We start from the raw sequence: 54218 nt of genomic DNA, 5'->3' as shown, positions 1-54218 counted from the left end.
GATAAGTCCCATACTCCAACAGGCATGTTAGGGAATTCGACTGTGCAAAGATATAATGAAAAATATTTCCCAATTCATTTCATTGAACCTAAAAATTTCAATTTAGGTGAACAAATTTAATTTTAGCTTGAAACTAGACGAGCACCAAAAAGCTGGATAATCCAGCTACGTCCAGCCAGGCTTGTAACCCCACTTCAACTCCATATTCATCGGACTTTGCCTCTTCTTCTTTCAAAAACTGAAGACGCCGATAAAGTAAAGCGTTTTCCTACAATTGAGAAAATAAAACAAAAATCGAAGCAGGTGCGCATTTTAGAAATATTTAAAGGATTAAATAAAAAAAACGCTGAACTAATTGTAGCATCTTAAGGGACAAAATTAACAATACGATCTATATATAAACCAACCTAAAGCGCAGGAAATCGGACAAAAAGTTATATGGGTGCTATATCTTAATTTTAACCAATATACAGGGTGAGATAAAAAACTGCAACGAAGTCAACCGTCATAATTTAATAAATTTTATTGAATGAAAATGTCGGAAATATCATCAAATTTTAGAATAAATTTGAATTTTTCGAATTGGTCACATTTGGCACGAATTATGACCTTTCCATTTTGCTTGGCCATTGTGCGCTGGAAATTAAGCGATGAACCTCATTTTGTAACCATTCTTGGGTGTTGCGTGCTGAGTGTGATGGTGCTGAGTACTGTTGGAATGTCCAAGGCTGTATATTTTCTTTCTTTTGCGGTGTAAGTTTTTGAACTTTTTAAAATTCAATGGCTTTATCCCGATCTCATTTTCCAATATTTGCCGAATGGAATATTGTGACATTATTCACATTTAAATGCTGAAGTGCTCTAACGATAGCCACTCTTGGTTTTCCAGCCATATATAAAGAAATCAGTCTATCACGCTTGAATTCCACGAATAACTTTTTTTTCGAAAATTCTCACCAAAATGCTTCTGTACGCTTATAAACAATATAATGAGCTATCACTGGAAAGATTTTAACAGCTGTCGGACGAGTGGCTTAGAAATGACAACAGTATGAAGTAGGTTGCAGTTTTTTTATCTCACCACTAGCTGGACCCGTGGCACTTCGCTGCCCCTTCCAAAGGCCAAAAAAGTACATCCATAATATGGCAATTTTTACTATGAAATGTGTAACTGACTTAGAATTTTTAAACGTATAGCATTATTGCTGTGAGAAAACCCGTAACTCAAGTGGCAGTGCATTCCAACATTGCGCAAATATTCAAAATTCGAGGTATCAAAATATTGAGGTTTCTAGAGGAGTGTGTGTCCACGGTAATATATATACTGAATAATTTTTTTCAAAAGAACATCCAAGAAAGCGAGTAACATATTCCGACACGTGATTGTCACTACGTAGATTATAAATTAAGCGTGTTATGGTATTAATAATTCGCTTTAGCTTATTAACATGCAAATTAATGGATCCCGAATACACTCCAAGTCCGTATAAGAGCAGTTAACATTCTACGCAAAGTGTTGCAGTCTTTCCCCGCTAAAACAGTTGGTGGACAACAATAATTTTGCGCTGATCAAGGAATATATTGAATGATGAGGAGTTATGATTATTAGAACAAAATCCCAAAGCTTTTGGTTTGAAAAAATGTACATGAAAATAATGCACAGAACGCAGTACATAAAACGACTTAGGTGGATGTTTTTGTTATCAGTAATAGGTTATCAGTAATAAAGGTGTATCTAAATTTATCATATCCCAGTCTCCGACTTTTAACGTGCCTTCTAGATGATCAAGCGATTTATAATTAAAATTCACAATATTCACTTCGGTGTTTTTTAAGCCAAATAATATTTTTTCCAAAGTAAATATGTTTTCACAAACTGAAAAAAAACAATAAGGCAAGCAGTAAATTCGGACTGGGCCGACTATATGATACCCTTCACCATTTTGGGTATATTCTAAAATGTATCCTAACAGACGTCGCCATTTTGAAGGAACATTGACATGAAATTGAACGAATTTAAATATGTGAAATTTATCTATATCTAAACCGACTAACATCAATCCCTACACATGTCATTCTGCAACCTATGCTTAATTTTGTAAATCGATTTAAAGCAAACTTGACACACGCTATTTGGTATATTGCTCGGTTTAAAATTTAATCTCAATCAGACATCCATTGATTACATGGTGTAAATTTTTCATGAACCGAATTCAAGGAAATTACCAGAGATTAATTTATATCGGACGAACATATATATGTAATCTACATCTAAATCTGAACAGATTTTCACGAAACTTTGCTAGACTATTCTAGACTTAATTCAGTACGCTATGCCAAAATTCGTCCAAATCGAATGATTTTCAGGGGCTTTAGTGCACCATTTACATAAAATCGGACGAAAATATATATGGGAGCTATATCTAAATCTGAACCGATTTTCACGAAACTTTGCACACATTATTCTAGACTTAATTCAGTCCGCTTTGCCAAAATTCGTGTAAATCGAATGATTTTCAGAGGCTTTGGTGCACCATTTACCTAAAATCGGGCGAAACTATATATAGGGAGCTATATCTAAATCTATATATGGGACCGAAATTGAGTCTAGAATGATGATTGGTGAGTTTCGGGAAAATCGGTCGAGATTTCGATATAGCTCCCATATATATGTTCGTCCGATTTTATGTAAATGATGTACCAACGTCCCTATATATCCTTCGATTTACACGAAATTTGGCACAGCGTACTGAAGTAAGATAACGATGTGTGTTAAATTTTGTGGAAATCGGTTCAGATTTAGATATAGCTCCCATATATATATTATATGTTCGTCCGATTTTCGGTAAATAGTGCACCAAAGTCCCTTTGTATCATTCGATTTGCACGAAATTTCGCATAGCGTGCTTAGTTGACTCTAGAATGATGAGTGGTGAGTTTCGGAAAAATCGGTTTAGATTTCGACATATCTCCCATATATATTTTCGTCCGATTTTATGTAAATGGTGCACCAAGGTCCCTATATATATCCTTCGATTTAGATATAGCTCCCACATATAGATTATATTTTTAACAACGCGGCGTACCGAATAGCGTGTACCAATTTTGCTATAAATATCTTTTCCATAAATTTTCCCCATGTTACGCAGACGGCTCTAAATCTGCTCGAATGAAATTAAAGTTTGGATAGGTTGGAGAAAGAGGAAACATAGACATGCAATTGTTAGGATACATATGTACAATATACCCAAAGTGGTAAAGGCTATCATATAGTCGGCCCAGTCCGACTTTACTACTTTACTTACTGGTTACTGTTATTTTTGTTCTTGCAATATGTACAAAAAAATAAATAATATCAAATATGTTTATATAGCATTTCCACATTAAATGAAACCTTTTACAAATTAAATGAACCCTTTTCCAAATTAAATGAACCCTTTTCCAAATTAAATGAAACCTTTTCCAAATTAAATGAAACCTTTTCCAAATTAAATGAAACCTTTTCCACTTGAAATGAAACCTTTTACAAATAGAATGAAACCTTTTCCAATTGAAATGAAACCTTTTACAAATAGAATGAAACTTTTTCCAAATTAAATGAAACCTTTATTCTTATCTAAGGAAATATAATATTTGCACTAATTTTAAACCAATATTTGAAAATTAAATCAAAGAATATTAAAAACTATAGTTGTATGGCTATGTAATTAACATAAATATTCTTTAATTCGGTGTGATTTCATTTAATATCTTTACTACATAAAACTAAATAAATAGTAATACAAACTGGGGTATTTCTTGACATTTTAATAAATAAATATTTAAGAACAAGAATTGAATACCCGGTCCTAAATGCGAAATACATATTTGACTTAATAAATTGTTGATGATAAGGTAACTGCTTATCTTAATGAAGGGGTTCCCGACTTGCAGCTTGTGGGATTTTCAAAACCATGTCCATAACGTAGTTAGAACAATCTTGCCGAGTAAGCTTTTGAATACTTCGCTCGATTACATCAACAATGTTATGTTCCATTGAAACGTCACACAGCTCAGCTCTTGGACATAATTTTATTTTTGAAAATGCATTTTCGATTGGATTTAGCATTGGAGAATAAGGCGGTAAGAATTTAAGGTTGCATCTTTTGGATTCGATCAAATTTTTTATGTCATGTCGCTTGTGTATTTGAGCGTTATTTTCCAACTCTGGATTGATTTTCTCAAAAAAAAAAATTCTATAAATAATTTAAATCTGTCTGCATTGACACTGGAATTAGAAACGATTGTGTGATGTACAACTCCCGCGTTGTTTATTGCTGCAATTATAGTGACATTACGACCTCTGACCGTAGGCAACACAATGTGTGCTCTTGTTCCTTGTTTTGAACGGGCTTGGGTTCTTCGTATGTGAAGATTAAATCCACACTCATCAATGAATATTAATTTTTCTCCTCGTTGGGGTATCCATTTTGTAAAGTCTTGAGCATATTTTTGTCTCAAGCCTAATGTTCTGGAGTCATTCTTTCGTTCTATTTCAATAGAGGCCATCTTCAACGTAATTTTTAATTTCCGTAATCCATATTCTATGCAGCTTGTGGAAATATTTATATCATTTTCTCTCAACAGTTTAGTTTTTATGGCTTTGAGGGTAATTCCAGGTTGACTTTCTATATAGAACTCGATCAGACTTAAAACTTGTGGTGTCAACAACTTAGTTCTATTTCCTCCACGCGTATTTTCCTTCAATGTTCCAAAATTTTGTTTGTATCTTCTTATAAATGTTTTTTTGTAATTTATGTTTATGCAGGCTACGTTATGGACATGGTTTTGAAAATCCCACAAGCTGCAAGTCGGGAACCCCTTCATTAAGATAAGCAGTTACCTTATCATCAACAATTTATTAAGTCAAATATGTATTTCGCATTTAGGACCGGGTATTCAATTCTTGTTCTTAAATATTTATTTATTAAAATGTCAAGAAATACCCCAGTTTGTATTACTATTTATTTAGTTTTATGTAGTAAAGATATTAAATGAAATCACACCGAATTAAAGAATATTTATGTTAATTACATAGCCATACAACTATAGTTGTTAATATTCTTTGATCTAATTTTCAAATATTGGTTTAAAATTAGTGCAAATATTATATTTCCTTATATAAGAATAAAGGTTTCATTTAATTTGGAAAAAGTTTCATTCTATTTGTAAAAGGTTTCATTTCAATTGGAAAAGGTTTCATTCTATTTGTAAAAGGTTTCATTTCAAGTGGAAAAGGTTTCATTTAATTTGGAAAAGGTTTCATTTAATTTGGAAAAGGTTTCATTTAATTTGGAAAAGGGTTCATTTAATTTGTAAAAGGTTTCATTTAATGTGGAAATGCTATATATGTTTCCTTATATATCACAAATTTTTATTCCACATTCATCTACAAATGTGGAAAGGAAAGGAAAGAAAGGAACATAATACATGCATCGACTGCTTCAAATCTTAATTAATTTTTATGTATGTTTTTATTAATTGTTAATAACAATAAAAATTTTATTAAAAAATATGTCAAAAGTACAATCGGAATAAAAAAATTACACTTTTTATTGAAAGCCAGTACAATATGAATAATTTCATGTCGCATCCCTGTTCTATGCTTATTCTCAAAATGAACCATGGGTCTATCTCGATTTCTTTTGCCTGTTACAAACACATGCACAAAGTCATAATACCCTGAAACACAGTTTGGTGATGGGTATAAAGAGGGAAAAAGTGTGTACAGTACTAATTTGTGTATACAGTCCAAATTATTTAAATCGTTTCCTGCTCAAATTTTACGAATTCTGTCATCAGTAATGTGTACAGTACTATTTAGTATATAGAGTCGACATTATTTAAATCTTTGCCTACTCGAATTGTACGAACACTGCCATCAGTATCACTTTTTTGATTCAGATATTTCCATCTTTATCATTTTCATAACAACATATTGGAAATTGGCAACACCTACATAAAGGTGGTTTATGAACTTAGTAAACATCTGTTTTTGGTATATTTACTAACAATTTGCTATAATTGTCAATTCCAATTCTTTGCTATAATGGCCAATTCTGATCTAAAAAGGGGGCAATTTGTATGGGGGTTACTGTTTCCCCTGCCCCCATCAAACAATTAAGTACCCTATGTTACCACAAATGTACTCAAAAATCGACTGTGAAAATTTCATGAAAATCCGTTCAGTAGTTTAGGAGTCTATAGCTAACACTGATCAAACAAACAAACAGAAATTGATTTTTATATACAGTATAAACTTGATAATCCGGACCTCGACAATCCGGATTATTCGGTAATCCGGACTGCATTTCACAACCCATTGCGTATCCTATAATCCGGATTGATTGACCTATTTGACTCAAAAATCCGGATTGTAAAGATACGTTACTTTTTATTTTAATAAAAAAAATCGTTGCAAATTTAATTGAAAATGGTACCTATTATATTCAAAAATCATATTTTTGAAATTAATAATTTTCATTTTTAATAAAAACATAAAAATACTTAAATTATCACCACATTAATATAAATTTAAACCAATTAATAAAACTCGATAATCCGGAAATCTCGGTAATCGGGATTGGGGTCTGCAATCAATTATCCGGATTAACGAGTTTTTACTGTATATAGATGCCATTTTTGCCTCAATTTGATACGCTGTGCAAAATTACGTCTCGTCTTAAATCACTGGACATTTGTGTATCAATTGCCTGAAATCGGTCGATGCTACATAAGTAGCTGTGTCTAAATTTGATCCGACATAAACGAAACACAGTATCTTTTGATTTTTGCAAAGAAGAACCTACAGAATAATTTAAAGAGGTTTTTCCGTCGATTTTGCATTTCTTTAGTGACGTCAAATTCGGTTCATATCCAATTAAAGATAGTGACATTAAATCTAAGCACAGAACATCGTTCTATGGCCACGAAAAAAATTAGGGGTTAAAAGGGTTAAGGGTAAACACAACAATGTACATATATTATAGATTTTGGATAAATGAGTTTAAAAATAAAATGTTAATGTTATCTCCTAAAATACATGAAAGCATTTATTTTATTTGTTTGTTAATTCGTTCACAATTTTTTCAAAATGTCTAAACAACGAATACCAATGAAAAACTGTTATCCCTCAATGACCTACATTTCAATCTACCCACATATAAAATTCTTTGGAATTATATTGAAATAATTTACCGATTTAAATAATAATTTTTTTTTCTAATACATTTCTCTGAAATATAAAAATAAATTTCACTGTTACTAGAGTTGCATATTTCAATTGAATTTTACAATACATCAAAATATCTATATACTCGTATGTACCTATATTTATTACAGTCCAAATATTTTTCATAATAAATATTTCCTCCATTTAGTCGTTAGACCGATTTATATTTTTACATTTTAAGAATTCACAGAAACAATAGCCTTTGTTTTATAGAATTCCATAAAATGTATGTATGTACACATTTTTATATATTTTCTATTAGGGCCTGAACGCATCATTGTTCGACGATGAACAATGATGGCGAGGTAATTTCAGGTCATTCATACATAGATAAATAATCCCAAAGGAATCATAAATTTGTTCATAATAATAAAGGGTAAATTGTTGTGTGTTGCGTTTTGTGGCAGAGGTTTGCGAATAACAGAAATAAATGTATACTAAATTTAAGGGGATAAAAGGTCAATAGGTAATTTGTGTATTCTAGTATCTTTAGACAGCGAGGTCCGCGGATAGTATTATAGCCTCAGTTAGTATGCAAAATACCGTTTGAATAATCGTACCACACATGTTTTCATTTGTTAGTTTTTTATACTCTCCATCAATGTGCTGTAATTTGTTACATTGAGTTCTTGGTGAGTAAAAAAAATTTTGACTTTTGTTTCCATGTTTTTAAATAAACGTCAAGACTAAGTTTCGGTGTTTTGAAGTCATCTTCGCAGAAATGTTTGATATAGGTCCATGATATATTTCTATATTCCTGTGTTTTATTCGGAAGCTGCCATACATACTACCCTAACCCCAAGTAAAAACATTAAAATTTCAGTTTGAAATCTCTCTAACTCCCACAAAAATGGTCCTAATTGAACGAAATTTATTATACCCTCCACCATAAGGTGGAATATATTTTAAATTTTGCCATTCCGTTTGCAACCTGGGTAAAATACTAACTCCAAAATAGCAAAAACACCGAAAATTACCACATTGCATGCTAAATTCATCCTCAAAATAACAATAATGCAACAAATAGCAACACATTACAAAACATATTAGCAAGCAAAGCTAAAGCTTCTCGATAATGTAAGCATCTACAAAATAATAATGAACCACTACAACATAATTGAGAACACACAACCAAAGCTTACAATGAAGACTAAGCTCCTTGACTGTGGCTACTTAGAACTTTTTTAGCAAACAAAACCCGAACATTTTTCGAATTCAGTGTTCAAAAATTCACTCTTGTAGAAAACGACTATACATTCAATGAAAGTATGCATCAGCAATCAATTCAATCGTCGGCCTCAAAATAATAAGCTATGTACAGTTAAGACCAACACTAAATATATGTTCGGTACAAATATTATGATTTGATAATGCATTCATTTGAAAACCTTTTTTTGGGCTATATAGCTGCCATATAAGGATACCCCCCAATTTTCGGTATTTTGAGGTTCTTGAGCGCGTTTTTCAACTGAATTTGTTTTTCATCTGAATTTTGGTCGCATTTTTCGACAGAATGTGCTGAAATTTGATACTTTGAGTTCTTATTGGGTAGAAAATCTCCCTACGAAAAATTAAAACCAGTAAGGAAAGTAGTAAAGTCGGACTGGGCCGACTATATAATACCCTTCACCACTTTGGGTATATTCTACATATGTATCCGAAAAGACGTCGCCTTTTTGAAGGAGTTTTGACATGAAATTGAACGAAATTAAAATGTGATTTTTATGTCTTTCTGGAAACAATGCTAAATTTCTTTTCGTTTGGGCAAGTTTAGAGTCGTTTGCGCACAGTGGGACAGATTTGTGTAAATCGATTTAAAGCAAACTTGACACACGCTATTGGGTATGCTGCACTGTTTAAAATTTAATCTCAATAAATAAGTCGAAATTATATATGGAAGCTACGATATATCTATATCTGAACCGATATGAAGCAAACTTGCCAGAGATTAATTTATATTAATTTCAGTACGTTGTGTCAATCGGCCTAGCTGTGGATCTTTAGTGCACAATTTACTTAAAATCGGACGAAAATATATATAGGAGGTGTACACATCATTCTACACATAATTCAATAAGCTATGCCAAAATTCGTGCAAATGGAGCACCATTACCTAACAGACGGACGGACATGCATAAATCGACTCAGAAAGTGATTCTATGCATATTCTCAAATGGAACCATGGGTCTATCTCGATTATTTTTGCCTGTTACATCCCAGTTGTTCAAAAAATATCAATTGTCTGTTGATATATGGTTATATAACTAGTTACTTGGAGTTCTAGTTTCTTTATACCCCAAAAAGGGACACAAAATTGAATGTTGAATTTATTTGTCGATTGAAAAAGTTGTCTAGGTATATCATTCCAATTCAGTAGTTACTGGTAATGAATCGAGTATGAATATAAAAAAAAACAGAAGAATTGTTCTGTCATTTTGTTTAGACTTTTTAGAAATTTTCGGAATTTTAAGAGCAAAAATCAAATAGAAATGTGTTTTCCGTAAAAAAAATAAAATTTCAATATTCAAATAAAATACAGATGATAAATCGAAGGTAAGTTTTTTGTAACACAATATAGATCAATGTAATCCTTATACAGGCTTCATTTCCAGATTTCAAAAGCCCCCACAGATTGACAGATTCTTCAAATTAAATATATTCCTAAAGAAGTATTGACATGCCTTCTGTGAAGAGGAAGAGTTGTCGCTCCGTAGAGATCCTCAACGCATAACTAGATGCTCAAGGGGTATACTGTCGATTTTCTATAAGTAAGTTTTCTCTAACAAAAAAAGCTTTATATAGGACTTCTAACTTAAAATGTTTCTAAATCGTTTATTTCAGATAAATCTATTTAGCCAGGGAGACATATTTGAAAAGCACTCGGCCGTCAAAAGAATCGTGAACTATGGACTTTCAGATGGATCAAACAATATATATGTATACAATACTCTGTTATAACAAATATTTTTGTACAGAATAAATTGTAATTTTTCAAACTGTTATACATCTAATTTTCTATACATAAGTAACTACGCATTTTATTTATAGTTTGTATCTACCCAAGTAACTGACTATAAAACACTAGTCAAATATACAATCATTTTTTACTACCGAAATGACTGTATACTGGTAACGCAGGCAGGGGACAATTGACTTCCCCAATGACACACCCATGTTAAATTCACCAGTCTAGGGCATGAAGAGGTAACTAGTGGTAGTTACAGGTAATTAGTAAAATAACCAGTTCATAACCAGTTACTCGAACTACTGGGATACATATGCACAAAGACATAATACCCTGTACCACAGTGTGGTAAAGGGTATAAATAGAAGTCAATTTTTTCGGATAGCCCCCCTATAAAAGTTCCCCCAATTTTCGGCATTTTGGGGTTCTTGGGCGCGTTTTTTAATAAATTCGCTGAAATTTCGTATATTGGTTTATTTTTGGGCAGCAAATTACTCCACTAGAAATTATAAATGTTGGTCCACTTTTTCTGGTAGTTCCCATATAACAGTACCCCCAAATTTTAGGTATTTTGGGGGTTCTGATCGTATTTTTCGACCGAATTGGCTGTAATTTAGTACTTCGAATTCTTATTGGGTGGTAAATCTTTCCACTATAGGTCAATTTTTTCGGGTAGCCCCATATAAGGGTACTCCCCAATTTTCGGTATTTTGGGGTTCTTGAACGCGTTTTCCAACAAAATCCTTAGTTTCTTTGCAGTCCTATATGGTAACAAACCTCCCTCCTAAAAATTATTAATATTCGCCCCCTCATTGTCTTTGTGCATATGTTTGTAACAAGCAAAAGGAAACGAGATAGACACATGGTTCCTTTTGAGAATATGCGTAGAACCACTTTCTGAGTCGATTTATAAATGTTCGTCCGGCCGTCTGTCCGTCTGTAGATGTTAAATTGTAAACAAAGAACAGGTCGCATTTATGATCCGATTTGGATGAAATTTGGCATAAGTCACTTATTTGGCCCAGGGACGAACCCTATTGAAATCGGTTAAGATTTAGATATAGCTCCCATATATATTTTCGTCCGATATAGGCATCAAAGTCCCTATATATCTCTCGATTTGCACGAAATTTGGCACAGAGTACTGAATTAGGTCCGGAACGATGTGTGTCAAATTTCTTGAAAATCGGTTCAGATTTAGATATAGCTACCATATATAGTTTTGTCTGATTTTATGTAAATGGTGCATTAAAGTCCCTATACATCCCTCGATTTGCACGAAATATGGCATAGAGTACTGAATTAGGTCCGGAACGATGTGTGTCAAGTTTCGTGGAAATCGGTTCAAATTTAGATGTAGCTCCCATATATAGTTTTGTTCGATTTTATGTAAATGGTGCACCAAATTCCCTACATATCACTTCTATGTCGATGTATGTGTGTTCCTCTGTCCGTTTGTATGTGGAAATCATTTTCCACAGACATTGTTAGTACTCTTAGGGTGCTTCGTATTGCAAACAGAATGTATCGGTCCACGCTTTGGTGTAGCCCCCATATAACGGTTCCTCCCAATATTTAGTATTTTGGGGATTTTGACCTAATGTTCGGTATTTTCGATACGTTTTTCAACCGAATTGGCTGGGTTCTCACTGTATAGCACATCCTAGTACTAAATATTAGCCCAGATATAAGGGTACTCCCATCTCTGTACTAATAATGTTTAAGTTGACAAAAGTCGGTATTATAGACACTTTTGGCTGTAATTTGTATTATCATTGGCTGTCAAATTTCAATACCCAAAATTATCAAGATTGATCCCCGTTTTGATATATCTCCATAAAACGTTTATCCTTCTATAAAGTAATCATCTTTTCTCACGTCTTTTTCGGTATATTCAAGGTACTATTATAACATAAGTTTTTTCCCGTATGTTGGAATCGGTATCCTTGTATCATCTTTGGATTTAAAACACAATAGCAGCCTACAGCTCTCCTGTAGAAACACCAGCATTTCATATGATATATATATATATATATATTCGTTATATATAGTATCACTCTTATATACATAAAATGTCCTGCTCTGGTATTTCTCACACACCTTTCTAATGAAATGTTAATACGTTATAAATAGACTACCACTTCATAATTATTAAAGCATAATATACTTACCTTTATTGATCGCCACTTCAGTGTATCCAATTAAAAGTTCAATCATCAATTGTATACAAGTATTTGTTCATATTTTCTTGTTTTTTTATTCCAATTTATTAGTAATAATACTTTTATAAGTTTCTTTATTTGTCTCTTAGTTTACGTCCTTTTTTCTGTTGTTGCTGTTGTTTTTTTCCATAATAATGTATACATATATATGCACTAATGTCTGTATATAATAATCATAATAATAGTAATAATATATAATCAATTACATTTATTGTATTGCAAATTGTTTTTTTTTTCGCCTTAAACTTATATGAAAAATATATTCATAATATATTCTCAGAAACTTATTAAGATATTCATTAGTTTTGTTTTTGTTGTTAATCAGCTTATGTTTTTGTTTTTTTTTTCGTGACTATACTTTAGTTATGTAGCAAAAATGTGTTTGTGTGTGTGTGTTGATTTGGATATTTTTCCTAGTTTATTGTATCGTTTCACAAAAGGAAAATCAGACTAAAAGAAAATTAAATCTCTGTTATAAATTACAAAACAAAATGTTTTCTGATTTAATTCCCATAATCACCGATAAATGTATCGATTATATAACGTTTCACTTCATTTATGGATATTCGTTTGTCTGAACATTGCCGACGTCCTTGCAGTCGTGGTAATATCAGCAGTTGTTGTAGTTCACCCTGCAAGAGAAGTAATATAAAGAGTCGATTTAGTTAAAAAAACATAATGTTGTTAATTTAATACAACATACAAATTAAATTTATAAAATTAATTAAGTTGTATAAACAGAAACATGGCCTTGCCTAATTAAATCATAGTTTACCATATGTTATTACATGTATAAATATTGCAAGATATGAATGAATTTTACATACATTGCTTTCATATTTGGAGAATAGGAATATAGATTCATGTTTCAACATATTTCCCATGTCAAGATTCGGCCTTTAAAGGTATATTAGGCTTCTTAATACTTAAAAAATATGGGTCCCTGTTTTGTCGTAACTACTATATTGTTCCGCCACATTTTGTTTTGATATTAATTTTGATCAAATTAAATGCCAACCTCACGGTGGAGGGTATAAGAAGTTTGACACTGGGTTTCTTATTAACAAAGGAAGATCAATACCAAATTAGAAAAAATAATCATTAAAATTTCGATTAGAATTTCGGTAAACTGACAGTTACTTTCAATGAATTTGAAAAACCATCCCATTAAAACTCGTTGCAAAGATCCTTAAAATTCCGAATATCGGAAGCCAGTTATATGTAGCAATATCTAATAATATCTCCTGTGTGGTCTACATCATAACCATTAATTGTCTTAGAAACGAAAAACTCTTGAAAATCATTGAATTTTATGTGAATAAACAGAACGCCGATTTTTTTATGAATGAACTCTTGGAAAGTTGACCGAAAGCCAGACCCATGGTTATTTTTGAGAATATACATAGAATCACTTAGAAACGAAAAACTCTTGAAAATCATTGAATTTTATGTGAATAAACAGAACGCCGATTTTTTTTATGAATTAACTCTTGGAAAGTTGACCGAAAGCCAGACCCATGGTTATTTTTGAGAATATACATAGAATCACTTTCTAAGTCGATTTATGCATGTCCGCCTGTCCGTACTTGTACTTTTTGGAGCATTGTTGTTTAGTCCAAGGACGAACCCTATTGGAATTGCAAACCAGTACGGAAAGTAGTAAGGTCGAATATGACCGACTATATTATATCCTTCACCACTATGGGTATATTAAACAGGAATATTAACATGAAATTGGATGAAATAAAATATATGATATTTATCTAAATGTGAATCTACCTAGATCTATCCATACAAATTTGTAGAAAACGATTTATAGAACAAATATAAATATTTGGTACGCCCGATCCATTTGACAGCTATGGCTGTATATGCACCAATTTCAACAAAACCCAATAACGTCATTCTATACTCAATTTTGTACGTTGTGCAAAATTTCGATGTTAATCGAACAAACATTAGGAATTTGATGCAATTTACTTTAAATCGGACGAAATATATATGGGAGCTATATCCAAATATGAAGCGATTTCCACGAAACTTAGCACACGTCATTCCAGGCCTAATTCAGTACGCTGTGCCAAATTTCGTGGAAATCGAAAGCTATTAAGGGACATTGGTGCACCATTTACCTTAAATCGGACGGAAATATATATGGGAGCTATATCTGTCCGTACTTGTACTTTTTGGAGCATTGTTGTTTAGCCCAAGGACGAACCCTATTGGAATTGGAAACCTGTAAGGAAAGTAGTAAAGTAGGACTGGGCCGACTATATGATACCCTTCACCACTTTGGGTATTTTGTACATATGTATCCTTACAATTATATGTCAATGTCCCCTCGAAGGAACATACTCATGTCTTTCTGCAAAGTTTGATAAATTTAATTTCATTCGGGCAGATTTAGAGTCGCCTGCGTACCATGGGACAAATTTGTAGAAAACGATTTATAGAAAAATTGATACACGCTATTTGGTACGCCCGATCGAAATACATTTGACAGCTATGGCTGTATATGCACCAATTTCAACAAAACCCAATAACGTCATTTAAGTCTCAATTCGATACGTTATGCAAAATTTCGTGTTAATCGAACAAACATTAGGAGTTTGGTGCACCATTTACTTTAAATCGGACGAGAATATATATGGGAGCTATATCTAACTCGGAACCGATTTCCACGAAACTTAGCACACGTCATTCCAGGCCTAATTCAGTACGCTGTGCCAAATTTCGTGGAAATCGAAAGCTATTAAGGGACATTGGTGCACCATTTACCTTAAATCGGACGGAAATATATATGGGAGCTATATCTAAATCTGAACCGATTTATCCAATTCGAATAATAAATGCGACCTGTAGGGGAGACTGGGGCACCTTCGGCACTTTTTTTTTAGCTCTATATCTCAGTACTTATTAAACATATATAACAACTTTATGGCTGATTATTGTCTTCTGACACTTAATTATAAAAAAATAGTACTAGTATAAAAAAATAGTAATAGTATAAAAAAATAGTATTAGTTAAAAAATTTTACAGTTTTGTAAAAAGTCAAATTCATTCATTCATTTGATGGGGCACATTCGGCACCATAGTCATAGCCGGGTAATTGTCATCGCTATCAGTCAGGTTGAAATTCTGATCCTCTAAAGGCTCTATTTGGTTTTAATACGCCACACAATGTTTGAATTTTAGGCCTTTATTTTCTAGCGGAGGACGTTTACATCTCAAGGTCGCACGCACCATCAGAAATAGAGGTTTTCTATCGCATTTTCGACAATACAAGCACGTTTGATCTTATATATGCAATTTATATTATATTTTTAAATATTGCTATAATAATACACATCGTAGTTAACTACCTTTTAATAATATTGTCTTAAAAATTTAAAAAGTTTTATACACGAAATACTTACGAAATGGAATTGAAATATTACAGAAACATCTATAAAAATACAAAAACCCATGTATCTAAATAAGCTTATTAGCTAGAAATTTCAAACTTTGTGTCAGTTATTTATTTCGATATTCGATACCTATGTATCGAAACTAGTGATGTACGGTGAGAGCTTCATATCGAAAACGCGATTCCCGAAGGTGCCCCAGTCTCCCCTACTTTGTTTACAATTTAACATGGACATGCATAAATCGACTTAAAAAGTGATTCTATGGAACCATGTGTCTATCTCGTTTCCTTTTGCCTGTTACAAACATATGCACAAAGACATAATACCCTGTACCACAGTGTGGTGAAGGGTATAAAGATGCACCCTAACAGAAAGGCAATTAATATATATGGAGCTATATCTAAATCTGAACAAATTTTCACGAAGCTTAACACACATTATTCTAGACTCAATTCAGTACGCTATGGCAAATTTTATGCAAATCGAAAGATATATAGGTACTTTGGTACACCATATACATTAAATCGGTCGAACATATATATGGGAGCTATATCTAAATCTGGACCGATTTTCAAGAAAATTTATACACATCGTTCTGTTATCAATTCAGTACGCTATGCCAAATTTCGTGCAAATCGAAATATATAGAGACTTTGGTATATAATTTAGATTAAATGGGACGAAAATATATCTATATCTACATCACGAAACTTAACACACATCATTCTAGACTTAATTCAGTACGCTACGCCAAATTTCGTCCAAATCGAATGATATATAGGGACTTTGGTACACCATTTACAATAAATCGGACGAAAATATATATTGGACCTATATCTAAAACTGGACCGATTTTAGGAATCTTAACACACATCATTCGAGACCTAATTCAGTACTCTGTGCTAAATTTCGTTCAAATCGAAGGATATATAGGGACTTGGGTGCGCCTTTTACATAAAATCGGACGAAAATATATATAGGAGCTATATCTAAATCTGAACCGATTTTCCCAATTTCAATAGGGTTCGTCCTTGGGCCAAATAAGTGATCTATGCCAAAATTCATCCAATTCGGATCATAAATGCGACCTGTACTTTGTTTACAATTTAATATGCATAAATCGACTTAAAAAGTGATTCTATGCATATTCTCAAAAGGAGCCATGTGTCTATCTCGTTACCTTCTGCCTGTTACAATCATATGCACAAAGACATAATACCATGTACCACAGTGCGGTGAAGGGTATAAAAATCGGCTCAGATTTAGATATAGTTGTTACATATATGTTCGTTCGATTTTATGAAAATTATGTCACAAACTCCCAATATTTGTCCGAATAAGACAATTTTTTTTCACAGAGTTCTGAATTAAGTCCAAATTAATGTAGCCAAGTTTTGTTGAAATCGCTTCAAATTAGATATAGCTCTCATATATAGCTTCGACCGATTTTATATAAATATTGCACCAAACCTTTATGCAAAAGTTATAACGATTTAAGTTCATCGACTCCTTATTGTGTAATCCACATTGGTTGTAGTGAAAAACTATCGCACCAAAATTGTCAAATCACTGTAACCAACACAACACAATGACAAAATTTTCAATGAACAGGCCAGAAATGACACGCAGTGCTGCCTGGGACAGAAGCTTATATAGTATTCCCTGCATTTTCGCCCGATTCTATATAAATAATGAACCCTGAAACTGATATAATTCGAAAAAGCTTTATATTTGTGTGTACAGCTATAGTTCTTTATAGTTATGTTTATTTTCTCTAACCCCAGCTAAATCAATTAAAATCAGTATTAATTTATCACAATAAAACATAATACGATCACTGTATAAGTTTGATACGTTCTGACTCAACTTCCCGAGCTCAGTCAATCACGTCTGCTGATTGACACCACGGGCATCTCCTCTGCAAGTTCCCTCAGCGGAGACCGTAGGGTGCAGATGCCACCGAGCGGTGGTTGTTGCTGTTTGCTCTCCTTGCTCGACACTTTTCTCCCATTAGAATATGTAAATGTAGTAGTAAACGACAACCGATCCTCAGCGATCACCGCAATCCTCTGTGATTGCACGAACCACAGCGTTCACTGGTCGTTTAACCTCCTTAGAAGTAACTTGTCGAATAACGTCTACGCGTTATCTACTAACAGGCCTCTGTCGCCGCCCCAAATTACAAAGGTAATTTTGTTGTTGAATATAGAAAAGAATACCACCAATAAACCAAGACTTTTATTAAGATTATTAAACTAATCATTCTTGCGTTTTATTTCTTTTGAACCTTTATTTTCTTTTCCATTTACACCATTAACTGCTTGGGAGCTCTCGTTGTCGCTTCACCCCGCTCCCTTGAGTTAATACATTGATCACCCCCCCACACACCACCACGGCGAGGAGTAGAGCTAACCCCTCGCCTCAACAATCACTATTAGGATCAATAATTACTTTTTCGAATATCATTAAGTCACAGACGTCCGTTACAACGGCAATAAAATTTCATGAACTGTAAAATTACTCTTTAATATCGAATAAGAGTTGCCCTTCTTTTATGTATGAAAATTTCAATAGCACAATTCCGATTGTGTTTTATATTGAAATGTTACAAAATATAATTACAATATTTGGTATTTATTTTTACTTTCAATATTGGATATTCATATACTTACATTGAATCCTCGTCCAACTTCAACATCGGCATCCAAAGGCAATGAAAATAAACGTTTCGAAACGACAAAACTGTTCGACCAGGAACAATCGATGTAAATCGTTATGAAATCACCATTTTTTATGCTGTCAGAAACAAAGAAACAAACAAAAACAGACAAATATGAAAATTCGTAATAAAATGAATTTATTTTGTGTTTTTGGTGTTGTTCGCATAAAATAAAATGTAATAACATTTGAACGTTGAATGGGGAACGCAAAACAACAGAAACAAAAAAACCTCAACTATGGCCAATAAAAATGTAAATTTCAGTAACTCAGCCAAGGGCCAAAGGCATTTTATGCTGAATATTACAAATATATACACACACGCACATACAGGATGTTCAGAAATACATTTATGGGAAAACGATACTCCCAAACACACGCAAATAACATGCAATACTCTTGTATTCACACAGGTTTTCACCACAAAGTTTTTACCCACCTTATGGCCACTTGATGCCACCGATAGTCGTATAAATTAAATTGAATGGGCAGCATTTCAGTGGTTTTATCTCTTTCCAAATACAGGTGTAAACCATCTCGATATGTTTCCAAGTACAGATTGTGTGTACCGTTGCGAATGAAGAATATTGTCGCCGTTGTAGCTGCTGTCGCCGAGTTATAACTGTCATTCTGCCAATGAGGTTAAGTTTTCATATTCACGCGAGTTAAATGGCCGTTGAAGAGGAGCCAAGTTTCAGATCACAGCAAAGGAAATGAACATAAAAGAAATATAGTGATAAAATTTAATAAAGACATAATACGTAAATAAAAGAGAATATATAATAATCATGTTTAAGGGACATATATGGAAGGTGTATATTCAGTAAAATAAAGTTAGTAGTATATATTATAAGAGTCGTTAACATTTTATAGATGTCACTTTTGGGGACCTAAAAGTGTGACGAACATATATGCAGAACCATTTCAATAATGGGTTCATCCATGGACCATGCCACAATATCAACCTGGCATTAATTTGCATTCCTGGGAAGCATTATTCGCAGAAAAGTTTCAGTATGTGTTTATATTTTGACACAGTCCAAATATAACCAGTAAGGAAAGTACTAAAGTTGGACTGGGCCTATTTAATACCCTTCACCACTTTGAGTATATTATTCATATGTATCCTAATAGACGTCGCCTTTTCGAAGGAACATCGACGTGAAATGGAACGAACTTAAATATGTGATCTTTATATATATGTAAACCGGGATTGATGTTAATCCCTACATATGTCATTCTGCAACCTATGCAAATTTTGTAAATGTGGAGTCGATTTATATATGAACGACCGTCTGTCTGGCTGGTACACACGATAACGATCGAATTGAGTAACCGATTTCTTTGATGCTTTGCGCATTGTAATACTTCTTTCAAAGTATTACAATGCGAAAAAAATGATCAACATTTTAATTTTACTTGGCACAACCTAACATTTTAACCAATCCTGTATAATGTTTGAAAATGGAACTTATCGATCCACTCCTTCAAGTACCCCCTCAACAAAGGGTTAATATTTTGCATTGGACGCGAACGGAATATCAAAATTTTATTCACACTATGCACGTGGTAATATTTTACCAATATTAGATCAAGTCCGAAGTTCGGACACATGGGTCCTTGTCTTCTGGTATTTTCAACATTTATAAATCAAATAAACAGCGAATTGGCGCACGCTATTCGGAATGCTGCAGAAACAGCGCACTGTACAACATTTAATTTCAATCGGATATCCGTTGATTATTTGGGGCACTACCAACACGAAATCGGCCAATGGATAATTTCAACAAAACGCCATAACGTCATTCTGGTCTCAACTCCCTACAAATTTCGTGCACCATTTACAAAAAATTAGACGAAAATATAAATAGGAGATATATCAAATACTAACTTCAGTACGTTTTGCAAAATTTTGTGTCAATCGGCCTAACTTTGGATCTTTGGTGTACAGATATATATATATATATATATATATATACATGGGAGCTATATCTAAATCTAGACAGACAATTTGGACCATAAAGGTGACCTCTACATTGTGGGCCCACCAGATGACACCCTTCCAAACTTCCGCTGAGCACTTAGTTTCCGCGGATCTATATTCCGAGCATGGGTGGGGTGCACTCTCCTGACCGATTTAAGGTCAAAGTAATTCCAATAAAATTTCTTTTATTATTATTTATTTAAAAATTCCATTTATGGTTGGTATATTTCCATTTGAAATTCTTAGAGTTTCATTTGAAATTCAAAGAAATCCATTTAAAATTCAATTTGAAATTCATTTCACTTGTAATTCATAAAATTTCAGTTGTAATTCGTAAAAATTCATTTCAAATTCATACATATTCCTTTGTGTGTTACCAATAATATTTTTAGAATTTAAAATTAAATGTTATGAATTACAAATGAAATATTATGTATTTCAAATGAAATGTTATGAAATTCAAATGGAATTTGAGTTTCAAATGGAATTTTATTAATTTAAAATGGAATTTTATGAATTTCAAATGCAATCCTTTGAGTTTCAAATACAATCCTTTGAATTTCAAACGGAATTCTATGAATTTCGAAAGGTATTCTATGAATTACAAATGAAATTCTTAAATTACAACTTATAAGTTTCGAATTGCAAATTTAATTCTCCAATTGTAAATTACATGTTGTGAATTACAAATGCAATACTCGAATTACATTTTATATGTTTTGAATAACATGTGGAAAAGTGTAGAAATCCAGCGATAAATAAAGTTTTCGGTCCATTTCATCTCTTAAATATAATCTGATCATCATACAATAGCCGGAATCTCATGCGAAATCTCATATCCATCAGCGCTGCATTTACGCCCTCTAGTCTGGTAATGTTATTGCTAAACAATATCAGAATAAGTAGATCTCTGTCAATATTTACGTATAACTCCCATATCCGAAGACAAACACCAACGTAATTCCTCTTGGTTTTACCATCATATTATCGGGTCTATGTCCTTAAGAGTAAATATATACACCAATATTCATCAAAACCAAATCCAAATCATCAACACACCCATGCTTATTTCAAGGTCAGACCCCCTTCTTTGTGTAAAATTTTGTGATGTTCAAGTCATAATTTTGGCCTATAGAGAGACTAAAAAAAACAAACAAAAATAAAGTTTTTTTGTCCATTTTATCTTTGCCCAGAACCCATCATATATGCAAAATTTCATAAAGATTGGTCGAAAACTGTGTTTTGTGTTTGCAAAATATAATAGACAGACGGACGAACATACATGTTGTATTCGGCTCAGCTAGTCGAGATGTGACGATCGGCATACAGAGAGGTGGGTCTAGGACCAATATGTCGGGGGGGCACACAAAGCTATAATAGCATGACAACAAAGTTGTGTAGGGTATAAATACTCCCCATCGTCTGTTTCAAGGGTATAGATTTGTCGGCAACACTGAATGAGTTTAAAAGTTTATATGGACTTATTGCCTTTACATAAACACCTTTTCACATCTCTTATTTCTACTTACCTTCGCTCGCAGTGTCAGCATAATGTTAAATTTAAAAAGTTATGCCATGTCTTAACAAAGCCAGTGTTTTTCGGTATTGGTGTTATGGTATTTATATTTTCTGTTAAACCATTCCAGAGACTCAAATCATTTGTCTGTGTCGATGGAACAGATCCGCCATTAAAATTAGTTGCTGATGCGGTTGTAACTGAAGAAGTGGCGGTCCATGCCGCCGCTGCAGACGACGATGATGATGAAGAAGAAGATACAGCTGCTGATGGCGCTGTATTAAAATCGTTATTTAATGCTTGTGTTGAAGTCGCACTTGTTTCCTCGTTACTGGGATATTTTCGATAAAACTTCAATAAATCATTGATATCATCTGTAAATGAGGCAAAAAGGAAAAAAAAACAAAACATCTGAAATATTATTGGTGTTATTGTTATAGTCTGACCATATTTGTATACAATAATAAATCATGGTTATTGATAAAGCAAAATATTAAAACATAAAAAATTTTAGAGAAAACAATAAACCTTTTACAACTGTATTTCAGGGTTATGAAAATTAAAGTGAGGAAAGGTCAAAATGCTAAATTCGAAAATAAATAAATATAAAAAATGCTAATTGAGTTAGGGGAAATCAATGATACCACATGTTGATGCCCAATAAAAATATCCAAAATCGCCCGAGTACTTTAGAACGGGGCAATGTCATTACGAGTTGTCTGCTAGAAGTTTTTTATGCTCTATGAAAAAATTGAGATTGGAACCTCAACACGCCGATAATTAAGTGGGACCTTGGTATGTATACTATGTAAAAAGAAGAAGAACATGTTCTATTCTTCAGGAACAGGAATTAGGAATATATATTGAGATTATGACCGAAATGGACCAGCATTACCAATTTTCTGCAACGATGGATTTATGTCGATCATGTTTAAATAGATGTATGACAGTCTCTTAAAATCAGGAATACAAAATTATAGCCACTTCGGTGTAAAAATGTGACTAAAACCTTTAAAACGAATTATGTCAAAACGTGGACCGTTATATCCCAATATCAAACATCTAAGGAGGGCTATCAATATTTCAATGTTCTCTCTAAAATATACGACCTCTATCGTGAGTTTAGATATGGTCTTACAAAGGTAATGACACAATTACGATACTCCCCAATCCTTGGTGCAGGGTAAAAAATGCTATTGGAAATTGTTATCTGCGAAGTTGAATTTTCTTACTTCTATCTCTTATGGACAAACTAAATTTCTGAAATCTCGCAATATTTACTTGTTGCACAATTAGAACTATTGAGTCTCTTATTTTAATATTTTTTTAACATTTTCAAACGGTGATAGTTATTGACATTTATGGTGGATATATCCATATTCAAGGCCATCAGAATTTCATTTTATTCAACCTAATAGAATTAAAGCATTCCAAAAGCCATGAATCATAAATTATTCTAACTTATCAACGACAACCAAATTTACACAAAGGCAAAATGTTAATAAATTCAATTGTTTCACTTACCACTACATTCAAAATTATTGCACGTTCTCTGTTCGATATTGTAGCCTTCGCAGAACATTGTGCTCACAATTTTTGCTGATTTATGACGTTTATGTTTCGAACGCTGTCCTTTTTTGTGCATTTTCAAGTCTCGTTTATCCTCCGACAACTGGGGACCATTAAATGGACTTTCATTGTAAATTCGTTCACTGTAGACATCGTTGAAATCACCCTCAAATATGCGCATAATTTCGGGTTGTTCAGTTGTTGTCGTTGCTGTTCTTGTTTTAAGTTTATTTTTGGCCCTTCGTGATTGTGTTTTTTCACCTAGTGACGCTGATGGTGCTGTCACAAAGTGCAACATATTGTTGTCCACTTCGTATACATCCGTTTGGGTCATCAATTCAACGCCATCCAAGGCCTCGTTATCGGGGTCTGCTCTATTCCGTTGCCTGGCAACATCCTGTGATAGTTGAGTTCTTCTACGATGTTTTTTTATTTCTAACATCCGGTTTTTCATAACGTTCATTTATAAAGCCAAAGGCAACAGCTTGACCACCACCGCCGCCAGCAACAGCATTCAGCATCGAACGTTCGCCATCGTCGTCATCATCGGCACTGTCATAGTTGTCGATAGCTTTGAGCTGTTCAATGATTTCATCGTCATCATCATCCTCAAATATCATTCTGTCAATATCGTCGTATTGTTTTTCCTCCTCGGCATCTCCCGTAACCTCATCGTCCATCAGTTCATTATCGTCATCGTACTGTTCCACTTGCTCTTCCACCTCCAACTCTTCTTCCTCAGCTTCAATTTCTTCTTCCTCAATTTCATTGAAATTCATTTTCATTTCGACCATGGGATTATCGAGAAGGCAACGTCGGAAGCGCTGCTGCACGCCCTTACCACAGGCCACACTGCAAACGGTGAAATCGCTCCAATCATCCCAACCTGAAAGAATACAAAACAGAGACAGACAGACAAAGAATATCAGTGGTGGGTGGCGGTGATGGTGAAAACGAATTAATTTATTATTCCATAAGCTATGTGGGTATACCAGCCGGTTGTTGTGATTGTTGCTGTTGCTTTAACTACATTAATTACACGAAAATGCTGTTAGAGGAATGAATGGATGAATATTTGCACAAATTGAAACTAAGTGTATTGTAAACCATTATCAATTAAGTATCTGTCGAACACCTGTGGATGGTAAAGGACCATAACATGAATATTATTACACGTTTAAACAGCTGATGATTACACATCGAGTTTGTCGTTGGCTGCGAGAGAGGGGGAAGGCTATATGGATTTTCCCCCTTAAATGAAATATTATTAAATTAGCTAAGAAAAGAAGAAACACAGACGACACTAATAGAGGTAATCATATAAGGAGGGTATAGTACATTGTATGTTGTTTTTCTGCACAAAAGTGTTAATGAGGGAATTCTAAAGTACACTCACTTCAAAGATATCATTGTAATTTTAAACATTGGGTTCTCATTATGTTTTGTATCTAAAATAACTAATAGGGTACATTTTAGTTTTAGCCTCCATGAAAGGGCACCCTCCATTATCGTAACTTGAAATATCGGTACCAAAAATTACACTTTGACTCAAAATCGAGCTCTTGATATGACAGGAGGAAAATTCGTTATGGAGCCCTTGGTGAGTGGCAGTGTTGCCAATTTAGCACTTTTAGTGCTAGATTTAGCACTTTTTAAACTCGTTTAGCACCAAAAAAAATTGATCTAGCACCTAGCACTTTTTTAGCATTTTTAATTTGTTCCAAGATTTTTTCAAAATTTTTAGCATTACTCCAAAAAAATTGTAGTTTCTCGATTTCACATCGACACATTGAAGTTTCCGTATGTTGGATTTGATTTTCTAATGTTTTTCTTGTGAGCGGAGCGATATAGTCGCACGGGGATATCCATCTGATACTACCACAAGACTTAAATTTTCTGCGAAACTATTTTCCGTGTCGGGAAAATTCTGCGAAATATCCACCTCCTGGTGTTGTAATAACACTACATTATCAGAATATAACAAGTAAAAAACTATGTTAACGGCCGAACTTTTTAAAACTTGATAATAAATTACAGCCAGCTCGATTGGAAAATGTGTCTAAAATCCCCAAAATACCGAATATTGGGGGACCCTTATGTGGGGGCTAGACCAATACTTAGACCGATATATGACATTTGCAATACCAAACATCATTATCAAAGCAGCCATGTTTTTCCTTGACTAGATTTCCCGTATTCGGGTTATAAAAGTGCATTTAGAATTTTTTTTTTTGTATTATTTCATCCTCGAAATATCATCCATTCAAAATCGATATATGTCGCGCTTCAACAAAACCGGAACTTTATGCAAAATTGTATAGCTATAATCTAGTGCGTTAATGGTAATACTAAATACTATTAGAATATTTACGTATAGCTCCCCCACCCGGTCTCTGCCCTTCTATAATAAATGTGAAGAGCCTATAATGGAAATTTTGAATTTTTTCGAACAAAAGTCTGCGTCTATTTGACTTTCTCAATATGCTTATTCATTAGCATTTTCCCCATGTACAGTTTCGTGACCTCTAGAGAGACCAGAAACAATATATTTGACTTAACAGCCAAATAGTATAGCTCCCATATATTTTCGTCCGATTTAATGTAAATGGTGCAACAAATTCCCTATATATCTTTCGATTTGCACGAAATTTGGCACAGCGTAATGAATTAGGCCTAGAATGATGTATGATGCAGAGTTTCATGAAAATCGGTTCCGATTTAGATATAGCTCCCATATATATTTTCGCCCGATTTAATGTAAATTGTGCACCAAAGTCCCTACCTATCTTTTGATTTGCACGAAATTTGGCACAGCGTAGAGAATTAGGCCTAGAATGATGTGTGTTAAGTTTCCTGAAAATCGGTTCAGATTTAGATATAGCTCCCATATATATTTTCGCCCGATTTAATGTAAATTGTGCACCAAAGTCCCTACATATCTTTCGATTTGCACGAAATTTGGCACAGCGTAATGAATTAGGCCTAGAATGATGTGTGTTAAGATTCCTGAAAATCGGTTCAATATTAGATATAGCTCCCATATATATTTTCGCCCGATTTAATGTAAATTGTGCACCAAAGTCCCTACATATCTTTCGATTTGCACGAAATTTGGCACAGCGTAATGAATTAGGCCTAGAATGATGTGTGTTAAGTTTCATGAAAATCGGTCCAGATTTTGATATAGTTCCCATATATATTTTCGCCCGATTTAATGTAAAAGGTGCACCAACGTCCTTATATATCTTTCGATTTGCACGGAATTTGGCACAGCGTAATGAATTAGGCCTAGGATGATGTGTGTTAAGTTTCCTGAAAATCGGTTCAGATTTAGATATAGCTCCCGTATATATATTCGTCCTATTAAATGTAAATGGTGCACCAAAGTCCCTATATATCTTTAGATTTGCACGAAATTTGGCACAGCGTAATGAATTAGGCCTAGAATGAATCTTAAGATTACTGTTGAAGTGTGGAGTTGGGACATGTAGGACGTTTTAGAAATTCGTACTTATGTGTAATAAATTTGGTACAATTTAGATTTGGGAGAACCGATAATATTGAAATTCTGAAATTTGGAAATATGTATGATTACTGTTGAATAGTAGGATGTAGTTTCGGAAATTTGTACTTATGGGTACAAGGTGGTAATAAATATAATACAATTTGGATTTAGGTAAACCAATCGGGCTGGAATTAGGAAATATGATTTCTATTGGATTGTTGAGGTGGGTACGTACGGAAGTTTATATTAATGTGTACTCAATGGTACTACATTTTATACAATTTCGGTTTCGGTGATTTGATAGAGCTGGAATTCTGGAATTGGGCAATGGATGTAATTTTGCAAATTCGTACTTATGTGTACTAACGATTTGAGTGAACTGATCGGACTGAATCATTAAATTTGGACAAATTACTTCAGTTGGATTTTTGAGGTACGTACTTGTGTGCTGATTGGTATTAAATTACAAGAGTTTTGTATAGAGCTAGATTTTGTCAGAATTGGTGTGTAGTGTTAAGATATGAAGGTATTTTTGGAAATACGTACTATAAGAACAAAGGAACTAAATAGTCGATATTGGTGTGTATGTTAACTATCTCTTCTGATATATGTATTTGTAGGGGCGCATGTAGATAAGTGATTGAATTTTGTTATTTTATTTTTTATTGGCCCCCAATATTTGACATTCGCCCACCTCTGACTTGGCAATCAGAAGCTCTTCTGTAAAATAATAATTTTTGTTACATGTGCTCTGTAATATGAGAGGTGGAATGTTATATTGTTAATATTCTGTAATATTCTATTTTTAGAATAATGTCTAGAAAAGCTCTTTATTACACTGATGCTTCTTCTTCCCTCTTTCTACATTGATCTTGTAAACTGTTATATTAGTTTACTTGATAGCGCAGTTAAACAAACCTTCGTCTAATACTAGCTTGGTCCAGAGGTAGCATCGTGGATTAGCGTTCGGAAGGTCGCAGGATCAACCCCGCTGTGGTTCATTTTTAATATTATCGTTTTTTTTTTTGGCTTTTTATTTTGTTTATGCATTTTTGTTTTCGCCAGTCAATTGCTTGAGCAGAAATGTTTTGTTGTATGGTTTTCTGTAAGTTTTTTCTGTAGACTACTTCCTGTTATTAACAGTGATGACATGAATGTTGTCACAAATATCCCCTTGGCGAAAGTGGTGAAATTTTATGATGATCATACTTTCTCTTTCTTCTACCAACACCAATTAACTACTATGTATTTTGGATGTATGAAATGACGAAGATGCCATATTAATTTTTGAATTTCGGGTTAGTATGGGTGATTCAGCTATTTGAATCACCGTGAACGAGGAGACATATTGGCCATTTTGATTGGAATTTGTCACCGTCTTAATCCTGCCCTGCACAATTTTCTTCGGATTTTGGTGTTTTTCCTGATCTAGAATTGTTGCTGATTTTTGGAAAGTATTGGCATAATATATAAGGTTGATTGTATTTCTACCTTTGCTGTGCAAATTTTCTTTTAATTAAATCACCTTTGATTACACAATCGCTGGTAAGATCAAGGAAAATTTGATAAAATTTTGTTTTAGTTGATCGCTAATAGTTTGTGTGTATGTTTTCGTCCACTATTCTCAGATTTCCTTTCCCCGGCACATAAGGAAAAAAAGCCATACCCCTCTCAAGTCCACAAGCTGTTTCCTCTAGGAGAGAGATTACAAAATTTGTGGTTTTCAGTGGCTACCGAAATCTCCAGTTGAGCTGTAGTGCAGTTGTGCAAACAAGTGTGAAGTTGAATAAAGAATTACTTGATTTACAAGAAAGAAAAGAAGATTTGGTGCTGAAAAAAAAAATCAATCACGAAAAAAAGAAATTCAAGCAAGACTTGAAAAAAAATTGTTTAAATCATTAGAAAAAGTTTTATAAGATCAACAAATAAGAAAATCATTTTGATAAGTATTGTTGTCTCGAAAACATAATCACAAAACATATAGAAACAATTGAAAGTGAAACAAATAGAAACGATATAAAATTACGTGTGTTTGTGTGTGCGATATGATGAGTCGCCAAACAAAAAGAGTATAGAATATAAAAAAGTTAACAACAAAAATTCTAAAGATTATAAATTATTAAAAAAAGAAACCACAAAAGAATCATAATTAACCAAGTTCATTTATTAGTAACTGGCATACGGACCACACGAAATAAAAATTTGCATAATAATTAAATTTCAAGAGAAGTTGTGGAGATTTTTGTGACCTCCACCATCCCCCTCCTGAAAGGCCTTTCATCGTGGGAGCACCGCAATTCAACGAAAGTCATAAAACTGTTATACTGGCAATAGACTAACACCAACAATATATAATTCAGAGAGGGTTAACCGTTATCTCTCTCTCTCTGGGTTATTGGGTTCTTTTCAGTTTTTTTATATTTGTTAAAATAAAATATTTCTAATTAATTTGAATTAATTAAATATTTAAAATTGTGCAAAATATCTATTTTACTGAAAAGAGGATATAACCCTATTGTTGTGTTTGTTTGTTGTTTCCTTTTTATTTCTGGTCTGTGTATGTTGAACAGCAATCGTTATGTTAATGTTATTATGTTAACAGACGACTGGCTGTTAACACAATACCTCGCTCTGTTGAACTATTGACAGAGGGTATACAGTTTGAGAAGCACTGCTTCACTTAGTAGTCTTTTGTTTCGATTGTGAACTTCTGTTATAACAACAAAACAAAGCGATTTGATTTTTATTTTATACACAAAAGAAAATGAACATTGTTTTTTATGATGATATTTTAATCATAATAACTTATTGAATATATTTATAATTGTTGATTTAAAATTTTTCTTTCATATCAAATTTTTACACACACATACATATATTATTCTGCAATGTACATCAGCATGAGCGCAGGTCAATGCACTCACAGCTGATCTGTACAGATGTAACATGATGCAGACATACACACATATAAATATAACATAAATGCTTTACATTGATTTTCAGCTATATATTTTTATAAATTTGTTTCATCGTCGATTGTTTTCTATGATTTAATATTCTGCGATTTGAATATGAATTCTCATTAATTTGTATACTTTTAATTAATATCATTTGCTGTTTTGTTTTCGAATTTTGTATTTATCAAAGCTAGTTATTGCTTAGTAAGGATGATGGTTTATTGAGGTGATCATTTGTCTACTATATTTTTTCTTGAAATCGGTCTCATATTTACTTGAATATTGTTATTCAATTTTGTTGATCTTTCATACCTATATATAGATTTTTGATTTTCTATGCTTAATAATTGTGTTCTGGATTATAGTTTTTAGTTCTCTAGATTAAATTTAATGATGTAATTAGTTGTTAAAATTGCTTATACTTTTAGAATAAATTAATATGGATTTGTTTTGAATAAATTTTGTTAATATGAATATGGAATAAGACAGAAATAGAGTTTGATTCGCAAAAGGGGTTGGGAAAAATTATTTAGGATGAGTTCGTATGGGTTTACTATGGACAATTTTTCAATTTTATTTTGGATTGGTATGGTAAACAGGTTGGGTGGGCAAGCGTGCGTTTTTCACCTATGCACGTGTAAGTCAACAGTTGGATGAACAGATCTTTCTACTTCCTTAGGCTATAGACATTCTTCTTACTATAATTTTCTTTGCTTGTGTCTTTATTATGTCATCTTCTCTGCATTATTGAGCACGCATAAATAAATTTTAAAACTTGTAGCTGGCGATTTTGACTGATGAATCATGGCAATAACCCACCCCATCTGGCGAGCAATAAGGCCGGAGATACATGCGTGCCAGGCCAGGTAGTTCATCAGAAGCTAAAATGATATTTTCAACAATCTTTCACCCACGCTCGTTACATATTTTTATGTGAAAATGACTTAATATGTTAAGTCTAGGTTTTGCTTAGGTTCTACATATGAGAAGTAAGATTCTCATCTAGTATTGGTTGTACAAAAATGTCTTAAGATCAAGGGTGTACATTGCTAGTACTCCCACAATAGTTGGTATTGCAAATGTGATATATCAATCCACGTTTTGCTATAGATTCCATTTGTTGTTAAAGGTTAAATGCTATGTCCCGCTTATTTTTAGTTTTCCTGACTAAGTGTCTGTTATTCGGTATTTAATTTCCACAGACATCAGCCTTCTAGCAGACTATTTAAAATGGCACAGCAATAATATGAAGGTACAGAATGTTGATGCCCTCCACCTCAAGGTGAATATATCCTGTAGATATATAATGCTGCACAAATCCAGATTTTGAGATGGTACCCTTTCCCTACTGAAAATGTACATCAACATTTTATTTCACGTTACAACACAACACCTGGACAAATTTTCTACTTATTTCACGTTGTATCCCCGTTATGGCTTAATGTTCTTTAATTCTAATTTACCAATAATCTCATCCATACATTCTAAACTAAATTTCCATTTCAATTTTAAAGCATACCTACCTGCATTCCTGGTTTGTAAGATCTCATTTCAATCGGATTAAAGGTTTAAATCTCTCAAATGATGATTTATGTTCCACGAAGGGGGGAAATGTGTCAATTGAAATACTATATGGAATTCTCAATTAAATGGAAACGTTCGCACCGAGCGAACATTCACTTATAATAAAGTCACGCGAATCAGAAGTGCTTCAACAAATCTCAATTTTACCCTCAATAAATTTTCCAGCTTTCTATCATTCTTTCACATAAAGCAAAGACAGACAACAACAACGGCAGCAGTAAAAAAATAAAAAACAACACTGATGAAGCCCTAAATAAAACACCCAGTTCAAAAGTTGCAATGCAAAAGAATACAAAACACAAAATTAAATAGAAACCAAAAAAGTAACATGAAACCACAGATAAAAAATTAAAAACAAAAAAAAAAAAAAAAAAAAAACAAATAAAATGGAAAAGGAAAAACAAGTCAATGCACCCTGAATGTAAAATGAAGTCAATTGTTAGTTTGTATGCAGCTTCATGTTGCACGATACGTATGGTTCAAGTTATGCATGTGCATATTTTATAAAGGACAACCACATAGTGGCTGAGGGTATGTGTATTTGTGTCGTGTGCATCACTGAAACCCATACTGGGTAAAAAAATCGATAAGATATGTGTTAACGCATCACTGAAACTTTGAAGAAGTGCGGAACAGCATGAAACACACTCATAACTTATTTCTCTTTTTGTTGTATTCAAGTGATCCGATGAAAGAGTAGTAGCATCGAAACATGCATAGTTCCTTCCGTTCAACTAGTTGGGTGAATGCGAAAAAAATCGAAACAAAGAAATCAGGTACTTATGCAAATTGGCACAAGTCAGGGAAAAGTCAAATGAAACGAAACCATTGACACCATCATGAATGCGTGTGAAACATGTCCTTCATTTTTTCTCCCTTTTGTCGCAAAATCAAATACAAAATCAAAATACAAATTCATGTAGGGTAATTGGAAGCTGTATTTGAAAGTAGGACAGCATAATTAAATGACAAAAATTGTATTTTCTAGAACATGCTAAAATAAACAATAGATTAATTAATGGTATTCTATTTAGAATCTGAGCCGATTATTCATGGCTGTCAGTCCATTCAACACATAGTTAGTTAGTCTGTTCAGAATTAGATCTCTAGTATCGCCGTGTTCTTTAAGCCCATGCAAATTGAAATAAATGCTGTCGATATGACATATTTATTAAAGCAAACTAATACACTTCTGCAATATTGAAGATAGGAATTCTAAACCTAAATTTATGTTACATCTGTGATTATTGGAATTGAAACTGGTATATATCGCTCGATTTTTCTCGGTATCCCACATATTCGGTATTTTAAATCTTTTCGTAAATTTTGTAGTTATACCTTTCAACACACTGTGGTACAGGGTGTAATGTCTTTGTGCATATGTTTGTAACAGGCAAAATGAAACGAGATAGACATGGTTCCTTTTGAGAATATGCATAGAATCACTTTCTGAGTCGATTTATGCATGTCCGTCTGTCTTTCCGTCCATGTATTTTTGCGAACAAAGTACAGGTCGCATTTATGACAATTTTGCAGAGAGTATTGAATTAAGTCTTGATTGATGTATGCTAAGTTTGGTTGAAATCGGTTCAGATTTAAATATAGCTCACATATATCCTTTAGTCCGCTTTTATGCAAATGGTCCAAATATAGGAGCCTATGTCTGTTCGCTTTACATGATACTTTCATCCGATTTCATCAAAATCATGTACCAAATAACTAAGGTTTCTCCGCTTAGGACGAATAAGTTCACAACGTAATATTTTCGATTCTCATTGAGATTAAAAAATTTTTGAAATATTAAAAATTGTTAACATTGGGCCAGTTCCCCCATATAATGCCATTATTCGTATTTTGTATTGGTCATGTCCCGTAAGTTTTCCAACTAATTTTTGGAACACTATGAGCATGAACAACCTAATATCACATAACACCATAAATGTCCGTATCCCACGTTGTTGACGGTATAAAAAGTTCGTCCCGGCCGAACTTAACAACCTTTTTTTCTTCTTTGGTGTTTTAAAGGCTTTAATAAATTCCGAAACATTGGACGGTAAATACAGTATCTATATTGGTCTAAGTTTTCATATCGGCTTCACATAATTTTTCCAGTGACTATTGTTTTTTTTTTCTTCATATCGGATTCCTGTTGAATAAAAAAAAAACATTTTTCCAGAAATGTTTTAATAATGGTTCATGTTTTAAACTATGCAGTTGTTTATTAAATCGATGCATATATAGAGCCTAGAGATGGTATTTACCTGATAAATACCCAATGCGTGGGTAAATACCCATTTGCGGGTATTTATTTCGGTGTTTACTATATTGAGTCGGTAAGGTTTCTATAATATCAAATCGATTTAAAATGGATAGTTTTACAATACTTTAAACACGTGTCAAAACTAATACTAGTATGGGAAATGGGGTGTCTGAGAGCAAGTTTTGATATAGCCCCCATATAACCGTACCTCCCGATTTTATGTAATTTCTGTCTATTAGCCGCATTTAACAATCATATGGTACTGGGAGTTCTCTATGGGTACCAAATATCCATGCAAAACTGTATCGACGTAGGCCTACGTTTTCTGTTAGCCCCCATATAAAAGACCGCCTTTTGTGTATTTACCCAAATATTGGATATAAACTCATTAACATGCGAACCACTTGACATTGGCGGCCAAAGTTTGGCTCATATGTTTTTAATGCCAAAACTAATACTGGTATGGAAAATGGGGTCTCTGCGTCCATGTTTTGATATAGCCCCCATATAACCGTACCTGTCGATATTGTTATATATTATAAGGCTACCTATATCGCATTTTCAGTAAAAATTTCCGAACCAACAGCTCTATCTTAAATAACTACCCTTATCGTGATCTGAATATGCAAACGGGACTGGTAAAATTGAAATAGAATTTCATTCTGGTCAAAAATATATCCTCTATTCCATGTGTTGTAAACGAAATAACAAATTGATTACTGGTGGAGGGAGCAAACATACAAAACTCTAATTATGTTGTCCCAATACCATTCGTACTCGATAGGGTAGTATTTCATAAACTTGACTTCATCTTGGAAAATTCCTTTTTGGTTTTATGCAGTGTAACTTTGAAAATAGTTTTCATTCGTTGGATATATATTCGCATCGACAATATTCTTGTAAATATGTTTTACTGTAGTAATATAGACATAGACAGTTAATTTTCTACATGGCGCACATATTCCAAAACTTACCTAAATGTGTCCATATAAAACTTTCAAATTGTGCTGACCAACGATGTAAACCATTTATGCTGATCTTCAGGATTTGTTTGGTTTGTTGTGACGGCTGATGGTTACTCTGTTGGTGTTGTGATTGCTGGTGGACGGATGCTGATGATGATGGCGACGATGGCATTGATGTGTCTACAGAATAACCATGACGATGTTGTTGTGGCTGTTGTTGCTGGTCCATTGTTATTAATTCGCCAAAAATAATTAAATCTGTCGGCAACATTTTTAATAAATTCCCATCGAAACACGATAATGGTTCTATGGTTGCATTTAATTGTCTGCAAAAAAAAATCGAATATGAAACATGAGTGTGAGAGGTAGCCTAATTAGAGCTGATGTATTGGAAAATCATGTTTAATTAGTGTTGGTGATGGTTTCAAATCATTGGCAATGAATTGGATTAGAGAGAACATACAAAATACATTTCATAGGTAAATATTTTCCATTATTTTGGTAAAAATGTTGTTTTAACATTTAACTTTATTTAAAACGAAAATAGTTGTAGGTTTTATCATGGAAGAACCTACGCATACAAATCGTTAAAGAAAAAATCCAAAAAAATAGGTTATGACCGATGATACATACTCCTTTAGCAAGAAATTTGGATTCGACTTAATTGCTGTATTTGGAATTGAAAGTAGTAAAGTCGGACGGGACCGACCATGTGCAAATCGAAAGATATATAGGTACTTTGGAGCACCGTTTATATTAAATCGGACGAAAATTTATATGGCAGTAATATATAAAACTGAACCGGGTTTTTCCCAATTTCAATAGGGTTCGTCCTTGGGCCAAATAAATGGGCTGTGCCAAATTTCATCCAATTCGAATCAAAAATGCGACCAGTACTTTGTTTACAATTTAACATGGACAGACAGATTGACGGGCATGCATAAATCGACTTAAAAAGTGATTCTATGCATATTCTCAAAAGTAACCATGTGTCTTTCTCGTTTCCTTTTGCATGTTACAAACATATGCACAAAGACATAATGCCGTGTACCACAGTGCCGTGAAGGGTATAACAACAGTTTGGTGTGGTTTGAGGGCCGATGGAATGCTCTGTCATTTACAGATGACGTCAGTGAGAACGTAACCGCCAACGAACATAGCTGTCGTATCCATATATCCGAATATTTGATGCCTAAAATTTGAAACTCGTTGTTTCGTCGACAGGAATTTGTCCTGCAGGTATATATCGAGCTCAGATCTTCCATCTCACCTAACCGAGGGAGGATATGAGGGGATAGACTCTGAAGCGGCGATTGGAGAAATCTCTAACACTTTGCCTATCAGCATTCCCATGGTTGATGAGACGATGATGGTGAGGTGGTCCGTGGTAATCATTCAGTTTGTAATGTGTTGAGCTACAAATTTGCTCGGACAGCGATTTACCCCCTGGTCATTACATAGGACTGAATGTCACAATTCATGATGGAGCTGGGGGACCAAGCGGTACTGCCCCAAAAGAATGGGTCCAAATAGGTCTGTTCTGAACCGAGTGGTGTAAGAAGAATAAAAGTCTCTATATCCGTTCTAATACGGAACAACCTCCAAAAATGTACCCATTCCCACATTAATTGCATCTCATCGCAATAGAGCTGTGGTGAATGCGAGCTCCAAGGTTTCGCTCTATCCCCGCATGCATTAAAAGTGTTCGGAACAGACGTTCCGAGGTGTAATTCTACTCCCATGACAAAAATAACATCCACATATTTGCATTTGTTAAGATGGTAGTCTCTGGTCGAAGTCTTGCTTAAAAATCTTAAATCTTAATTTAACCCACAAATTTATTATTAACCAGTAAGGAAAATAGTAAAGTCGGGCTGGGCCATGACAAAAATAACATCCACATATTTGCATTTGTTAAGATGGTAGTCTCTGGTCGAAGTCTTGCTTAAAAATCTTAAATCTTAATTTAACCCACAAATTTATTATTAACCAGTAAGGAAAATAGTAAAGTCGGGCTGGGCCGACTTTATGATACTCTTCACCACTGTTAAGATATATATTCTACATATGTATCTTAACAGACATCGACCTCTTTAAAGGAACATTGCCATTAAATTGAACGAACATAAATATGTGATCTACATCTATATCTAAACCGACTAACATAAATCCGTACACATGTCATTCCGCAAACTTAGCTAAATTTTTTAAGTGGATTTAAAGCAAACTTGACACATGCTATTTGGTATGCTGCACAGTTTAAAATTTAATCTCAATCAGACATGAATTGATTACATGGTATACAATTAACATGAACCTATCATTCTAGACTTAATTCAGTATGCCATACCTAAATTCGTGCAAATCGAAAGATATTTAGGGACTTTGATGCACCAATTACCACCATGTGGTGAAGGGTATAAAAATCCTCATGTATTGCAAGTGAACTGGGAATTGTAAATACCTTAAAGGATATTCATTTCCTTAAATTCTTCCCTTTATCTCATTTTTATACCCTCCACCATAGTATGGAGGGTATATTAATTTTGTCATTCCGTTTGTAACTCATCGAAATATTAATTTCCGACCCTATAAAGTATATATATTCACGATCTAGCCATGTCCGTCCGTCCGTCTGTTGTAATCACGCCATCTTCTGAAGGAATTGAGATAGGGTGCTGAAATTTTGCATAGGGTTGTCTTTTGTCTGCAGGTTCGAAGATGGGATATATCGGTCCACGTTTAGGCATAGCTCCCATATAAGGGTACCCCCCAATTTTCGGTATTTTGGGGTTCTTGACCGAGTTTTTCAATAGAATTCGCTGAAATTTGATACGTTGGGTTCTTATTGGGTTCTAAGTTTCTCCACAAAAAATTATGAGTATAGGTCCACTTTTTCTGGTAGCCCCCATATAACGGCACCTTCTAATTTTCGGTATTTTGGGGGTTTTGATCGTATTTTTCCACCGAATAGGCTGTAATTTAGTATTTTGAGTTCTTAACAGGTACCAAATTTCTCCACAAAAAATTATGAATATAGGTCCATTTATTCGGGTAGCCCCATATAAGAGTACCCCCAATATTCCGTATTTTGGGGTTCTTGACCGCGTTTTTCAGCCGAATTCGCTGCTATTTGGTATTTTGTAGTCGTATATGGTAACAAATCTCCCTACCAAATATTATTTATATTCGCCCCCTTTTTGGGGTAGTCCCCTTATAAACCCCCTTTTTATATTAAAATAGTTATCTAATTTGTTCCGCGTTTTGGGTTTGGTTCTAAGAGTCTGTCGTAATCATTAAACCTGCGGAGGATATCGAGATAAAGTTAGAACGTAAGGTTCGATAATGAACTATACATGAACTATAACCGGCATTTAGACCTAGCACTAGTGTGGGAGGTATCAGAGGGAGTGGACCGATAGTCCACATTTTCGAACCTTAACTAAGTTTGGAAGAATAATAAGATAGGCACAGGTTGGATGAAATCAACATTTTCTGGAACATGGTTCACATTATGGTTTTGGTATTTTCCATACATTTTCATTTCAACTACCTTTTAGTATATCTATGGTGGAGGGTATCCAAAGTTCGGCCGGCCGAACTTAACGCTTTTTCACTTGTTTTCTTTAAATCCTGAAAACTTATTAAAAGTTCATCCCTAAATCCCTCTTTCTGCATCTGCATTTTACAAAAGTCATTTACAAAATAATGATATCTAAGCTTTTGCACTTACCCCTCAACCGCAGATTCCGACGATGAATACAATGTGTCACCATCATTGGCTGCATCAACTGGATCAGCAGAATTGATACCACCACCACTGCCGTTGCCACTGCCAAAAGCACCACTACCTGCATTTCGAGTGTTGGCTGGAGTAACTGCGGCATTTGTTGCCGTTTTCAAAAGCGAAGCTCCTTTGTAAATGGTGTCCGGTGTTAATGTTATTAAAAGGGCATCACTATCCAGGGATGAATAGGACAGAATGGCGTCACTTTTTGCTGTCATCATGTCAAGGGAATATGGCCCGTTTGGCTTTTGTCTGGTCTGCGCTATGTGCTCTTCTAGTAGACTTTTTGCATTCAACTGGGAGGCTGGATATGCGGATGAACCGAACGATGATGATGATGAGGATTCAGACGACGATGATGATGCTGACGACGATGACGTTGCTGCTGATGACGATGATGAAGTCGCTTTGTATCTGGCAAATTGAATTCGTTCACTTTGCCAGGACGATAATAAAACATCATCGTCACTATGTCCGCCAGGCAGATCAACATCTTCATCGTAGTTATTGTTTTTGTTGTAGTTGTTGCTTTCAGTCGGACTAAATATGTGGGAACCCAAAGCTTTAAGTATTATGGGACTAGTCTTGATGAGTTCAACCAAACTTTTGTGCTCACAATCCGAAGTACTTTTTTCTGGAAACTTTTGTTGTTGTTGTTGCTGCTGCAGCAACTGTTGTGGAAGATTGTGATTTAGATGATGCTGATGCTGCTGTTGGTACTGCTCCGACTTTTGTCGTCTTAATCTAGTTATGGGTGTTGCCCCTATACCGTGTCCTTCAAACAACAGCAGTATTGTAACAAGTAGGCAGGTCAGGACATTCTTCAGACTTTTTGGTGACTGTTGGTGTTTTCGATTACTCATTCGTTGTTTGTGTTCGGAAAACATGGTATTCTGCTTCTTCTAGTTCTTGTTTTTGTTCTAATCATTGAAGATGCAGGAGAGCATGCCACTTTTCAATTCAGTTCTGTTGAGTTCGTCTTCTGCTTCTTGGTGTTCTCTATTCTCGAGTACATTAACAAATTTTGACGTTAGAACCACTTAAGATGGGACATTTCATGTTTGCTGTGCACTTGCTTGGCTTCATTTATCTTTGTTCTGCTTTTTTCGTGTGAATTTAGTTGTTGTTATTTTATGACGACAATGATGATGCTGATGATGGCCTCTGTGTTATTTGAACATTAAAAGATTTGCAAAAAATTATTGTTCTCCAGAGAGCATTGTTGGCAAAACATTTCATTGTTCGTTCGCCTTCGTACAATTTTTGTGTGTTAAGAGAGTCACGTAAGGACATGAAAATGGCATTTTATTGTATTTCAGTTGTTGTCGTTGTTGTTGTTTCCTTTGTTCTTGACAACTATGATAGATGTACGTGTTTTTTTGTTTCTAAGCACCATGGCGGACTGACCGACTGGCTGTCTGAAATTTTTCATAATAAAAAGAAATAATTAATTAGAATAATTAAGCTGTATAAAGGCGATTACTGATCAGCTTTAATTATGAAGGTCGGACATTAATAATAAAAATAATGTGAGTTAAGACAAAAAAGAAGACAGTGCTAACCATTTTTAGGCGTCATATTTTCAATGATAATGAGAAATATAATTTGCTCATAAAACCTATTCATCAGCTAAATTATATTTCCTGTTATATTTTTAAAAAGGAAGTGCTTAGCAGGCAATTTTTTCACGAAAAGTTCATTAATGGTGTTTAAGGTGATTAATCAGACGAAATAAAGTCTTTGTGTCATTTCTTTGGCGAACTCAGGGAACGTCATGAAAAATTTGTGATAGATTCCCCTGGACTTAACTCGATCCTGTGAAAATTTCTACTCAAATGTAAAGTAAACCAGTAGGGAAAAGTAGTAAAGTCGGACGGGGCCCACTTTGGGTATATTTAACAGATGCATTCTAACAGATGTCGCATTTTCGAAGGACATGAAATTGGACGAACTAAAATATGTGATCTATATCGAAGTATAAAACGACTTAGATCAATCCATAAGCATGTCATTCTGTAAATTATTCTAAACTCTTCATTTGGATAGATAGAGAATGAGCCATAATTACGTAAACCGATTTAAAGCAAATCTCAATCGGACACTCGTTGTGCAATCTTTTGTGCCAATCGACTTAACATTTCAATGAAACTTTCCTTACGCTATGTTATACTAACTTTAGTACGTTTTGCAAATGTGTGTCAATCGGTTTAACTTTGGGTCTTTGGTGCAAATCTGATCCGTAAATCTGATCCGATTTCAACAAAACTTTGCATACGTCAATGTGGACCTAATTCAGTACACTGTGCAAAATTGTTTGGCAATCGGCCTAACATTGAGTCCTTGGTGCATCATTTACCCAAAATCGGACAAAACTATATTTTCGAGTTATCTAAATCATAAACGATTGCAGCGAAACTTGTCACAGGTTTCAGTGTGTTGTGTGCCTATCGGCCATTTTTTGGGTCCTTGGTGCACCACTTACATAAAATCGGAGAAATATATATATATATATATATATATGAGCTATACCCAAATCTGAACCGATTTTCACGACTTAATTCAGTACGCTATGCCAAAATGTCGTCCAAATCGAAAGATATACATGGACTTTAGTACACCATTTACATTAAATCGGAAGAAAACATATATGAGAGCTATATTTAAATCTAAACCTATCTTGACGAAACCTAACACACATCATTCAAGACATAATTCAGTACGCTATGCGAAATTTCGTCCAAATCGATTGATATGCAACCTAGCACTTTTTTTTAGCATTTATTTATTTTTTAGAAATTCTTAACAATTTAGTTTTGAATCCAAAAAAATTTCCCGTTTTTCGATTTCATATAGACGCATTGAATTTTCCCGATGTTTCACGCGGTGAATTTGATTTTCCAATGCTATCTAGCATGTGCCGTGCATTCCAAATTTCTTAAAAAATGGTACCTGACCATGTGGTGACTATGACATTGTCTAGTAGATTGCTTATTTGGGAAAATGAAAAACCAAATTAATATGAGAGCGATGTAAAAATCATGAACATGAATTACGTTGAAACTTTCTAAAAATAATATGAAACCAAGTTATAACCACTTTAGAGTACAGAAAATGCGAGCGCATCCCTTTATATCAGGATTATGTCAGAATAAGGACCAAAATAGAAAAATTTCGGCAAACATATATTTGTTAAATAAAAGATTTTTTATTCAACGAGAATTTAAACTATCAAATTAAAGTCAATGCGATTGTAAAACGTGTTTATGAGGACAACCATTAAAAGTGGACCAATATTCATAATTTTTACTAAGAAGACTATCTATACATGGAGAACCCAAAATACAAAATTACTGCAATTCAGATTCAAAAATGTGCCCAAAAGCTTAAAAAATCAAATACTGGGGTATTTTAAATGGAATATATCGGTCCTTTTTGGGTAATAGGAGTAGTAGCAATGTATGTGCAAAATCCCAAAGCCCTGTCTTCAATATTGCGACCTCAATCGGACGGACATGGCTAAATCGACTATGGGATCTCTGATGAATATCTCATTATTAAATATCAACAATTTTGTTCTATAAATTTTAGCACTTTTTTCTGGCACTTTTTTAAACTTTTTAGCACTTTCTAGCATTTTTCCTCAACAAAGTTTTGGCAACACTGCCTACATCCGTAATTATACCCTCAGCCTTATGACTAATAAGGTATTAAACCCCATATCTCTTTGGACCAAATAAGTTTCTGATAATTTGTATTCGATTTACAAATGTCCGTCCGTCTGTCTGCCTTATCCAAACTTTGTACATCCTAAAATTTCTTCCAAACTTAAATCGAATATGAGGAATATAGGTCCATTCCGTTTGGCTCCTCCCCCAAACAATTGTCCAAATTTTGCTGACAATTAATTTGATAATATCGTGCGAACTATGCAATTTGGACAAAACTTTGCACAACCTAATATTTTAATTATACCTGTATAATATTGGAAATTATGAAACCATTCCTTCTAGTACCTCCCCAAAAATTGTCCAAGGTTTGAAAAATTTTCAATCTCATATAAAGCGAACGGAATATCCTGTTTCATTGAAACTTTGAACATTGTTATATTTTTACCTTAAATTGCCCTTATCAAGTCCAAGAAGGGATCCGTTAGTCTACTTTTTCTTATATTGTCAACATTTAAAAAATTTGTAAATTTAATTTAAATCGAATAAATAACCGATTTGATCCGTTGATTGTACTTAGTAATATTTTATGAAACCAACATAACATCCGATGATGGCGTCTGTAGGGCAACTCCTCTTCTGATACACCACACATGACCAACTCTTCGATAAAACATATATACCTTACATAAAAATAGTATAATTCCGTAGACCTACACAAACATATTTGTAATTGTTTGATATGATGAGATGATTATATGCTTTGAAATGATGTGCATCGGAATTATCTAGATTTATATAAATTCGTAAATACAATTTCTACTATTAAACTATTTTTATGACAGAAATAGAGAATTATAAAAGAACCAGTAAGGAAAGTAGCTTCACCACTTTGGGTATAACAATTGCATGTTTATGTTCCCTCTTTCTCCAACCTATCCTAACTTTAATTTCATTCGAGCAGATTTAGAGCCGTCTGCGTGGGGAAAATTTATGGAAAACGATTTATAGCAAAATTGATACACGCTATTCGGAACGCCGCGTTGTTAAAAATAGAATCTATATGTGGGAGCTATATCTAAATCTGAACCGATTTTCACGAAAATTAACACACATATTAGTAGACCTTATTCAGTACGCTATGCCAAATTTTGTTCAAATCGAAGGATATATATAGGGACCTAAAATCTGACGAAAATATATATGGGAGATATGTAGAAATCTAAACCGATTTTCCCAAAACTTACCACGCATCATTCTAGACCTAATTCATTACGCTGTGCCAAATTTCGGGCAAATCGAAAGATATATAGGGACTTTGGTACACCATTTACGTTAAATCGGACAAAAATATATATGGGAGCTATATCCAAATCTGAACCGACTTTCAGGAAACTTGATACACATCAATATAGACCTCATTCATTACGCTGTACCAAGTTTCGGCAAATCGAAAGATATATAGGGATTTTGATGAACCATTTACATTAAATCGGACGAAACTATATATAGGAGCTATATCTAAATCTGACCGATTTTCAGGAAACTTAACACACATCATACCATACCTAATTCATTACGCTGTGCCAAATTTCGTGCAAATCGAAAGATATGTAGGGACTTTGGTGTACCATTTACATTAAATCGGACGAAAATATATATGGGAGCTATATCTAAATCTGAACCGATTTTTCCCAATTTCAATAGAGTTCGTCCTTGGGCCATATAAGTGATCTATGCTAAATCGGATCATAAATGCGACCTGTACTTTGTTCACAAAAATACATGGACGGGCAGACGGGCATGCGTAAATCGACTTAGAAAGTGATTTTATGCATATTCTCAAAAGGAACCATGGGTCTATCTCGTTTCCTTTTGCCTGTTACAAACATATGCACAAAGACATAATACCCTGCACCACAGCGGGTTGAAGGGTAAAAAAATAAAACAATAATAAATATATCAAGAATAATAACAATTAAGGATTAGGGACATGGACTAACTAACAAAGCTCATGCACACCCACATACATGCATTCCCATTGTAATGATGAATGAAAGTATTTTCTTTTTTAAAGCAATGGATTGTAAATAATTCCTCTTCACATAAGCTTCTTATTTTTTACTACTTTCATTTTACCTTCAATTCAAAAATATCCACTTGAGAATATCTATGTGTGTGTATTTTGTAATATGGCATAGTTAACATCCGTATACGGATATCCTTATGGAAGAGATTATTTCATTCATCTCTCGAGAAAGAAAGGTTTATTATTTCGAAAATGTTTAAAAACCGAGAAAGTTCATTTTGTGTGTGCTGTTGCTATTGCTGCTGCCACCGCTGGCAATTGGGCTCAAAAGAAAAGGAAATGGAGCGGCACACTTTTCTTATCAGTTAATCCCCTAACAAATTGGGTAATATCCCAATGCGGTATTTTCTCTTCTAACGGAAATAAAGGCATCATTTGCACTAACGAATACCTTAAATCTCTGTCATTCATTTGCTATTCCCATAAGCATTTCGTACATGTATACAAGAGACTGACATGTGTTTGTGTGAGTGTGTGTGTGTGTCCGTATGTGAAAATGCTAAAGAGTGAAAGTAGAAAGGCCGCCGTGGGATTTTTAAAATGTTTGGTGTTGTTTTTGCCACCTTAGAAAAGGTAGAGTTGCTAATTTAGCATGGAACGAAAAATGTTTGGTGTCGTACATACGAGTATATGTATGTTTGTGAATATCACTTCATGGCGTATAGCAGTATTTATCAATTTCGTATCACCACATGTATTCATTGAAGGTATATTTTTCATTTTGTTATAAATTCATTTAATATCTTTATTGAAAATACTTCAGAAACCACTGTCAATCAATAATGTGCTAATGGATCACAAAATTAAGCGGTGTCATTGTATGGACATATATTTATTTAACATATTCTAGGAAGAAGTTTTTAATCATCCTGAATTACAATTTCACTCTCTTCGTTTGAAACCTTCAAAATACTATAAATCAAGTGGTATCGTCATATGTGATCGGAAATATCCTGCTAAAGATTTTTTACGATAGGAGAATGTCTACAAATACATTAAATTGGACCGGATGTGCATATCTGCATTTTTACGAAAAAGTAAATCCGAAATGCCACATTTTTGGTAGGAATATTTGGCACTCAATAAAAACCAAATATATTAAATTAAATCCAATTCTGTTAAAAACCCTAACGATAATACCCAGTTATTGGGGTACGGTTATCCCGAAAGATGGTCCAATATTCATGATTTTTGGTATGAACATTTTTTACCCAACAAAAATCCAAAATATAAAATAAAAGCCAATTTGCCTGAACAAGTTCACAGAATCTAAAAATAAAGAGAAAAAGCGTTTAGTTCGGCCGGACCGATAGATATACTGACAGGTACTAAAAATGAAAATATAGGGAACATATCCAAAAGTGGACCTTTGGATGCATACAAGAGATGTTAATAGATACAATATCTTGTAGATAGAAGAGATATATAGTCTTTAGAGAACCATTGACATGTAATATGTGATCTACATAGATACATGTGTGATCTACATAGATATTTGAACCGATTAAAAACCCATACACATACCATTCTGAAATCTATGAAAGATTGCATGTCAATTGGATTCTTTTGTGTACCATTTGTATAAAATCGAGCAATATAATGTAGGTGGAAGTACGTATAAATCTGTTCGTACGTATAAAATTGAGCAACCGTGGCATATACCATTTGTTATACTGCAGCACAACTTTTTCTCCTATATATGGAACAGGCGAAAAAATATATGTGAGATATATCTAATCTACACCGATTTTTGCAACTATAGTACACATCACTCTAACCACACCACTGCCAAACTTCGAGTAAATCGAATAAACATAGGCTCTTTGGCGCACCATTTACATAAAATCGGGCGAAAATATATATGAGAGCTATATCTTAATCTGAACCGATCTCAACAAAACTTCGCATACTTCAATCTGAGCCTAATTGTGTACTTCGCATACATCAATCTGGACCTAATTCAGTACTCTGTGCAAAATTTTGTCTCAATCGGACCAATATTTCCAGTATGTTGCTTCATTTACTTAAAATAGGACGAAACTATATATAGAAGCTATATCTAAATCTGAACCGATTTCCACAAAACTTCGCAGACATCAAACTGGCCCGAATTAAGTACTCTGTGAAAAATGTTGTGTCAATTGGACCAATATTGGAAGTTTGGTACACAATTTACATAAAATTGGACGAAACTATATATGGGAGCTATATCTAAATCCTAACAGATTTTCTCCAATTTCAATAGGGTTCATCCTTGTGCTAAATAAGTGATATGTGCCAAATTGCATCCCAATCGGATTATAAAGGCGTCCTGTACTTCGTTCACAAAAATACATGGACGAACGGACGGACGGATGGACGGACAGACGGACGGACGGACATGCATAAATCGACTCAGAAAGTGATTCTATGCATATTCTCAAAGGGAACCATGGGTCTATCTTGATTCCTTTTGCCTGTTACAAACATATGCACAAAGACATAATACCCTGTGCCACAGTGTGGTGAATTTTGTTTCACTCACAACGTATTGACGACGACCTTGAGATCCAAAAAGAAACACTTTGGTCTCACCTGACGATAAAATGTTACCCCACACCAACAAAGGCCAATCAAGCTGCTCTTTTGCAAATTTTAGTTATGTTTTGATGGTATATATTTTTTCAGTAGACATAATTGCTGGAATATTTTCATTTTTTAATTTTTTAGATTATTTTCATTATACCCTTCACCAAACTGTGGTACAGGATATTATGTCTTTGTGCATATGTTTGTAACAGGCAAAAATAATCGAGATAGACCCATGGTTCCTTTTGAGAATATACATAGAATCACTTTCTAAGTCGATTTATGCATGTCCGTCCGTCCGTCCGTCCGTCTGTCCGTCTGTCTGTCCATGTTAAATTGTAAACAAAGTACAGGTCGCATTTATGATCCGAATTGGATGAAATTTGGCATAGGTCACTTATTCGGCCCAAGGACGAACCCTATTGAAATTGGGAAAAATCGGTTCAGATTTAGATATACCTCCCATATATATATTTAACCGATTTAATGTAAACGGTCCCTATATATCTTTCGATTTGCACGAAATTCGGTACAGCCTAATCATTAAGGTCTAGAATGATGTCTGCCAAGTTTCGTAAAAATCGGTCCAGATTTAGATATAGCTCCCATATATAGTTTCGTCCGATTTCATGTAAATGGTGCCCCAAAGTCCCTATATATCTTTTGATTTGCACGAAATTTGGCATAACGTACTGAATTAAGCCTAAAGTGATGTCTGCAAAGTTTCGAGAAAATCGGTCCAGATTTAGATATAGCTCCCATATATAGTTTCGTCCGATTTCATGTATATGGTGCCCCAAAGTCCCATATATCTTTCGATTTGCACGAAATTTGGCATAACGTACTGAATTGAGCCTAGAGTGATGTCTGCCAAGTTTTGAGAAAATCGGTTTAGATTAAGATATACCACCCATATATAGTTTCGTCCGATTTCATGTAAATGGTGACCCAAAGTCCCTTTATATCTTTCGATTTGCACGAAATTTGGCATATCGTACTGAATTAAGCCTAGTGTGATGTCTGCCAAGTTTCGAGAAAATCGGTCCAGATGTAGATATAGCTCCTATATATAGTTTCGTCCCATTTTATGTAAATGGTGCCCCAAAGTCCCTATATATCTTTCGATTTGCACGAAATTTGGCATAACATACTGAATTGAGCCTAGAATGATGTCTGTCAAGTTTCGTGAAAATCGGTCCTGATTTAGATATAGCTCCCATATATAGTTTCGTCCGATTTCATATATATTGTGCACCAAAGTCCGTATATGTCCTTCGATTGGCACGAAATTTGGCATAACGTGCTAAATTGAGCCTAGAGTGATGTCAGCCAAGTTTCGAGAAAATCGGTCCAGATTTATATATAGCTCCCATATATAGTTTCGTCCGATTTCATGTAAATGGTGCAACAATGTCGCTATATATCTTTCGATTGGCACGAAATTTGGCACAACGTGGTGAATTGAGCCTAGAGTGATGTCTGCTGTTTTCGTGAAAATCGGTCCAGATTTAGATATAGCTCCCTTTTATTATAGATTGATTTTAAGTAATTGACGCACCAATGAACCAATGGGCTGATAGGAACAAAACGTTCTGAAATTCGTATAACCTGACCTGTGACAAGTTTTTTTTTTGAAATCGCTTAATATTTGGATAGAGCTTCCATATATATTTTCGCCCGATTTCAAGTAAATCGGGCATCAAACTCCTCATGTTAGTCAGATTAAATCAAATTAAATTGAGCATTTAATTACGTAGTTGCGTTTTGTAGAAGTACAGACATAGCCCAACGGATGGCCTATTTATATTTGATTAAAGTCGATTTGCATGTTTTATGGATAGATCTGGGTAGATTCACATTTAGATAAATATCACATATTTTATTTCATCCAATTTCATGTTAATAGTCCTGTTTAATATACCCATAGTGGTGAAGGGTATCACATAGTCGGCCCCGTCCGACTTTACTACTTTCCTTACTGTTTTTTTAAATAACAATTACATAGCGGATGCCACAAAATAGTGAAGAAACAGCTACTAACATATTAAAAAAAAACAAGTGAAAAAGCGTTAAGTTCGGCCGGGCCGAACTTTGGATACCCTCCACCATAGATATACTGACAGGTACTTGAAATGAAAGTATAGGAAAAATACCAACAAGTGGACCTATATCGACATTTCCACAAACCGGTTATGTAAACCACAATGTTAACTATAAAACAAATTTCAGAAATTTTTAATGGACAATTATACCCTCAGCTTTATGGATAGTGAGGGTTTATACACTTTGACACGGTTAAAATGGTCCTAGACCCCACGTTTCTTTGGAAATTTCAAATTTGTTTAAGAAAATTTTGATTTCATCCAAACTTTGGCCATCTTATTATTTCTTCCAAATTTTGTTCAAGTTCGAAGATGGGGAATACCGGTCCACTCCTTCTGGCAATTCCCGTACAGGGGCTAGGTCTAAATACGGGTTATAGTTCATATATAGTTCATTATTATTATTATCGAACCTTACGTTCTAGTTTTCTATCTCGATATCCTCCGCAGGTGATATGATTACAACAGAGTCTTAGAACCAAACACAAAACACGGAACAAATTGCATAATTTTTGGTGGAGATATTTGGCACCCAATAAAAACCGAATGTACCAAGTTTCAGCGAATTCGGTTGAAAAACGCGCTCAAGAACCCCAAAATACCGACATTTGGGGGGTACCCTTAAATGGGGGCTACCAGAAAAAATGAACCTATATTTATAATTTTTAGTGGAGAGATTTGCTACACAATAAGAACTCAAAGTACTAAATGACAGCCAATTCGGTTGAAAACTACGATCAAAACCCCCCAAAATACAGAAAATTAGAGGGTACAGTTATATGGGGGCTACCAGAAAAAATGGACCTATATGTATAATTTTTTTTTGTGGAGAAATTGGGTACCTAATAGCAAATCAATATACCAAATTTCAGCGAATTCGGTTAAAAAGCGCACTCAAGAACCCCAAAATACGGAAAATTGAGGGGTACACTTATATGGGAGCTATGCCTAAACGTAGACCGATATATCCCATCTTCGAACTTGACTTGCCTGCAGACAAAAGACGACTCTGTGCAAAATTTTGGCGATCTATCTCAATCGATTGATAAATCGATTTGATAACAGAAACCCGGAAATAGGGTGTAAGATGTTGTATTTCCTATTCAATATAGTAAATACCCAAATAAATACCCACAACTGGGTATTTACCCAACTTACCGGGTATTTACCCACTGTCCATCTCTAGAAATGGATAACCCCATAATCTATATAGAACTGTATAGTACTTAATCACTATTCCCTCATTTTCTAGATACAGCATAATATCATGAATCAATGTAACCTTCCGTAACTTATGCATCCTGGCAATTGTTATCCTTTTGCACTTTGTCTTCTCAGGACTATGGCAGACAAGTCAATTGTAAAAGAGTCAAGCCTTTTGCTTCTACATTGAAAACCCGAAAAGTTTCCTTCAATTAAAATGAAACCATAATATGAGCAATTTCACAACATTACGAAGTCAAGAATACATTTCAAATAGTTGTGAACAATTTGTTTTAAACCTTTGTTATTTAAAGTTTTGTGCTTTCATTTTAGCATGTTAACTTTAAATGTACATACATACAACATTTATTTAATGTTTATTAACGAAGTTTTCCTATTTTTCCACATTTTCCGGCTTTTTGTATTTTATCACAAATAACCCATACCGTCGCAACCTTATCAACAAGTACACAGAGACACAGCATACATACAGGCAGACCAATACACAAATACACTCACTCGAACGAACGGATAAAAAATGAACGAACTTCTCGGGCAGAAGGTTGCCAGGAAACATAAAACGACTTTTGTACGGAGCCATGATATTTGTCCTTTGTCTCCTTTGCCGTTTAATTAATTGTGGCTGAGCGAGCAAACAATTTAATGTTCTTTTAATTGGTTCGGGATGTGTTTTACCACCAAAATATTCGAGAATTTTATTTTGTCTCTGTTTTCTCGATGCTTGCTGCCTGTATTTCTCTGCCTCGTTTTTGTTGTAAAAGTTTTCCTTTGAAATGTGGAAACTTTGCTGGCGTTTATGTGAAAATTCTACATCACAAGAGATGAGAGATGCATGCCAATGAGAAGGCAAATGTTGATGATAATTATTACGACAGTTGAGGAAAATTTCAAAATAACATATTTGTATAAAGTTTTCTGACAATATCCATCCATGTTTGTTTGTATCAACGTTGGTGAAGATATATCGGAAAGCATTTACGCATGAATTCGTTTGTAAAATAAATTACAAATGGAATATCCTGTTGTATATAGAGATGTATGACTTGTGGCAATATTTATTTAAGCAGAAGGATTATAATAAGGGAAAAAGGGAACATCTTCAGCCGAGCCGAGCCGGAAATATGGTGGTTTTATGGAGAATATACAAACAAAAATTATAGGGCCTATATTAAATATACATACAATAACTTATTTTTGACACTAGGTAGGGGAGACTGAGATATATTTTTTAGAACTCTAAATCTCAGTACTAATTCAACAGGTATAAAATCTTTATGACTGGTTATTGTCGTCTGATACTTAATTATAAAAACTAGTACCAAAAACATATAATAAACTTGTATTCGTTAAAATTTTTTACAGTTTTGTAAAAAAGTCAAATTCGCCGAATGTGCCCCTTTGATATTCGATACCTATAAATCGGAGCTAGTGATGTACAGTGATAGCTTCATATGGAAAACGCGATTGCCGAATGTGCCCCGTTGTCGAAGGTGCCCAGTCTCCCCTACTAGTAATACCATATTACAATTAGGATATGATACCCAACATCACTATGGGCATATAAAAGCTGATTTTGTATCTATTATCTTTCTGACATCACTTCACGCACGTTTCACTGTCGAACATCTTCAATTCGGTATATACTTTGAAATTGGCTGGAGATCCACATCTTTGTCTCGATAGGTACGATTTTAGAGTGAAAATCACCCAGAAGCATTTTAAAAGCTACCAATGCGCTACCAATGAGGTCAAAGTCAACATTTCCTATTTATACCCTTCACCACACTGTGGTACAGGGTATTATGTCTTTATGCATATGTTTGTAACAGGCAAAAATAATCGAGATAGACCCATGGTTCCTTTTGAGAATATGCATAGAATCACTTTCTGAGTCGATTTATGCATGTCCGTCTGTCCGTCCGTCCGTCCATGTATTTTTGTTAACAAAGTACAGGTCGCATTTATGATCCGATTTGGATGAAATTTGGCACAGGTCTCTTAATTAGCCTAAGGACGAACCCTATTGAAATTGGAGAAAATCGGTCAACGTTTAGGCATAGCTCCCATATAAGGGTACCCCCAAATTTTCGGTATTTTGAGGTTCTTGAGCGCGTTTTTTAACTGAATTCGCTGAAATTTGGTAATTTGAGTTGTTATTGGGTAGAAAATCTCCCTACCAAAAATTATAAATAAAATTCAATTTTTTTCGGATAGCCCCCATATAAGAGTACCCCCAATTTTCGGTATTTTGGGGGTTTTTATCGCATTTTTTACCGAATTCGCTGAAATTTGGTACTTTGAGTTCGTATTGGGTAGCAAATCTCACTATTAAAAAGGTACCCCCAATTTTCGGTATTTTCTTGTTTTTGGGCTCGTTTTGTAACTGAATTCTCTGAAATTTTGTACATTGGGTTCTTATTGGGTACCAAATTACTCCACTAAAAATTATAAATATAGGTCCAAATTTTTGGTATTTTGGGGGTTCTGATCGTATTTTTCTACCGAATTAACTGTAATTTAGTACGTCGAGTTCTTATTAGGTAGCAAATCTCTCCACTATAAATTATAAATATTGGACAATTTTTTCTGGTAGCCCCCATATAATTCCAAATTTTCTTTATACCCTTCACCACACTGTGGTACAGGGTATTATGTATTTGTGCATATGTCTGTAACAGGCAAAAGGAAACGAGATAGATACATGGTTCCTTTTGAGAATATGCATAGAATCACTTTTTAAATCGATTTGGCACAGCGTAACAAATTAGGTCTAGAATGATGTGTGTTAAGTTTCCTGAAAATCGGTTCGGATTTAGATATAGCTCCCATATATATTTTCGTCCGATTTAATGTAAATGGTGCACCAAAGTCCCTTAGAGTAACTTCAGGTAATGTGGACCACCGTTTTCTTTTTTTGATATTGTGGGCGTAACAACGGTAAAAAATAAAAACAAATTGTTTTCAACAGCATGGTAGATTTGTTGGCTAATTATATTCCAGGTCAAAAATTGTATATATTTGTCTATAAAAATGTTATTGCATTATATTTCAAAAAACTCTAAACTGCATATAAAAATAACTTGGCGGGTAATGTGGACCAGTATGTGTGGGTAATGAGGATCAGTAAGTTAAAAGTAGGTTGTGGATTAATTGTGATAAATTTCAATTTATTGCACTCTTGGGTAACAATGAATGCAAAAATATATGGGTCCATGTTTTGGAATTGCCCCCATTTAAGGGCACCACCCCATTTGCGGTATTTTGAAGGTCCTTGCTTCATTATCCAACCGAGGCACCTATAATTTCGGATATCGAGTTTTCAGAGGATTGAATACCTCCTCGCATATTAAATGCGCCCTTGTTTCGAACTCGTCCTCATGAAAATGTCCCACTTTTTTATAATGGTCCACATTACCCGACATTGTATATTTTTATTTAAAAATAATTATCGGCTTCAAAAATGAATAAAAATTTAAAAATAACCGAAAGTAATTACAGATAAACGTGTATTTTTGTTAAAGAAAACAAGAAAACCACATAACCTCTTTATATTCGAGAAAAACAAAATGTTCGACTATTTTACAAATTTTCAAATCACACTTTTGCAATCAGAGCTACATTTTCACCTACTAAATTTTCAACATTGCAATTATTTATTAAAAACCAAGTTTGATGTTTGTTTTCACTAATTAGGAAAACATTTATCAAGGCGGCATTGGCATATTTCAAGCATTTTCTTAGATATGGGGGGTGGTCCACATTTGACGCATGGTCCACATTACCAGAAGTTACTCTAATATCTTTCGGTTTGCACTAAATTTGGCACAGCGTAATGAAATATGTCTAGATGTGTGTTAAGT

General features: G+C 34.1%; 1 protein-coding gene across 1 annotated transcript; it reads right to left on the bottom strand.

Annotated features, from left to right (window-relative positions):
- Positions 1–12960: 12960 nt before the first annotated feature.
- Positions 12961–39597, bottom strand: LOC133331011 (uncharacterized). The gene is given in 10 exon segments (XM_061539412.1): positions 12961–13089; positions 18538–18661; positions 19023–19213; positions 22097–22119; positions 22122–22457; positions 23608–24049; positions 24093–24538; positions 34933–34991; positions 35088–35249; positions 38657–39597. Coding segments are annotated over 10 exon segments (2853 nt in total).
- Between the last annotated feature and the right edge of the window lie 14621 nt (positions 39598–54218).

Source organism: Musca vetustissima, unplaced genomic scaffold, assembly GCF_032173495.1.
Source record: "Musca vetustissima isolate MV318-11 ecotype Yass unplaced genomic scaffold, APGP_CSIRO_Mvet_v1 utg1861, whole genome shotgun sequence".
In the NCBI taxonomy this organism is placed as follows: domain Eukaryota; kingdom Metazoa; phylum Arthropoda; class Insecta; order Diptera; family Muscidae; genus Musca; species Musca vetustissima.
This window is presented reverse-complemented; position numbering and strand designations above follow the sequence as displayed.